Below are 72089 nucleotides of genomic sequence, written 5' to 3'. Positions count from 1 at the left end.
CCTGGCCCGAGATGTAGTTCTTTATGTCCGTATACCATGGTTTACCATCGGGACATCTTGCAGCTATCTCTATAGCATCAACATATGCAGGAGCCCATTGCTCTTGAACCGTGATGGGCCTCATTTTCATATTGTGAGGTATGTCAATCATAGAAGCTAACGTCGCTAAGGCATCGGCGAATCTATTCTTCAACCTTGGCAAATAACTGAAAGTGATGTGCTGGAATTGCTTAGCGAGAATATCCAAGTATTCATGATATGGCAGCAACTTTTCTTCTTTGGTTCTCCATTCTCCTTGGGTTTGGCAAATGATTAACATTGAATCTCCATATACGTCAAGATTCTCTATGCCTAAGGCCAATGCTGCCTCAAGCCCAACAATGCATGCTTCATACTCTGCCATATTGTTGGTGCAATTGAATTGTAACTTAACTGCAAGGGGAACATGCTCATTTCGGGGTGACACAAGCAATGCCCCTACTCCTTGCCCTGTTTGGTTTGCTGCTCCATCAAAATAGAGGGTCCAACCAGTTTCTGGATATTCATCTTCTACCATCATGATCTCTTCATCTGGGAACATCGTCTTGAAAGGCTGATTTTCTTCTCGGGGTGCTTCTGCCAATTGTTCAGCAATGACTCGGCCCTTTACTGATTTTTGGGTTACATGGGTGATGTCAAACTCAGACAACAACAATAACCATCTGGCAGTCCTGCCTGTCAAGGCTGGTTTTTCAAAGAGATATTTCAGAGGATCCATCCTTGACAGGAGCAAGACCTTATGTGATAAAATGTAATGCCTGAGTCGCTGAGTAGCCCAAACCAAGGCTAAGCAGGTTTTTTCTAGGACAGTATACTTCTGTTCATACTCCAACATCTTCTTGCTAAGATAATACACAGCCTTTTCATGCTTGGTTTCTGGATCTTGCTGCGCTAACATACAACCCATTGTGGTTTCTGTTACTGACAAATAAAGCAGCAATGGATGTCCCGGTATCACTGGTGCTACTATCGGTGGTTCAGACAAACTTTGCTTTATCTTTTCAAAGGCCTGCTGACATTCCTCTGTCCATTCTTTGGAAGAGTTCTTCTTTAAGAGCTTAAAGATAGGTTCACAAGTTGATGTCAGATGAGCGATGAATCGCCTTAGGAACTGTATCCTTCCTAGGAATCCCCGAATTTCCTTCTCGGTTCTAGGCGGCGGCATCTCCTGGATAGCCTTAATCTTCTGAGGATCTACCTCTATACCCCTTTGACTCACCATGAATCCTAACAACTTACCAGAGGTAACCCCGAATACACACTTGCTAGGATTCAGGCGAAGCTGGTATTTGAGTATTCTTTCAAAGAACTTCTTGAGGTTCGGGATGTGATCCCTCCTTTCCCTAGCTTTTACAATCATATCATCGACATAAACTTCGACTTCTCTATGTATCATGTCATGGAGTAAGGCTGTAGCTGCTCTTTGATACGTCGCACCAGCATTCTTAAGACCAAATGGCATTACCCGATAGCAATATGTCCCCCATTGTGTAATGAACGAGGTCTTAGCCATGTCCTCGGGTGCCATCTTAATTTGATTGTAGCCCGAGAAACCATCCATGAAAGATAGTAATTCATGCCCGGCCGTATTGTCCACCAAGATATCGATATGTGGTAGAGGGAAATCATCTTTTGGACTTGCCTTGTTCAAATCCCTAAAATCTACACACATTCTCACCTTTCCATCTTTCTTTGGTACAGGTACTATATTTGCGAGCCATTCTGGATATTCCACCACTTGCAGAAATCCAGCATTCAACTGCTTAGTAACCTCTTCTTCTACTTTCAGGACCCACTCAGGCTTCATTCTCCTTAGCTTCTGCTTTTTAGGTTTAATCCCAGGCAACAAAGGTAGCTTGTGTTGAACAATGTCTTCGCTCAACCCGGGCATATCTTTGTAGGACCAGGCAAAAACTTCTTTATATTCCTTAAGTAGGTTTATTAATTCATCGCGCTCTTCAGATGATAGAGTATTTCCAATTCGTATTTCCTGTATTAAATCTTCTGTTCCGATGTTTATAATTTCGATTTCATCTTTAAGAGGCTGGGCTCGGCGCTCCTCCTCTTGTTTGAGCATATGCTGTAATTCAAAGGGAGTTTCGTCGATCCCCTCTTCCTCGTCTGAGGAGGGAGTGTTATCATTATTATTAAAGTCAGAAGCAAACACAGAGACATACTGAGAATCAGATTTCATTGAATTGAAAGAAGTTACATCATTATCATTGGACTCATCCTGAACAGGCTCAGGATTCACATAGTAAATAAACTCAGAAAATGACTCGCCTGGACTAGGCACTGACACCGATTCACTCGACTTGACTAGACTTGACTTAGCAATATAATAAGGTGGAAAAACATCAGAACTCCAGTTTGAAAGATTTTCTGTTGCAGGTGCAATCTGACTCTGAGGTTCAGTAAAGGTATCATTACTCTGAATAACTGCCACCAGCACATCTTCACAGTCAGTCTCTTCTTGCTTTTTAGAATGATCTAAAACGGGCAACTCCTGACAAACAACATCAGGCACATCTTCTTCGAACAAAGACCCCAACATATCTGGCTCAAGGCAGACTATCCAATCCTCAACAGTTTTTTCAACACAATATACCGGCGGTTCTGTTTCTGGGAGAGCAAGGCCACTGAATATTTCAAAACCTGGTATCATGATCCCTGTTACTGAGTCATACCATGGTTCAGAAAACCCATAGTATGGAGAAGTCTCACCTTCTTTGATAAAGTGACCATTCATTGATAAGGAATATGGAGTCATCGGGAGTATCCTTCCAGTGCGGCGGATTTCTTCCTTCAATTTCAACAATTCTTTCATGGATTCCTCCTCCTCCTCAGTAGGTATATACCCAAGACCGAAAGCTCCAGAGTTTGCTTTGATTGGGCGCCAGTGAGACGCTTTGCTTGGATCACGGCCTAAATTCATACCCGGAAAGTAGTTCATTTTTCTCATCATCTTGGCAACCACAGGACTGATGGCAAAAGGCAAATACAACTCCTCCCGAGAGGCATCTTCATAGGAAATAGCAGTAACATCGAATGCGAAACCATTCAAGTTGTAATCATCTGCTTTTGTAACTGGAAGAATCCGAGTTTCTCCTGTTATCTGCCCTATTTCTGGCTCTTCGTCGCCTCTGACAGTGATCAATTTTCCTTCTTTAATGAACTTCAGTTTTTGATGAAGGGTTGAGGCAACAACACCTTCCTTATGCAACCAGGGTCGTCCCAGAAGTATATTGAACGAGGCCTTGATATCAATAACTTGAAATTCCACCTCAAATTCTTGACCGCCTATAACGATCCTGGTGGTAAGGACTCCGACCACATTTCTGCGGGTATTGTCATATGCGAGGATACCAAGGGTTGATTCGGCAAAATCAGTGGGACCGAAACCCAAGGTAATGGCAGTTCTTAATGGACATACATTCAACGCGGATCCATTATCTACCAGCACAGACGGTACTTTCTTGCCTTCGCAAACAACAGTGACATGAAGAGCTCTAGCATGATTCCGACCTTGAGGAGGCAGCTCCTGGTCTGAGAAACTAATGGCCCTGGTGGCGTGTGTCAGAGCGACAACTTCAGCTAGTTGCTCTGGAGATATTTCTGAGGACACCTGTGTGGTATTCAGTTCTTTCAACACAGCCTCTCTGTGTTTCTTCGATGCTATCAACAACCCCCAAACAGATATGACAGCCTGAGTTTTCTTCAACTGCTGAACAACTTCATCATCTGGGTCCTTCACGTATTGCGGCTCCTCTCCTCGAGCCAATGCCCCTGGATTTTCGACTCTTAATTCAGCAGGTTTGAAAATTCTTCCACCTCTTGTCACATGTCTGACTTCATCCAATTCTGGCTCACCATAGGTGATAATTTGAGGGACTTGTGGCTCATAGGTGATTACCAAGGGAGGTACAGACTCCCTCAGGTATGATTCATCACAGAAGATGATTTCGGGTTCAGAAATGGGTTCTAAAGCACATATGAGGGTGAGAGGGTCAAACTCAGGATCTCCTATGGTTATGGCATTAACGGCAGCGGGAGGATTAGCATGACCAGGTAGCGGGTTTTGGGTAACATTGGGTCTTGGTTGGAATGCAATGACTTTCTCATCAATAAGTTTCTGGATTCTGAATTTCAAGGCGATGCAATTGTCTGTAAGATGACCAGGACCCCTGTGATACTCACAGTGTAGGTCGGCTCGCCAATTGGCAGGTAAAGGATTGGGGGGAGGCCGGGTGGCAGGTAGGGTTATGCGACCTGAAGCCAGACACTGCTTAAGCACCTCCGAAGATGGAATGGGAAGAGGAGTAAATTCTACCCGGGCTTGTTGCCGAGGTGCGGTCGCAGGTTGAGCATAGTCCATTACTAGAGGTTCCTGGGATTTAGAGGATTGAGCATTGGAATGGGAGATACTACTGACTTGGGCTGGTGGGGATTTTTTGAAATCTCTAGGATTTGGGTTGCTACGGTTGAATACACCTTGAGCCATAGCCTCCTCTATCTGGGTGCCAGCCACAATGAAGTGTTTGAAGTCTGGATAGTATTGCAATGACATGTGATACTGGAGCTGGGGGGAAATATTTTTCATGATTATCTGGACTTGCTCCTCCTCAGACGGGCGCTCCATCATCTGAGCTGCTATTCTCCTCCATCTTTTCACAAAAATCAGAAAGGATTCTCTCGAGTCTTGTTTTGTTCTCTCTAAATCCTTTCTGGTGATTTCTGTCCCATCATCATATTTGAACTGCCTGATGAATTGCTCGCCGATATCCTTCCATGTCCTGTAACGAGTCTTGTCCAAGACCATGAACCATCTCCTAGCAACCTTGGTTAGGGAAACTGGGAACAATTGAGCCATTTGCTCAGGAGATAAGCCTTGAGGCTGACACATGATGGTGAACATTTGTAAATGTGTGATTGGACAACCCACACCATCATATTTGTCGAAATCGGGCATTTGAAAATTAGCAGGAAGGCGGATTTCGGGAAATAGAGTAAGATCACTGGGATTGAAACTACCCTGGTCTTGAAACTGAATGTCTTGAACTTTTCTGGTAAGAGTCTCTAATTTCTCCATAACAGACTTATCAACCATGGACTGAGAAGGTCTACTGCGATTCTCGCTATACTGCTCTTTTTCCAAATCTTCTTCGGTTTTATCATGGATATTGATGAACACTGGCTGGACAGGTGCTGCTGAAGTAGCTGCTTGGTGCACAGGCCCTTTATCCTTGGACAACGATTGTCCGAACTTCTCAGAAAGTTGAGCCTTGATAACTTGGTTCTCTTCCTTGAGTTCTTGAAGCTGCCGGAGAATCAAGGTAAGAGTATCGGTGATAGCAGCGAGTGGAGGACTGTCCTGGTTTTCTGCCATTGGTGAGGATGAGGACGGGAAAGAATGAGATGCTGGGGTTCTCAGAGAAGGTGGCGGGGATACAGATTTCCTCTGTAATCGAGAAGAGACCCGAACCCAAGGAGTATTAGGGTTAGCTATGGTGTCTACGGCCCTGTAATATTTGAAAGACATATTTAAAATCAGAAAGAAGTAGACACTGATGTATGCATAGACGAAGATACTGAAAGAAAAAGGTGAACTTTTATTGATAGATCATTAAAGCTTGAGTACATGGTTCGATCTTTCAAAGATAGACTGATAAGAGAAAACATGACATTAAGCACTCTTTCTAGACTTCTTCTTTGGACGACTATCTTCCTCAACTGACTCCTTGAAAGATTTGATGACTCGAACATCCCAAGCAGATGAAACGGCTTTGACAATCTTGGGCTTGAGATCCTCAGGCGGATAGAAATGACGAAGGGGAGGCACAATGGATTGCTCCCTTCCATACTGACGCTGAATCCTGGCAGGAATATAAAAGGAAGTCTTTTTGAGGCCAAGAAGGCGAACGTAGTTAGCTTCTCCAGTATTGAAGACAGCTTCTTGGATTCCAGGGATTTGCCAATAAATCTGATCTTCATGGCGAGAACTCAACCACTCAGCCCAATCGCCTTTATGATTGAAAGAAACATCATGACGCCATTCACTGAAGGTGTATAACGTATGATCAAAATGCACAGGAGCTGCAATTTTTAGCTTGTGGCATAACCACACGTGAAGTAATGCAGGACATCCTGAGAAGGACCCAACAAAAGATCGAACATAAGAGCCTGGACCTGAGCTGGCACGAAGACGAGCCATCTCATCCAATCCATTGAAGGTTTCTGCAAGCATAGTAGGAATTGGATTGGCGCCACGATCCATCTGATCAACGAGGTCCAAGAGAACAGCTGACGCACAGCGAGAAGGCTGGACAGTGAGGAACCTAGCAAAGGAGCAGAATCTCAGAGCGCGACCTCGGGCTTTTTGAATATCAACAGCACCAATATGCCCAACAGGAGGGTAAATGTCAATCAGTTGTTGCATGGACACTTCCTGGTCTTTGATGAAAGAGTTCATGGATTCATCTGGATTATTCATCAAGCGAAGGAACAAAGGACGATAATCCGACACGTAAGATGGCTTCACCAGAGGGCCATCTACAGGATATTCCAATAAGGCACACCATTCTTCAAAGGTGGGACACATTTCTTGGTTGCCAAAACGGAAGACATGATGATCGGGATCCCAACACTCTGATGCAGCATAGAGTAATCCCCAATCGAGCTTGATGGTGGCCACGTAACCGAAGAGATTTTTCTCTTGCTCACTTATGGCATAGATATGGGATTCTCTTAATGTACCACGGATCCAATCAAGAATTGTACGAGTAGACATGGTGTCTGTAAGCCAGGAGAAAGGATACAGGGATAATCAGGATTACATGAACATGAGATTAGGATGAGTTCCTACCAATATAAAGGAAGTATGGATACTCGATCGAATCAGATAATATAAGATTAAAAATCGTACGATCGAGATGAGATGAGATAGCATAAGATTGCTTTCAACGGATGGATCATGAATGACTAATCCTATGAGATCTTTGGAAATGAATGGGATTTAAATCCTAACCCCAAAGGGAAAGTTTTTTAATCTTTGCACATTTTATCAGTGTTACCTGAAGGCATCAACCCTAATCCTAATCTAGCGGAGTGGAGAGAGGATCTCGACTCATGACTTTGTTTGTGTACCTAGGACCGATCGTAGCCATTAGAAGATGGTCTACGGCCTAATCTAGACACAAATAGGTAGGATATCCTAAACTAGGCTCACACACGTGATGCACATGTGTTCGTATACTACATGCATGTGTGGGTTAATCTAGGGGTAAGGCCAAGAGTTCCCTTAGCGCGAATCCCTGTTCGATATACTGTACCAGTGTCCGGCGTATCAGTACGTGAACAAGAGATCCGTTTACGTACCATAAAGGTACTAGGCTAAGGGTGGAATGCTTCTCTAGCACAGAGGCACCAGGTGATGAAATCCCAGTCAACCATGCTAGATAACACTCCGGGTTCCTAAAATAGGACGTGTGTGCATGTGAGATGCAGGGGTTTAGATGAAAGTGATGTAAGTGTGTGCAATAAGTTCGCGCAATCTATGATGCCTTCAGGTTTTGTTAGATTAAGTTTGAGTATATGTGATGAGAAAATAAAGCATACAAACTAATCTAACAAGCATAAAAGAGATAGAGTTTTCATGAGCCAGTTAAAATAGATTCAAATGAGTTATCCTTTGGAATTGTAATGAAGTTAGGTGGTCCCCAGCAGAGTCGCCAGACTGTGGGACACGATCCCGCGAGAGGGGCGTGGGGCGCGATCTGCCGCGCGCTCTCCTTTGGTCTCTCGTTCCCACGCGATTGGCGTGTGCATTTTAATATTGATTTGAATTCGTCTTTCCTGTGGACTTGGGATCACTAAGGCAATCCGAATTCCACACGAAAGAGACTGACAGAGTCGCCACCTAGATGTGGGATCTAGGACCCATAATTAACCAGAAATCTAGACTTGCTACCTGGTTACGAGAATGGAAGGTATGGGGAGTTATCCACCACATGCACCATTCTTGTCCGATAATCGGTCTTCGATTCCAAAAGCTAACTCTTTTAAATTTATTTTAAATGGCTCATTCAACTCTATGTTAATGTGCGAACTAAGTGACATGCATCCTAGAATCTAATTTCAATGTGAATCCTAGATGTGTATCTTGATTTATTAATTTGTTTGGATTCATTCTAAGTGAAAGTTCTCCTAGAATTCTAATTTCATGGAAAACCCTAACTGATTTGATTAAGTATTTACAAGAAAATTAATATACAAAACACCACAATTTGTTGTGGTGCCGACTCGCGGGTGGTATGCCGTCAGACATCCAAGCTGCCTACGTACCCAAGCCTCACTGGGATCAGAGTCGACGTAGTTCGGTGCACCTAAGCTAAGCTACTTATGCCTAACTCAACTAGGACACCGACTTAAACGGATTTGACTGTTTCAACAGTTTTAAAAGTAGTTATTTAATTCAAGTTGAGGATTTTATTATCTTAGGATTTCATCTAAGATGCTGTATGATTCTTATCTAAATGCAAGTTGTTCCTTAGACTAATGCAGGTTTGCCTACATCCTAGTTTACTAGGCTTGTCTTAAGGAAAGATTGGGTGACTAGTGTAACTAGACCTATGGTACGGTTGCTATTCATAGCAAGCGTCCGTGATGAGGCTGGACTCCTAACTCTAGGACTCCCTAAAACCTAGGACACGGCACGACACCAGTGTTCCTAAATTGGGCTCTAATGGTTCTTAGATTGGAAACCATAATCCAATGGTTCCGAAAGACACAAGATAAATCGATTTAAGTTCTCGAGGTTAATGAGTTTCAGATTTCGAAGATTTTCAGTTTCTAGACATTTAAGGATTACCAATGGTTCTAGGGTTCACCAATTTCGGCCTTGAATGGCATCCAAAGGAGGGAATCGTGCGCTCTTTCCTTGTGCAATTTAATACTTAGGTTATAGCATCTTATTGCCTGGCAGAATCTCAGGATTTCCGTGGACAATAACCTCGGAGCCAACAACATGCTAAAACTTAAATATTCAAATTGTCAAAGATCAAGTTGCAATTGGGATACGATTATGGATGCACTGGCCATTTTTCCAGGAAAATCTAAAGATCCTAAAATTTCTATTTTAATGGATTAAGGAGTGAACATGTGACAGAATTTTAAAGTTCTTTAGGAATTTTTATATGATTTTCAATTAATTTCGAATTTTCCATGGATTTTATCAATTTTAAGCATATGAGCGGTTTTACAAGTGAAATTGTTGCAAATAAATTCGAAATGATTTGAAATTTCTACAGCAGCAAGATGAAAATGTATGTAGCTTACAGGATGAGTTTTGCATATTTTTACATTAAATTCACATTTAATCTTGATTAATCCATTAAATGTCCAGATTGCACAATTAACACATAAACTAGTAGAAATACAACTCTAAATTCTATGAAATTTCTACAGAAATACTATATGAATCAAAATAGCATGCAGTGAGATTTTCATGAATTTTAGAAATTATTTACTACCAATTTCGGATTTTACAATTTCCAGACCAGATTATAAATTAACACTACATCCCATATTAAAACAGATCCAAATAACACGAAAATTTTACAGTAACAAGTAATATGGAAGATAAGACTACTGTAAAAATTTTATGAATTTTAATGATGATCGGATGTTAGTAAAAAGTCTCCTAAAATCTGATAAGTTTCAAAGAAAATATTAAATAATATACCAAATAAACTCCAAAAATCTTTATAAATTCATGGTAAAATGAATCAGTAACATATTATTTTCCCACGAAATTCCATTAATTTTAGAATCTGTTTGGTATATAATTTAATTTTTCTTCGTCAAAAGATGTTTTTTGAAGAGTTTTCCATTTTTAAAACACAATTTGCGGAAAAAATCAGAAAAATTCGGAAAAATACAGAAATATTTTGAGAACAATGCACCTACCTGTGGTGAAGATCTCCGCCCAATCCAAAAAAATATAAAAAATCCTGCCGCCGCCGATCCGCTCCGCCGTCTTTCGCTTTCTCTGGAGTGTTTAGAGGGAGTGATTGAGGGAGTGAAGAGATAATGGAAGAAGAATATTAGGGAGAGGGATGGAAGAATATATTGAGGAAAGGGATTGGAGGGAGTGATTAGAAGAGATAATGGAAGAGAAAGAGATAATGGAAGATAAATTTCTCTTTTTTCTTTTATGGATGGGAAGGAAGATATATATAGGGAGAGAAAGAGAGAGAGAGAGATATGTTGGTGGAGAGCTCATCATGTTGTCCCTCTTAGTGGAGAATCCATCATTATTGTTCTTAGTGGAGGGCCCATCATGTTTCTTAGTGGAGAATCCATCATTATTGTTCTTAGTGGAGGGCCCATCATGTTTCTTAGTGGAGAATCCATCATTATTGTTCTTAGTGGAGGGCCCATCATGTTTCTTAGTGGAGAATCCATCATTATTGTTCTTAGTGGAGGGCCCATCATGTTGTCTTAGTGGAGAGCTACCATCATTGCTCTTCATAAGAGGCCTCACAAGAGGCCCCATTGAGGCCCCACAACGCGGGCCCCACAACGCGGGCCCCACAACGTGGGCCCCACACTGTGGGCCCCCGGTTGATTCAATTTTAAACAAATGTTCAATGCGGGCCCACCAAACGGGTACAAATTCTCCCTTGCTCGGATTCTCACGAATAACCCTTCTCCGCACTTTAGCGGAAAAAATCAGAACAATGCAGAAATGACCAGAAAGATTTGAGAAAGCGTAAGGGACGAACACCGGAATAGAAAACATTGAAAAATTGATAGCGAAACCCTAATTTCTTTTTTAATCAAAGCAGAGCAAAATGGGGTGTCTACACTAAGGCACATATGAGGGTGAGAGGGTCAAACTCAGAATCTCCTATGGTTATGGCATTAACGGCAGCAGGAGGGTTAGCATGACCAGGTAGCGGATTTTGGGTAACATTAGGTCTTGGTTGGAATGCAATGACTTTCTCATCAATGAGTTTCTGGATTCTAAATTTCAAAGCAATGCAGTTGTCAGTAAGATGACCAGGGCCCCTGTGATACTCACAGTGCAGGTCAGCTCGCCAATTTGCAGGTAAAGGATTGGGGGGAGGCCGAATGGTAGGTAGGGTTATGCGACCTGAAGCAAGACACTGCTTAAGCACCTCTGAAGATGGAATGGGAAGAGGGGTAAATTCTACCCGGATTTGTTGCCGAGGTGCGGTCGCGGGTTGAGCATAGTCCATCACTAAAGGTTCTTGGGATTTAGAGGGCTGAGCATTGGAATGAGAGATACTACTGACTTGGGCTGGCGGGGATTTTTTGAAATCTCTTGGGTTTGGGTTGCTACGGTTGAATACACCTTGAGCCATAGCCTCCTCTATCTGGGTGCCTGCCACAATGAAGTGCTTGAAGTCTGGATAATATTGCAATGACAAGTGATACTGGAGTTGGAGGGAAATATTTTTCATGATTATTTGAACCTGCTCTTCCTCAGACGGGCGCTCCATCATCTGAGCTGCTAGTCTCCTCCATCTTTTCACAAAAATCAGAAAGGATTCCCTCGAGTCTTGCTTGGTTCTCTCTAAATCCTTTCTAGTGATTTATGTCCCATCATCATATTTGAATTGCCTGATGAATTGCTCACCGATATCCTTCCATGTCCTATAACAAGTCTTGTCTAGGACCATGAACCATCTCCTAGCAACCTTGGTTAGGGAAACTGGGAACAATTGAGCCATTTGCTCAGGAGATAAGCCTTGAAGCTGACAAATGATAGTGAACATTTGCAGATGTGTGATTGGACAACCCACACCATCATATTTGTCAAAATCTGGCATTTGAAAATTAGCAGGAAGGCGGATTTCGGGAAACAGTGTAAGGTCACTTGGATTGAAACCACCCTGGTCTTGAAACTGGATGTCTTGTACCTTCCTGGTAAGAATTTCTAATTTCTCCATTACAGTTTTATCAACCATGGACTGAGAAGGCCTACTGCTCTTTTTCCAAATCTTCTTCAGTTTTGTCAGGGATAGGGATGAACATTGGCTGGGCAGGTGCGGCTGAAGTAGTTGTATGGTGCATGGGCCCTTTATCTTTGGACAACGACGGTCCCAACTTTTCAGAAAGCTGAGCTTTGATAACTCGGTTCTCTTCTTTGAGTTCTTGAAGCTGCTGGAGAATTAAGGTAAGAGTATCGGTAATAGCAGCGGGTGGAAGGCCATCTTGGTTGTCTGCCATTGGTGAGGATGAGAAAGAAGGAGATGCTGGGGTTTTCAGAGAGGGTGGTGGAGAGACAGAATTCCTCTCCAATCGTGAAGAGATCCGAACCCAAGGAGTAGTGGGGTTAGCTATGGTGTTTACTGGCCTGAAATATTTGAAAGACATATTTTAAAATCAGAAAGAAGTAGACGATGATGCACGCATAGACCAAGATAATGAGAGAGAAAGATGAACTTTATTGATCAATCATTAAAGCTTGAGTACATGGTTCATTCTTTCAAAGATAAACAGATAAGATTAAACATGGAACTAAGCATTCTTTTTAGACTTCTTCTTCGGACGACAATCTTCCTCAGCTGACTCTTTTAAAGGCTTGATAATTCTGATATCCCAAGCAGATGAAACGGCTTTGACAATCTTAGGCTTGAGATCCTCAGGCAGATAAAAATGACGAAGGGAAGGCACAATGGATTGCTCTCTTCCATACTGACACTGAATCCTGGCAGGAACATAGAAGGAAGTCTTTTTTAGGCCAAGAAGGCGAACGTAGTTAGCTTCTCCGGTGTGGAAGACAGCTTCTTGGATTCCAGGAATTTGCCAATAAATCTGATCTTGCTGGCGAGAATTTAACCATTCAACCCAATCGCTTTTGTGATCAAAGGAAACATCATGACGCCATTCACTGAAGGTGTATAACGTATGATCGAAATGCACAGGAGCTGCGATTTTTAGCTTGTGGAATAACCACACCTGAAGTAAAGCAGGACATCCTGAAAAGGACCCAACGAAAGAGCGAACATAAGAGCCTGGACCTGAGCTGGCACGAAGACGAGCCATATCATCCAAACCATTGAAGGTTTCTGCAAGTATAGTAGGAACTGGATTGGCACCATGATCCATTTGATCAACGAGGTCCAAAAGAACAGCTGACGCAATGCGAGAAGGCTGGACAGTGAAGAACCTAGCAAATGAGCAGAATCTCAAAGCACGACATCGTGCTTTTTGAATATCAACAGCACCAATGTGTCCAACAGGAGGGTAAATGTCAATCAGTTGTTGCATGGACACTTCTTGGCCTTTCATGAAAGAATTCATGGATTCATCTGGATTATTCATCAAGCGAAGGAACAAAGGACGATAATCTGGTACACAGGATGGCTTCACCAGAGGGCCATCCACAGGATATTCCAATAAGGTACACCATTCTTCAAAGGTGGGACACATTTCTTGGTTGCCAAAACGGAAGACATGATGATTGGGGTCCCAACACTCTGATGCGGCATAGAGTAATCCTCAATCGAGCTTAATGGTTGCCACGTAGCCAAAGAGATTTTTCTCTTGCTCACTTATGGCATAGATGTGAGATTCTTTTAATGTACCACGGATCCAATCAAGAATTGTACGAGTAGACATGGTGCCTGTAAGCCAAGAAAAAGGATACGAGGATGATCAAGATTACATGAACACGAGATTGGGACAAGTTCCTGCCAGTGTAGAGAAAATATGAATACATGATCGAATCACATGATAGAAGAATGAAAGGCATACGATCAAAAGATTAGATGAGATAGCATAGGATTGCTTTCAACGGATAGATCATGAATGACTAATCCTTATGAGATCTTTGGAAATGATGGGATTTATATCCTAACCCCAAAGGGAAAGTTTTTAATCTTCGCATATTTTAACAGTGTTACCTGAAGGCATCATACCCTAATCCTAATCTAGCGGAGTGGAGAGAGGACCTCAACTCATGACTTTATTTGTGTACCCAAGGACCAATCGTAGCCATTGGAGGATGGACTACAGCCTATTCTAGACACAAATGGCTAGGATATCCTAATCTAGGCTCACACACGTGATGCACATGTGCTCGTATACTACATGCATGTGTGGGTTAGTCTAAGGGTAAGGCCAAGAGTTTCCTTAGCGCGAATCCATGTTCGATATACTGTACCAGTGTTCGGCGTATCAGTACATGAACAAGAGATCCGTTTACGCACCATAAGGTGCTAGGCTAAGGGTGGAATGCTTCTCTAGCACAGAGGCACCAGGTGATGAAATCCTAGTCAACCATGCTAGATAACACTCCGGGTTCCTAAAATAGGACGTGTGTGCATGTGAGATGCAAGGGTTTAGATGCAAGTGATGTAAGTGTGCAATAAGTTCGCGCAATCTATGATGCCTTCAGGTTTTGTTAGATTAAGTTTGAGTAAAATGTGATGAGAAAATAAAACAAGACAAACTAATCTAACAAGTATAGAGTTTTTATGAGCCAGTTAAATTAAATTCAAATGAATTATCTTTTGAAATTTTAATGAAGTTAGGTGGTCCCCAGCAGAGTCGCCAAACTGTGGGACCCGATCCCGCGAGAGGGGTGGGGCGCGTGCCGCCACGCTCTCTCTTGGTCTCTCGTGCCCACGCGATTGGCGTGTGCATTTTTTTATTGATTTTAATTCATCTTTTATGTGAACTTGGGATCACTAAGGCAATCCGAATTCCACACAAAAGAGACTGACAGAGTCGCCACCTAGATGTGGGATCTAGGACCCATAATTAACCAGAAATCTAGACTCGCTACCTGGTTACAAGAATGGAAGGTATGGGGAGTTATCCACCACATGCACCATTCCTGCTCGATAATCGGTCTTCAATTCCAAAAGTTAACTCTTTTAAATTTATTTTAAATGGCTCATTCAACTCTTTGTTAGTGTGCGAACTATGTGACATGCATCCTATGATCTAATTTCAGTGTGAATCCTAAATGTGTATCTTGATTTCTTAATTTGTCTGGATTCAATCTAGGTGAAAGTTCTCCTAAAATTCTAATTTCATGGAAAATCCTAAGTGATTTAATTAAGAATTTACAAGAAAATTAATATACAAAACCTCACAATTTGTTGTGGAGCCGACTCGCGGTTGGTATGCCATCAAGCATCCAAGCTGCCTATGTACCCAAGCCTCACTGGGATCAGAGTCGACGTAGTTCGGTGCACCTAAGCTAAGTTACTTATGCCTAACTCAACTAAGACACCGATCTAGACTGGATTGACTGTTTCAATAGTTTTAAGAGAAGTTATTTAATTCAAGTTGAAGATTTTATTATCCTAGGATTTCATCTAAGATGCTATATGATCCTATCTAAGTGCAAGTTGTCCCTTAGACTAATGCAGGTTAACCTACATTCTAGGTAACTAGGCTTGTCCTAAGGAAAGATTAGGTGACTAGTGTAACTAGACCTATGGCACAGTTGCTATTCATAGCAAATATCCGTGATGAGGCTGGACTGCTAACTCTAGGACTCCCTAAAACCTAAGACTCCCTAAAACCTAGGACACGACCTGACGCAAGTGTTCCTAAATTGGGCTCTAATGGTTCTTATGACGGAAATCATAATCCAATGGTCCCGAAAGACACGAGATGAATCGATTTAAGTTCTTGAAGTTAGTGAATTTCAGATTTCAAGGATTTTCGGTTTTTGAACATTTTAGGAATACCAAAGGTTCTACGGTTCACGAATTTCGGCCTAGAATGGCATCAACGGAAGGGAATCGTGCGCTCTTTCCTTGCGCAATAATACTTAGGTTATAGCACCTTATTGCCTGGCATATCTCAGGATTTGCGTGGACAGTAACCTCGAAGCCAATAACATGCTATAGCTTAAATATTCAAATTGTCAAAGAATGATTGCAATTGGGATACGATTATGGATGCACTGGCCATTTTACCAGGGAAATCTAAAGATCCTAAGATTTCTGTTTCAATGGATTAAGGAGTGAACATGTGACAAAAATTCAAGGTTCTATAGAAACTTTATGATGATTTTTAATTAATTTCAATTTTTCAATGGATTTTATCAATTTTCAAACCATATGAGTGATTTTACAAGTGAAATTATTGCCAACAAATTCGAAATGAATTGAAATTTCTACAGCAACAAGATGTGATGGAATGTAGCTTACTGGAAGAATTTTGCAGATTTTTACATTAAGCTCCTATTTAATTTTGATTTAACAATAATGAGACCAGATTGCAAAAATAACACAGAAACTACTACAAATAGAAATCTAAATTCATTAAAAAATTTGCATAAATAAGATATAAGTAAACATAGCATGCTGTGATATTTTCATGAATTCTAAAGACTATTTACTACCAATTTCGGATTTTTTAATTTTATGACCAGATTATGAATTTACACTACACCCCTAAGGAACCAAGATCCAAATCAATTGAAAATTTTACAACAGCAAGAAATATAAAATATAAGACTACTGTAAAAATTTTGAGAATTTTAATTGTGATCTGATGTCAGTAAACATTCTCACAAAATCTGATAATTTTCAAAGAAACCATTAACTAATATACCAAAAAAAATCCAAAAATCTTTAAACATTCATGGTAGAATGTATCAATAGCATATTATTTTTCCTCGAAATTTCATTAATTTTGGAATCCATTTAGTATATATTTTATTTTTCTTCGTGAAAGAGATATTTTTGAAGAGTTTTCTATTTTTAAAACACGATTTTCGAGAAAATTACGACTCCGGAAAATATCCTTTAATCTTGTTCTGATGTGATGAACACAAGAAAATTTTAAAATTCCAAAAAATAGGTCATCTTGAGATAGCTATTTTTTCGAATTTTGTAATTACTCAGCCATTATTTTAAATAAAATTCTATTCTTCACTCAAATTTTTGAAATCTTTTGATTCAATTTTCGATCCGATCCGATGATTATTTTAGTCTATTTAAATAGATCAGTGTATTAAATTTCGAGACGAATCGGAATTGAAACACTCATATAGATCATGGTTTTTAGCACACACATATAATATTGAATTAAATTCAATTAAATGCTAAAAATCATGCAAAAATATATAAAAAATACCAAATAATCCTGGAAAAATCTGAGAATAGTGCACCTACCTTTGATCGAGATCCTCGCCGAATCCAAAAGCCGAAAAATCCGAAAAATCTCGCCGACGTGCGATCCGCTCCGCTTTCTTTCTTTCTTTTTATTCACCACTGTGGGGAGGGAGAGAGAGAGATAGAGAGTGAGAGAGAGTGTTGGGAGAGGAGAGTGAAACACAGAGGTTGCGAGACGAGAGACAGAGAGGTTGAGAGGCAGAGAGAGAGTGAGATAACCGAGAGATGTAGAGAGAGTGAGATAGAGAGGTTCAGCGAGACAGATAAAGAGAAAAGGAGGGTGAGTAAGATAGAGAGGGAATTGAGAGATGGAGAATGAGAGAGAGTGTTGGGAGAGGAGAGTGAAACACAGAGGTTGCAAGACGAGAGACAGAGAGGTTGAGACGCAGAGAGAGAGAGTGAGATAACTGAGAGATGTAGAGAGAGTGAGATAGAGAGGTTGAGCGAGACAGATAAAGAGAAAAAGAGGGTGAGTAAGATAGAGAGGGAATTGAGAGATGGAGAATGAGAGAGAGTGTGTAGATAGAGAGGGAGTTGAGAGATGGAGAGTGAGAGGGAGTGTGTAAGATAGAGAGGGAGAGATTGAGATTGAGAAATACGGCACTCTACTTTCTCTTTTCTTTTTTTTTCGTTTTTGTAATAAAAACGATACTCTGTTTTTTTTCTTTTTTGAAGTAGAGCTCGGGTTTGGTTGTTTAGAGAGATGGGAAGGGAAAGGTAGAGATGGCTGTTGAGATGGAGAGAGATGGAGAGAGAGGGAGTGATGGCTGCTCAGAGAGTGAAGATTCAGAGGGGCTGTTGAGAGCAGAGGATGTAAGGAGATTGAGAGATGAGAGGGATCAGAGAGAGCCGAGAGAGAGCCGTTCCTCTTCTTTTTTCTTTCAACGTGACTTCCTTCCTTTTTTTTTCTTTCAATCCGAGCGAGAAAGTTATATTCTCTCCTCTAATGGCAATTGCCGACATTAGCATCTATAGATACCCCTTTCTTTTTCAAACAACATCCTCCTTTTCCTTCTTATACTACCTTCCAAATTTCCTTGAGAATAAAATCAGCGAGTTGCTTATACGGTGACTCCTCTCGTTGGCAATTACCATTTCAAAATTGCACATCACTATGTACCAAATTTGCACTTACGAATAATGTATCCCACCTCATTATAGCAACTCCTCTTTGAGGCACAAAACATTCCCAAGCATTGGACAACAGATCTAAATATAGGGATATTCATACATCCACCATAATGAGAAACTCTCTTTGATACTAACAATGAAGAAGAGTTGCTAAAATAGTTTGAACGGTCCAAATTCTAGAATACCGATTTGAGTTGATTCTGAATGGGTCATAACATAAGTTGGTTGTACCCCAAAATCACCTCCTTGGGATGATCTAAGCTGTCCATTTAAATGGGCCACGGTGCGAATTTAGCCTCGCCCCCCTAATCATCTCCCTAGAACAATTCACACCGTTCAATTTGTGGGCCTCAATTTGTAAATCAGACATGGCCCCCTAAATCTCCTCCATTGGGTGATCTAAACCGTCCATTTGGATGGGCCACAATGTGAATATGTTACCCCATCTTTAAATCACTCCCATATGATGATCTGAACCGTTCATTTGATGGGCGACAATTGATGATCTTGACTGTTCAAATAGTGGGATGCGATGAATTGATTGACCGCACCTTAACCTCTTCTATAAGATGATCCTAGCTATTCAATTGATGGGCCGCAATGAGAATGGGTCGCCAAAATCATTTCCATTGAGTGATCCGAACCACTCAAATAACAGGCCTCAATATACATTCGTTGCGCTCCTTGAATCATTTTCAAGAGTCATCTGAATAACTCAACTTGATAACCGCCACAAAAATGGGTTGTTAAAATGACTTCTCTGAGATCTTGACTATTCCCTTGATGGGCATCTTTATGCACTGGATCGAAGTAGGTTCAAAACCCATTTTTCAATAAAACAATGTGCGGGCCCTCCTTGTTGATCCAAATTTAAACCAATGCTCAATACGGGCCCACCAAACAGGTCCAAGTTCTCTCTTGCTCAGATTCTTCTGAAAAACCCTTCTCCACACTTGGCGAAAAGAAAAATGCAAAACATTGCGGACATGATCGGGAAGATTGAGAAAACATAAGAAGCGGACACAGGAATGGGAAATACTGAAAAGACCAACAGCGAAACGCTAACTTCTTTGTTGATTAAGGCGGAGCAAAATGGGGGTGTCTACAGGCGCAAAGGTAAAAATGTCACTCCAAACCTTCAGAATTTCGGCGGAACGCCGACTTCTGGTTCGAGCTACCTAGTGTTTCTCTACTTTCTGTCTTTTAAAAAAAGCTGATAAAGTAGGGTTTTTCTGAATTTCTGCAGGGGTTTGGATGTGCCGAAAGGAGGGAGGGGTGGAAATACCACAAAAAAGGGGGGTGTACAAACCAAAAGTGGGGGGAGAGAGAAGGTGTAAAAAATGTTTAGCCCCACTCCCTATAAATAGGGGGGGGGGTAAAAATATCTGATTTCGACCCAAATTCGCCCTGGGCGAATTCCAATTTCGCCCAGGGCAAAAATTGGTGACATCATGATGTCATCCCTGGTTAGCACGATGTTTCGTCTTTTTTGCCGCCGGTTCTCGAAAAATGTGATTTTTCATATTTTATCATTTTCGTTTCAGATGTTCGTATCTTTTCCGATTGAACTCCGATTCGCACGCAGTCGGATCCGTTGGATTCCTTATTCCAGGAGCTTTCCAATGAATCTAACATCGTGTGCTTTTGGGAAACAAAGTGTCATTTGGGTGCAAACAGAAGTTTCTGACCCAAAGTTGACTTACTGATTGGAATGCCGTGTGCAAACAGGCTTACCATTTTATGCTGTAAAAGGCGGGTGCTGTGTCAAAACAGGCTTTCCAGTTGTTAAAATGGCTTTTGGAAATCACTTTCTTCCGAAAATGCCCTAAAGAGAGATTGAGAGAAAAACAATTGGTGCTCTGGGACTCGTCATAAGGTTCTTCCTCGTGATACCTATTAGTAGTACTGCCTTGACAAAATTGGGTGTCTACACTTACCCGCTCAGAGCATTCAAAACCATCCCCTTATTTCACCGCTAGCCATTCTTGGTGAGTGAACTGTCATTCAAAATGACAAACCAATTCAGCAAGTTTTAGTTCAATTGTCCGGGCTATTACCAGATGGCACTTCTTGGGAAACATTATCCGAGTTACAGAGAGAATACCCCAATTTCAACCTTGAGGACAAGGTTAATTTTCATGGGGTGGGCAATGATACAATTTCAGATCAACAGGGAACGATGGATCAAGGGCTAAGACAAGAAGTGGAAGATTTGAATACAAATGAAGAAGCAAACAAGGAACGAAGAGTGAAGCGTAAACCCAGATGGATGGATGATTACATCAGCACTTAGACTAATAATCTTATATTAATTAGTGATGTTTGTTAGTTTAGTTTCTTAAATTCCGGCAATGCTTTTGTAACAGAAAAAGGGAATATTATGCAAGGTAAGATCTATCAGTGTAACAAATTGATAGTGACCGTTCGTTATATAGAAATGCTCTATCACAGAAAAGGGAAGAAAAATACAATTCCTTTTCCCGCCTCTTCTCTTCTTCTTCTTCTTTCATCTCCTTCTCTGTTCTCCAAATTATCTTTGCTCTGTAAAAGTTCTCAGATCTGACTGCGGAAGCTTAACAACCAAATTGTTCGCTAATCTTCTTACATGATGGAAAGAGATGGCAGATCTCTTCACTCTATCCCTGATCTCAGGAAACATTGTTCAAACCGTCAAGGATTGGGGAGAGATCCTTTCAACCATTTTATCACATTGAATGCATCCCGTTCCACTATAACTGGAAAGAGCCAATCGCCTCTTTTCAAGCCCCTTAAGTGAGAGTACCATTTCAAAACCAGTTCGATCGACCAAAAATTGTTATAAATGCTCCATACAGTTGCATGTCTAGGATGCTTGTAAGGTGATTATCAGTATTAAGTCAACTATGTGGAGACAAATTTCCTAGCTCCATTTATAACTTTTGATCTAAACCAACAATTTTAAGAGAAATTAAAACATGTTTGAATTTCAACTATTGATTGCTTGTATGACGACAAGCAAAGATATTTTTGTCCAACTGAAAAGATTTGGTCCCACATTGTTCACATAGCATATGTTCTTTAATCTTTATCCTATACAAAGAAGACAATTCCCAGGTGCAAGGAACACCAATAAGCTCTAGTTGAGAAGGACTAAGACTTTGATATTTTTAAAGACTGTGACTACTAAATATTAAACTTTTGACAGGCGATCAAACTTCTTCAAATAGATAAAATCTAATACATGCAACCTCAGACTCTCCATTAGATGTATGAATCTAAAGCTGTATTGATTTGTAACATGCTTTGATCGGGAGATTTTCTCAATCCATTTTCTCGGGACAGACCGACTTTGGTAGCCATTATGTTCTTAAATTAGTTTGTTAGAATTATAGGCTAACTTCTTATAGCCTATATATCAATTGCAAAATTCAATCATTCAAAAATAATAAAAAATTAATCAACACCATTTTTTTTATGAAAAGAAAAAACACATTTTATTGGTGTGCCGTCTAATACTCCGTTTAAAACTTTTACAGTGAAGAAACTCTTTTTTTTTGGGAAAACATTTTTAAACACGTTTAAAACTCATTTTGTATGTATTAAATGCATTTATTGGCCAACTTTCCAACTACGTCCCCCTATACTTTATGAATGATAAAATTTTAAGGGAATTGATTTCAACACAAACATGTTTGATACAAGACGCTCATGCTTCTTGTCTTTTATATTTAAAGAGCTGTAAAAGGGTTTTTCTGGTCCCCAAAAAGCACTTACCGGCAATTAAATGCTAAAAGAAAAGATACATGAGCATCTTGTATCAAAACATAGTTGTGCTGAAATCATTTCCCAATTTTAAATGCATTTTTTGTGTTTCTATTTTTTTACTACGTTTTTTGAACCGATACCGTATTAAACTCGAATTTTTGCAATCCCGTTTTTTGGACTAATCATGTGTTTCTAACTATGTTTAAAAGCATTATATATTGAGGGGAAGAATGCTTAGAAGCCCATCTCCACTCGTCTCTTTTCCTTTAGGACACACACACACAATATATATATATATATATATATATATATATATATATATATATATATATAGAGAGAGAGAGAGAGAGAGAGAGAGAGAGAGAGGACCATATTGCAGGACCATATTGCACTATATTACAGTGCAATTTATCAGCTCCCTTGCTAAAATTCTATTGCACTATATTACAGTGAAACACCAAGTTATCCGTAGATTTGGACACTACAATTGATGCTGGTTCTAATCATGGTTTCAAATTTCTGTTTAGGAATGCATTTCAGTTCTCACTGAAACTGAAATTCCAGTAATTTCGGCTGAAATTTGGAAAATATTATATACTAAAAAAATCAAGATTTTTGGTTGATTTTCCTGAAATTTCGGACAAAATCGTATAACATTTCGGGTATACCTGATTTCGGTTTCGGGTTGACCGGTCGAAATTTAAAACCAGGGTCCCAATAATATGTGCCAATATGTAAAAGAGAACTATTACACAATAAGCAAAAAGTTACTTTTACAATCAATGGTACATAGTGCCAATAATGCAACCCTCGCAGAGACCCACACACACGCTCTTGGTCCGATCTAGAACGAACATTCCATGTGCAAGATAAGGCACTACACAAATTAATGGTTTGGGTTTTTTTTTTTTTTGCCGAACCCTACACGAGGCTTGATCGATCCAAGGGCTAGGATTATCTTCTGAAAGGCATTTGGCCTGTCTAGGGTTACCGCAAACAACATCCATAAGGTTGGAACCCTAATCCATCAAGACTCATATAGGATTTCTCCAAGAAAAGCTACACTTGGTTAGGCCCATGTGTGACTCAAAATATTGAGCATCAGCAGTGATCCTGTCTAGCCAACAATTCTTTCTTTCTTTAAAAAGTTGTGTACATAAGAAGGATGAGAAGTTGTCTTACCAGCTATGCTACGAAGTGCATCGCACAAAATTCAGTCTTACACTTTTTTCTTAAGAGTTGGGATTATTCTCACTAAAAACATATTTTTAAATTTCAGCCCTTAAAAAAAGTGAGATTTATTTCTGGAGGATGCACTTAGGCCCCGTTTGGATTGCATGAATTTTCTTAAAGAAGTTTAGAAAGGAAAAATATTTCTAAAATTTCTTACTTTTTTTTTGTTAAAAAAATAAATATTACTTGAACCATCCCTCTTCAATAAAAGGGATCTTCAATTTGTGATGATATCCCTATGTGTAAAAATAAAATAAAAAATAAAAAATAAAAAAATAAAATAAAATAAAATCTCAGAGATGTTTTTCTTGCAATTTAAACAGGGAAGGGTCGGAGGGTTAGGATCAACCTATGGAAATGATTTTTGGGGCACAACCTATTTAGGTTGTGGCCCATCTAATGGATGGTTTGGATCATCTTAAGTGCGGGCCATACTGTACTCTTAATAAAGTGAGGAGTGCCATCATCAAAATTCGGTAGTGCTGATAACATTTCCCTATTACTAATGCAAACGTGATAGGAATATTTGATTTTGTCTCTTCTGTTGTATAAGTATGTTTTGTTTCGCGTGGTGGGCACACGACTTTCCTATTTGTGTTTTCCAGCAAGCATAAGAAGAGTGATGCCTTGCGTTTTCCAGCTAGCGGAAAGAAGGTGGGCAAGATTTCGTTTGTCGACAACTTTTGAGATTGTGGCTAGCCGACAACTCCTACTAGTGCTTGGGTCAAGATTCATTTTTCATTGTGGTGATATGTCACATCATTCTTGTCAAATTATTGCTATAAAACAAGCTCGTATTTTATCTTCGTTACCCTTTCTTAATAATGAATTTTTTTTTGAAAGAACCAAGTCGACCCCTGGAACTACTAGTCCTAAAACAATAAATAAATAGGCTTACTCCTTAATTGAATCAAAACTCTAATTGGAATTCAAACTCAGATTGGTTTTGTTCGGAAAAGCCGAGAGATTTGATTGTTGCGTCGTAAGAAAAATAAAAAAAGAATGAATGGAGAAGAAAAAATGTAGCTGGTAGGAGTTGCATTCCCTCCCATCGGACAAAGAAAAGAAACCACTCTTGAAAATTCAGCCGGGCCAGCAGCTGCGAAAGAATTGCTTATACCTAATAACGGGTTTCAACTGCTTGACCTTAACTCGGTCAAGCAAGCCAGCTGACAAAGGAAGTCCCTCCCCTTGTAAATGGATTCTCACTCTAAAACTATTTTGATCATCGTACTATGATCATAAATATAATAGATCTAATCATTTAAATGGGTCTAACCACATGCAAATAAATTACAATACAAAAGGGATTAAGAACTTATCGATCGGCCATAGTGGTGATTGAGCCAGATCTTCTATTGCCTCTCTGATCTACCTGATCTATGGTGGGTAAAATCTCCTTTGATCATGTTAAAAGTCACAAGAGACCAACTCCTTATTTTTAGAAAATACCTCCTACAGTTCCACCTATAATAGAACATTATTTGGCTTAATATGTTTAACCAACTACACTGTCTAGAGTTAGCTGATGTAGTTGAATTGGGAACACAAAACATCCATGTCTCAATACAGATGAGATGCACTGATTAACCTTATACCCTCTACTGATCACTTTGGTAAATGGTTACCTCGAATCATTTCACTCTTAATCTTATTTTTCAATCTAGACTGTCGATCTTAGGGTTAGAAAGGGTCATATAAACCCCGGGCAAAATCGTTATGCGCAGTGAATCAAATCGCATAGTATAATAATTATTTTTCAATTTCGCCCTTAGCCCAGGATTTTCTAGGAACTAGATTATTTTTTTGTGATAAAATAAACAGATAAAAATCATATCTTTGTAGAAATTACCGTGAAGAAAATCGTCTGCTTGATTTACTCCCCGAATCGTTACGAACAAACTCTTCTTCGTGAACGCCGCAAGTTGATCCGATGGGATCCTTTGATCTTTATACAAAGGGATAGAACAATTCTTGTTCTATTTAGGGATCTGATATAAATCAGATCTAATGGATGAGATTATCTCAATCCAATAGGGAGCTTTAATGGTGTTGAATTAGAAGTAATTGAGAGCGAGAGATATGGAGAAACGTTTTCACTTTTTGGGAGGTTTTCCAAAAGCAATTCTACTCTAAAGACAAACGTCTACCCTTTTTTATATATTTAGAGTTTGTATTTGTTTTGCCTTTTTGAAATCCTAAAAGATCTCAAATAAGTTTTATCCAAAGTTGTGTGCAACTTCCACCTTTTAAAAAACGAAGTCCAACCATTATTGGACGTTTTTGCATGCCCAAGTTGGGCGTGTGATTTGTTTAAACACAAATTTGTTTGCATATAAAACTCCATAAAAATCTCCTAAAAGATCTCCTATAAGATCTTCTCTCTTTGTCTCCAAGGAAAGAAGTTTCCTTATGCAACTAGTATTCCTTTTAATTTTATCGTAAATAATAAGATATTTTAATAATTGCAACTAGAATTGCTTTTGGGAGGTTTTCCAAAAGCAATTCTACTCTAAAGACAAACGTCTACCCTTTTTTATATATTTAGAGTTTGTATTTGTTTTGCCTTTCTGAAATTCTAAAAGATCTAAAATAATTTTTATCCAAAGTTGTGTGCAACTTTTCCAACTTTCAAAAAACAAAGTCCAACCATTATTGGACATTTTTGCATACCCAAGTTGGGCGTGTGATTTGTTTAAACATAAATTTGTTTGCATATAAAACTCCATAAAAATCTCCTAGAAGATCTGCTATAAGATCTTCTCTCTTTATCTCCAAGGACAGAAGTTTCCTTATGCAACTAGTATTCCTTTTAATTTTATCTTAAATAATATGATATTTTAATAATCATATATTTCCTATCTAACCCTTAATATTTGGTAGAAATTCCATTTTTAGGGCACGTTTACTAATAATCTCTCAATTGCCCGTAATATGAAATTTTTGTGCAATAGGGTTAAATTCAAATATTTATTTAATTCTTCCAATTAAATAAATGATTCTCATCCACTGATAATAAAGCTCCTCTAGAAATTATATAATACCCTTAATATCCTTTTGGTTAACACTTAACCAATTTGGTATTCACAATCTATCACATAGTGTACGTACACAATGATATCCGTTCCCTTTGCATCAAATGCAACGAAACAAGTTCGTTTGTGCAATCAAATAAATGCAGGACCATATCTAATAGATTCAATTGGTCATTCGACTTGTGAGTGGAATCGTTGAAGGGATTCAACAGTCGATCTTGCAGAACCCAATAAAGGTCCCACTGTGATCTTTTTCCGTAGTTCTAAAACCACAATCGCATTGAGTCAGTGGCCTCCATCGAGACGTAACCCTGAAGATGACCATCAAATCATCTTACCACTAATTACATCCAATATGTGCAAGTCCTTTCTCCGTTCTCCATTTACTGAGTTGAGTCCTACGAGGGGTGGGACATACACTACTCCCTGGGCCCACTCTGGGTATACCTTTCAGTCAAGCAGCTTAGGCCCGCAAATGCATTTGCTAAATCATTCAAAATATTTTCGTAAAAACATTTGATAAAACATTTATCAAATCCACCTGACCAGGTATTTTATAGGCCTACTGCTTTGACCAAAACTGTAGATCATGTATATGAGGCGGGGAATTCCTTGTCGGGTATCACTATTAGTCTCATAGGTTTGTCAACGATCCTAGTACCACCATTAATTGATTCTTAAGAGAACCACAATAAGATGGACCATGATAATGAGACGGGCCCACAGACCAATAAGATTCCTCAGGTCAAAGGACATGTAAAGGGTCCTGTCTGGTGGAATAGCCTTACTATCTTCTGTCCATAGGCTATTCCAACGAGATCCAGTTCAGAGTGCGATCACAATCGTCGCTCCCACTATTCTTGCTTAGGGTCCACTACCCAAGTGACTGAGATAAGTCACCCACAACATGTGCATGTCGGCAAGACTGGTGCTGGTTGTGTACAGGAGGAGATGTCCAATCTCCACCCCAACCAGGAACTTTTAAGGTCTGTAAAGAACTGGAATTCCATCTCCCTGCTCCCTAGGATCTTTGAATCCTTGAGCATGGTATTCCTACTTTGCTCCCCAAGGACTAATATGTGTAAAACAAGCACATCTCATATATTAACAAAACAGCACCCAAAGTTGGCATGAAATAATTCTTTATTAATGAAAAATGCAAGATACAAAGGAATTTAAAGTAATCTCTCACTGACTTTAGATCCAGTCGTGCATATATCTAAGACTCATTCCCTCAACATGCTTGTCAAACACTTTTTGACTAAGGGACTTAGTGAAAGGGTCTGCAACGTTATCCATTGAAGCCACCTTTACTATGGTAACATCTCCTCTGTCTATGATCTCCCGTATCACATGATACTTCCGAAGGACGTGCTTAGACTTCTGATGAGATCTTGGTTCCTTTGCTTGAGCAATAGCCCCGCTATTATCACAATACAGCGTAATTGGTGTCTCAACAGAGGGAACGACGCCAAGGTCATCCAAAAACTTTCGTAACCATATTGCCTCCTTCGCCGCTTCACCGGCAGCGATATATTCTACTTCAGTGGTAGAATTTGTTGTGGTGTCTTGTTTACAACTCCTCCAAGATATCGCTCCACTAGCGAAAGTAAAAACAAAGCCTGAAGAAGACTTTATGTCATCAATGTCAAATTGAAAGTTCGCATCGGTAAAGCCAGAAACAACTAACTCGTCTGCCCCATAAACCAATCAATAATGTTTGGTTCTTCTAAGGTATTTAAAAATGTGTTTAACAGCCGTCCAATGCTCAGGACCTGGGTTTGACTGATATTTGCTAACCACACTTACGGAATGATAGATATCTGGCCTTGTACATAACATGGCATACATAAGACTTCCCACAGCCGAAGTGTAGGGAACTTTATGCATAATCTGCCTCTCCTCAGATGTCATTGAAGACATCTTCTTAGATAGCCTGATTCCATGCATGAAAGAGATTAATCCCTTCTTGGAATCTGCCATATTAAACATTGCCAATATCTTGTCTACGTAAGCCTCCTGTGATAGCCCAAGCTTCCTACTTTTTGGGTCCCTAAACAATTTAAGTCCTAATATATAAGGAGCTTCACCCAGATCTTTCATTGCAAATGTACTAGAAAGCCGTAACTATGTGTTAGATAACATTCCTACATCATTCCCAATGAGTGGAATGTCATCCACGTATAGAAGTAAAAAGGTTACGGCACTCTCATTGACCTTCTTGTATACACAAGCCTCATCAATATTTTGAGAGAAACCAAACTCTTTGACTGCTTGATCAAAACGACGATTCCAACTGTGAAATGCTTGCTTTAGTCCATAAATGGATCTCTGCAACTTGCACACTTTTTGATTATCTTCTCTAGTAGCCTCAAAACCCTCTGGCTGAACCATATAAATATCTTCTTGAACGTTTCCATTCAAGAAGGCGGTTTTGACGTCCATCTGTAAAATCTCATAATCTTAATGTGCAGCGATAACTAACAAAATCCTAATGGACTTCAACATAGCTGCAGGCGAGAATGTTTCCTCATAATCGATTCTAGCCTTTTGAGTATAACCCTTTTGCCACAAGCCGTGTCTTGTAGGTCTCCACCTTTTCATCAGGGCCCTTTTTCCTCTTGAAGATCCATTTGTGTCCAATGGGCTTAATACCCTCTTGTGGATTGACTAGAGTCCAGACCTTGATAGAATACATAGAGTCCATTTCAGATTTCTTAGCATCTAACCATTTGGTCACATCGATGTCTAACATCGCCTCTCTATAGTTAAGGGGATCCGTTTCTTCTATGTTTGGATTAATTTCCTCACCCAGATAGAGATATCTACGGGGTCTTCTGATCTCCCTAACACTATGTCGAAGTGACGGAGTAGGCTCATTAGATTCTTACTCAGTTTCTTCATATATCTCTATTGGATCATTAGACTGCTCTTCCAAGGCAATCCTCTCCATCTCACCTGCATCTTGGATGAACTCTTCTTCCAAGAATGTGGAATTTAGCTTACAACACAAATTTGTTCGCCAGGGTTATATAATCAATAACCCTTTGTTTTCTTAGGATATCCAATAAAGAGACACCTTTCGGTTCGAGTCTCTAACTTGTCAGCACTTATCTTTTTAACATGGGCAGGACAAACCCATATCCTCATGTGATTCAATGATGGTTTTCCACCCGTCCATAACTCATATGGATTCATTGGTACTGACTTAGTTGGGACTCGATTAAGGATATAGAGCGCTGTTTCTAAGGCATAATATCAAAGTAACAGTGGTGCCTTGGCAAAACTTATCATGGATTGAACCATGTCTAACAAAGTTTGATTCCTTCTTTCTGACACACCGTTCAACTCGGGTGTGGCAGGTGGAGTCAATTGAGACGTTATTCCATGTTCTTTTAAATAGTCCTCAAACTCATCCGAGAGATACTCTCCTCCCCTATCAGAGCAAAGAGTCTTGATTTTCTTATTTAACTGGTTTTCTACTTCATTCTTGAACTCCTTGAACTTTTTAAGGGTCTCAGACTTACGTCGCATTAGGTACAGATATCCGTACCTTGAATGGTCATCCGTGAAAGTCACAAAGTAGACAAACCCTCCTCTCGCAGGATGAGAAAGAGGTCCACAAACATCTGTATGTATCAACTTCAACACACTTTCACTTCTTCCACTCTTGCCTTTAAAATGAATTTTGATCATTTTACCATGTAGACACGATTCACAAGTTGGAAAAGGTTCCACTTGAATAGTATCCAATGGACCATCTCTCACTAACCTTGTGATTTGCTCTGTGCCAATATGACCTAATCGAAGATGCCAAAGTTGAGTTGGAATTACCGTGTCTCTTGCTCTTTTGAGGTTCGGAACATCAACGCTTGGAATACTCTCAATGTTACTTATATTCTCTTTGCCGTTAATCAGATACAAACCATCTATTAATGCACCTTCCACAATAATATAATTTTCCCTTTTAATAAAAACTAAACTTTTATTAAAATCTACTAAATATCCATCTGAAATAAGTTTAGAGACAAAAATCAAATTCCTTCTTATAAAAGGCACATAAAGACAATCTCTTAATAATAAGTATCCCCTAGAAAATGCCAAATAGTAATCACCCACAGCCTGAACTGCAACAATTGCATCAGTTCCAACATGTAGGTTAAGTTCGCCATCAGTCAGCCTTCAACTTATCCTTTACCCCTGCAAAACATTACAGATGTGTGAGGTCGCACCAATATCTACACACTAGGAAAATGCAGGACCAATCATATTAGTTTTAACAACAAAAACTTGCGACATACATTGAGAAGGCTTATCCCCCTGCTTGCTAGCTAAGTAGCTCCTGGAGTTCCGCTTCCAATGTCCAGGCTTGCCACAATGGAAGCATGTGTCGTTGCTTTTAGTTGACTTTTTCTTAAAAGTTTTCTTATTCTTAACCACTGGAGCCCTTGGAGGCTTGGCCTTTTCCCCATCTTTTTCCCTTACCTTTTGATTTGGAGACTGAAGGTACATTATCCTCAGCTAAGAAGACACTCTTCTTATTTAACTTCTGCAGATCTTCAGTTGACTGGAGTTGGTTTAATAGCTCAGTCAACGTCATTGTTAACTTGTTCATATGATAGGTCATCACAAACTCGTTGAGTTACCCTGGTAGGGAAGCAAGAACAATGTCTATCTGCGTTTCTGCATCCATGATGGCCCCCAAGATGTCGAGTTCATTAAGAAAACCCATCATCTTTAACATATAGTCCCTGACCGGGGTTCCCTCTACCATCTTAGTGGATACAAGGCTCTTTATCGCAATCAGTCTAGCTGTGCAATTCTACTCTCCAAATAATTCTTTTAGATTAAGCATTATTTCTGTAGCTGTAGCCATTCCAACATGTTGTTGTTGCAGCACATTGGACATGGAGGCAAGGATATAACACTTAGCCATTTCATTATCATCAGTCCATTTCTGCCTCCTGTCCCTTTAGCCTGTGGGGGCATCAATAGTAGGCTCTTCAAGTTCAGTAGTGGTAAGAACCCAGGACACTTTCGCAGCTGTTAAAACTAACATCAAATTCCTTTCCTAGTCAATGTAATTAGGGCCGGTTAAGTTATTATCTTCTAGCATTCTAGCCAGTGGGTTGAAGGAAGCCATTAATCTACATTCAGTGAAGCAAGACTACTAAATTTAAGTCCATTAATTTCATGACATATTTCCATCGGATCTGGGTTTTCGATCTACGATGGTACCACCCATTGTACGTCTCATTCACGAGCCCCTCAACCTTGTGAATCAAGAGAAATTTGTAATTTCTCCAATGGGTATCAGAAACCTATTCATAACTTTGAATAAGCGGATTCTTCTAATCCATTATGTCTCACATAATATCCAATTTTTCTTTTGGCCTCCAAGCATCGCTGTATGTTTATCCTTTGGGCTTCAATGCCCTTTGCTTGGTTAAGTTAGACTCATTACCTCGGAAAACAATATAAATTTACAAAAGCTTCTGCTTTGGCATGTGACCTTTGTATTTTTTTTCATGTTTCCCTTATCTCCATGGGAATCTAGCGGTTACTCTAGCCAAGGGAATGGAATCGGCTTCTGCTTTGGCATGTGACCGTTCTATTCTCTTGACTAGCCAACCACTAGATGGCTATGGAAGGCCATGGAGTTTAATTCTCTCAATTTGGACTCCATTTATCAACTTAATATCATAATGAGGGTATTTTTATAGTGGGAGTGTGAATATAACATTATTTGCATGTTTTAAGCAAACAACCATCCAATGGAATAAAACATGGATGAAATAAGCAAAAAACAATCATAAGACATCCATCCAAACCATACGCTAAATTTGGTATTTGGGTTGTAGGAAACTCCCACTAACCTTATCATAATAAGGGTATCCCCATGACTCCACATTACCAAACTGAGGGTGAATTTTGAGCAACTAAGTGCTTTCGCACTAGGGAAATTCGCCGACCTCAAGGCGAATCATCCAAAGGGGTAAATTTCAGATATATGCCTCATCAAAAATTGCTAAATAAATTAGCAACATCATTATATATGTCCGTCCTCGGTCGAATAAAAAACCTTCATCATCCACCAAACATTCTGAAGCATCTCCGTGCCACGGTTGATTCGATCCGTCCGTTGACCTCTAAGTCAATGATCTGATCATCAATTGAGCTTATTTGAACATGAAATAAACTATGCTAGTGTCCTATACTAGCATAGGTAATCTATACATCATGATCAAATCTCCATGGGAAACCAGTTATCCGCGCAACTACCTAGAGGGAGTGTAACAATTAAATAAAATTAAAATTAATACATTGCGGACAATATGTGAGACAAACCACGAATGAGAAGACAAATAACTTTCACATCAGCACATAAAACCATAAATTAACTTATGCTTGTAGCTAGGGTTGAGCATTCGATTATAACCGAACTGCTTTTTGGTTTTTTAACCGAACCAAATTATTTCAATTATTCAAAATTCATAACCGAAACTGAGACCGAATTTCTGGGTAACTGAAACTAACCGAAACCGAAAAATTATTTCAGTAGTTCGGTTAGAATCGAATTGTATGTTAGCATCATAAACCACCTAAATTTTGAATTGGAACGAAACTTCTAGGTAACCGAAACTAACTGAAACCGAAACAAAGAGGGCCTTTGGAGTTTGACAATTGATTTGAGTCCAAGATTGATTATTTCTAGTAATCAGTTTTGTGCTGAAAATCCAAAACAAACAAACCATCAATAGATAATAGTGTAATGAAAAGAGGTGTATTGCACAATCAGTTTTGTGTTGAAATTCCAACACTAGTTTGAGGTGTATTGCAAACAAAAACCAAAAAAACCCTGAATCGATAGAGAATATAGAGGACACAAAATCCCATCTAGGGGTGAGCATCCAAAACAATTAGTTTTGTGCTGAAAATCCTACACTAGTTTGTAGGCCCTACTCATTACTCATAGTCTCATACCAATTACATAAAAGCATGCACTAGTTCCCAAGTTAAGCAATCCCAAACAAACAGAGCATCAATATTGTGAGAAATTATATGGTGTAAGGCCTTACAACAATACGGTAGGGGTACCGCCCTTGATATTTGATCCAACAGCAGCTCACTTTTTGAGGAGCTGCTGTTGGATCAAATGTCAAGGGTGGTACTTCCACCGTACAAAGGCCTTATTGTTGTAAGGCCTTACACCATATAAAATCTCCAATAATGTAATGCACCAGTTATCATCAATTCATATTCCAATTTTAAGTAGACTGGAGTCACTGGATTACTGGAATACTGGATCACACTATAGTTATAGTCTATAACTCATATGGAAATACAAAAGTATGTGGAAATACAGAGTTACCTAACTTACCTCAGTTCAGGTTATGGCAAATTGGCAATGAGTCAATGACATTAAAATTGAATCATTAATAATTTCATGTCTCCCCAAAAACCAACCTGTAAGTGAGAACTTCTATTATTACTATATATAGGGAATTAATAGATCCAAATATGAAATATCCAAAGTAATTTAGTACTATATGTATATGGAAATGGGATTACCTTCAGGTTCCTCAACTGCAGGTTTTGACATATGCCACCAATCCAAGGCAAATGATAGAAGTAGAGAACGATTGTGTCATTTCACATCACCATTCAAATTCCATAACAAAGTTAATCCATAGAATGATACAAATAAAATCAAACAAAAATGTTAAGTGTTCATATCATACGAATCATACCAATCCATCAAGTGGGCAACAAACTGAAAATAGTCATCATCAAAACAAAGTACCTACCAATCACCATCAACAACAAAGAAGTGCAACAGCCAACATGGATAAGTATTGCCTCAATCATAAGTCATAACTCATAGCTCATAACTCATAAGTGGGCCAAAATGAAACACGTTAGACATAAGTCGAAAACGTTACTTGCATAGTTCCATACCAATACACACAAGAATAATAACGCCAGCCACAAGAAGACATGTGAAATTAGATTTTGAGGGTTGCTAATCCTCATGAGCTCTCCTCTTTGCTATCTTCTTTGAGATCCTCACGGTCACGTGTAACTCGAGTTGCTTGGTGCTCTTCTTCAATACGTTTTAAGAATGCATTGAATGCCTCTTCTTCCTCCCCCTACTGTTATAGGACTTATGGCATGCTCCACTGTACCCGTCAACTTGCACATGGCATTCTGGTCAAGTGTAAAAAATGCATACCTGCCTTCCCTTATAAACGGCATAAAACTTCTTCTTAGCCATTAACCTGATGAAAATATTGAAAAGTCCAAAAATGGCTATAAGCCTGTAACTTGATTAGGTCCTAAAGATAAAAGACCATAAAAGAGAATTAGTCAATTACATGCCACATTTGCATAAATGATACAAAGGTACATACCATAGTCCATACAATGACATAAACACAAAACCCATGACAACATAAACGAAAGAGCATCTGGTAAAGTCCATACAAATCCATGACAACATATAATCCATTCCATCTCCATACCAACATAAAACCTAAACCAAGTAAAATAACAACCCCAGAAGGCCCACCAGGACTAGGCTACCAGGCCTAGTCCACCACCATAACCGAAGGTCCGAAACCACCTCCAAAGTCCATACAAATCCACCTCCAATCACAACTGACAAGTGAAGTGACAAACCAAGTTGATACAAGTGAATAACATCTGGTAAAAAAATAAAAAGAAAGAGCAATAAATTACAAAGCCAATCTTGAAATGAAGTAAACAAACCTCAATCTTTCACTAAAATGAAGTAAACAAACCTCAATCGTTCACTCTTCAAAGATCAATATTGGAAGAAACATCCCCATTAATGGAAAATTCTGAAAAAGAATAGAAAAAGAGGTACAATCAAGTTTCAAGTAAAAAAAAGATAGAAGTAGAATACTAGAACATAATTACATAAATTTAAAAGAGTACAAATATTACCATTTTCAACCACTTCAGGCTCTTCTAATGCTTCTTCGATGTTAACCGGCATTGATGATGAATGAAGCCAATCTTGAGCACATATAAGAGCTTGTACGATCTTAGGAGTCAATGAACTCCTAAATGCATCAAGAACATGCCCCCATGCTAAATGCAGACTCTGAAGCAACCGTGGAGATGGGAACCGCTAGCACACTCCTAGCCATTTGAGACAAGATAGGAAAACTAGGACTATGAAGTTTCCACCAACCTAATATATCAAAGTCCTCATGAGTTTCCTCTTCGTTACCTTCACTTAAATATTTGTCTAACTCCGTTTTAATTTCGCCACCACCAGATTCAATTTTTGTGTTTCTGATACTTTTCCTCCATCATCTTCCTCACATGTTGTTTTGGTTCTTGCATTTGTGAGGTTTGAGCATTGTCACTTGAAATTGATTTCCCCAAGTTACCTTGAATGTCATGAGCTGTGTTGATCGTGTTCCTATTGTTTAACTCATTAAACATTTCAAGCGTGGCTTCATACACTTTCCCCCCCAACTCCTTCCCTCTTTCATCTCCATACAAATCAATACGAGCAAACTTGACAAAATCTAATTTATCTCTAGGGTCAAGAACAATCGCTATATAAATTAACTTATTCATCTTTGCAGTGTCCCCCAATATTTGTCAAACTTCTCTTTCATTCTCCTGCCCATCATTACCAAATTAAATTCTTTACTCTCACACCATTGTTTCAATAGACATTTCACCTCACCAATTTAATGGAATAGGGTGTTGGATGTAACATACAATGATCCAGACACCCATATGGTGAGGTCATAGAAGTTTTCAAGCAACGCCGCCATACTCCTAACTTTTTCCCAATCATCACGATCCGGCTTCCTAACCCCATTCACATCCCCCAAATCAAGTTCACTACTAAAAAAGGGATTTTGATCATCAAACCTATCAAATGCCTTTTCAAAATTTTCAGCGGCATTTAACATCAAATAGGTCGAGTTCCTTCTAGTAGAAACATCCAAACACAATGAACTTTTGGTTGGAATCCTTTCAGTCTCAACACACTCTTTAAACAGTGTAAGCCCAAGGGTTCCCATGGGTTAATCATTCACCTTACCTTCTTGTTTTGATGCTAGCAAACTAAATTGATTAGATTTTATGGACTAATGTGTTACCTTGAGGTGTTGTGTCATATACAAAAATTTCATGTCATAATCGTCAGTACACAACTCAACTCAACACATAGCTTGTGGATCAAGAAAACAAGGAGCAAAGAGCTTGCACCTACATTGGAGTCATCACTATTTGGAGATGATCAAGTCAATGAGCTCAACATGAAGATCCCACAAGTTCCCCAACAAGTGTCAAGAAGGAGCTTGGAGTTGAACATGCCATGGTGACACCTCATGTACCTCAACATGCATTGAAGATTAGAGGACAAGTCACAAGAGCCAAGACAAAGTTTAAGTTGTTCACTCAAGTATAAGAAGTCCAAGAAGACTCAAGGTTCTTATTTTTAGAATGTATTTGGAGTCCTCTTGATTTTATGTTTAAATGCACTTCCAATAGGTTTTCAAATGGTTTTTATACTGAACTTTTTATATCTTTGAAAATCATTTCACACACCCAAATGTATTTGAAAACCTAGAACTTAAGCCCAAAGACCAAAGCCCAAAGCCCAAAGCCCCTTGAATTTAAAGTTAAAAATATAATTTTACTCAGGGCCGGTCGACCGGGATATGCCAGGCGACCGCGGGATGCTACTTGGAAGTCCAGGACATCAAGAAATTTATGGGAACGGTCGACCAGGGTAAGCCGGGCGACCGCGGATATGTTTTCTGAAAATTCAGAAAACATTCAGGTTGGGCTTGGAGGTCGACCGTCATAGGTCCGGTTGACCGCGATAGTGTTTTTGAGCCGAATTTTAATTCAAACAGATTACCCTCACCGGGCGACCGCCATATGGCCGGTCGACCGCGCTGGTATAAAATTTGAAATTCAAATTGAGAGCCCGATAAAGGCGGGCGACCGCCTTGCCTTGGTCGACCGCAGTGACATAGAAATAGAGCCGTTGGGGCTTGCGCAGGTTGACTTTTTCAACCCTGTATTTTACAGTTTTACCCCCAAACGGTCATATTTTCTTGTGGGCTATATATACACTATCTAAACCTTTCTAAATAACTTTTTGGCAAGATTAAATCCTATCTTCTTGAACTTTAACTTTTACATGAAAGGTTAAACCTCTTTGAACTTATATTTTACATTCTTTCAAGAGGAACTCCATAGGCTTTACATTTTATATTCCTTGGAGTGTTTGTGAGCTATCAAATTTGTAATCCGCCTAATCTAGAGGCATTGAGAGTTCTTTCATTTTATTTCTTCATTTGTATTTGAGGATCTCTGATTCGGCCAACTAAAAAAGGTGAATCATTATAAGAGGGAGTGTGCCCTCACAAGGCTTCGTGCAGAAAGGGTGTGATCCCTTTGAAGGAGAAGTTGGTGTACGGCTTGGAGATTCGCCCGTTGAAGAATCTCATATTTAGTGGAGCGCCCAAGGAGATAAACTTGGAAGAGTGGAGTAGGTCAAGTTGTGACCGAACCACTATAAATTTCGTGCCTTGTGGATGCTTTCTCTTCTCCCTCTCTTTGCACTTGGTGATTCGTAATCTCTACCCTTTAATTGCATATATGGTTTATTGAATAAGGGTTAGAGTATATAAGCTTAAAGTAACATCTAAACCCTATATTTCACTATATTGATTATTTGAACAAGGGTTAGATCAACTAGTACTTTATTAGTAAATTAATTTTAATAATCCTCATAATTATGCCCCAAAATTTTAATTAGCCAATGCACCCCCCTCTTGGGTTGTCACATCTGTATTTCATTTGGTATCAGAGCATAGGCTCTTAAAGAGATTTTTTTAATTCAAAATCTTCTAGAGATGAAGATCCGTGACAATCCAAATGAATTTTGAGTTAGGACAATCCGCTATAATTCCTCTATTCTTTGATGGAACAAATTATAGGGCTTGGAAATAAAAATGTTTTCCTATCTCAAATCCATAGATTTTGACATCTTAGATGTCATTGAAAGGGGATTTTCTATTCCAAGGAAATGCACAAAAAATGATGCAAAATTACTTTTATTAAATTCAAAAGCTATGATTATAATATGTTGTGGACTATGTCCTAATGCTTTTGAAAAAATTTCATCATGTACAAATGCAAAATATATTTGGACTAAACTTGAAAATTCTTATGAGAAAAGTAATAGTCGCTCTTCAAATGATAAAAATATTATTTTTGAACAAAAAGAGACTTTACAAAAATCTTTTGCAAAGAAAAATTCGTTCAAACATTCAATTTTCGATTTGAAAAAGCAAATTGAAAAGTGATAACTGAGAACACCCAAACGGCCAAACCTTCTATGTAAAAAAAGAAACCCTAGTCTTGAAAATTTTAAAAACCCTCACCAAATGGTCCAAATCCCTAATCTCAGAACAACCAAACCCAAATCCTCTCTATGTAAAAAATGAAAACCTCGTAAACGAATGAGAACCTCGTTAACGAAAACCCTCTCTTGAAAACTAAAATGAGTACATCAAATCTCTAAAATGATTACATCAAAACCCTCTCTTGAAAACTCTGAGCAGACCCAAACCCTCTTCATAAGAAACTAAAACAATGATAAACAAAAATGAAAACCAAAGTAAAAAAGATAAGGTGAGGACGAGAGAGTTGGGTGGGGTTTCACAAAGAATAGGAAGAGAGAGAGAGAGAGAGAGAGAGATCACATACACAAATGGGGCTTTTTCTCTGTGTGTGTTTGGGGGGGCACGACAATTTCTCTGTGTGTGTTGGGGGGGGGGCACATCAAGAGAACAGATGGATATAGGCATTGAAGAGCTAGTAACCTGTTGATGGAGAGACCGGAGAGTCGGAGACGGACAGAGGGCTGACGGCTAGGAGTCCTTGGACCGCTTGGCTTGAAAACCTTGAATGCTTCAGACGAATCAGACCAGTAACTTGCAAGTTGCAAGGAAGAAGAAATGAGAAATCGTGGAAGTGGAAAAACCCTAGTTTAGACGTTTACTCGTTTAGCTTAGAAACTCAATCACTTTAAGACTTTAAGTCATTAACTCTTTGATATATTTTTTACTCGGGACAGCCCTTTGATATATTTTTTTAAATAGCCAATGCAAAAGGGGGCTGTCCCTAGTAAAACAAATGTTTATAAACTTAAAACCGAAACCGATAACCAAAAAGTAGTAAATCTATAAAACTTCAGTTATTTGGTTCAGATCTTCTTCATTTGATTCATGCCACAATCCATGCAATGTCTTTGACTTTTGTGTTTGATTACTTGAATCTCCAACACATGCACTTTAACATTAAACACATTAGAAATACAATACAAATCAACTTGTGTTTGGAATCATCAAAACATAGGAGATTGCCAAGGTTGGAACCATTGGGCTTACAGGAGCTCTAACATGTTGGTCATAAAAAGGTAGGCAAGATAGGTTTGTCTCCAAAAGTGAAGACAACATGACCTGGATATGACTCCCAAATTATGAACAAGACACTGGTCGAAAAAGGGAGTTTATTTTTCTGAAGGAAAATAGAGATAATTTGGGCAGAGCTCTGCCGCTTTTGACCATGACAGAGGTCAGGGAAGGTCTAACCTTTCGAAAAGAATTACATGAAATTGAGCGGAGCTTGGGTACTGTGACCATAACGATGGTCATGACAGGGGTATCTTCATACCAGAAGATAGGTAGATTCGGGCAGAGCTTTGCCGCCACAGACCATAAGAGATGGTTTTGAAGTGAGACTAACCTTTCGGGAAGACGAATTGGAATTGAGCGAAACTCGGGCACTGTGACCATAACAATGGTCACGACATGGTTATCTTCGTACCGGAAGATGGGTTCATTTTAGCAGAGCTCCGCCGCCGCTAACCATAACAAAGGTATGGAATGAGTCTATCTTTTCAGAACGGATTGACTTAGATTGAGCAGAGCTCGGGTACTATGACCATAACAACGGTCATGACAGAGATTTCTTCGTATCAGAAGATGGGTTGATTTAGGCAAAGCTTCGCCGCTATTGACCATACAGAGGTCATGGAAGGTCTATTTTTGCGTGGAGAGATAAACTCAAATAGGGATTCAACGGGGATAATTGGGACAGAGCTTCGCCGTCTTGACCATGACGATGGTCAGGACATAGCTAGGCTCAAAGAAGCAGTAGAGCCTGATGAGGCTGAGACAAGGACGGTCTGAACATTTATTTGAGCAGAGCTTCGCCTCTTTGACCATAACGATGGTCAGGACGGGTCTGAACTTTATAAAAAGTAGAGCATGAATGAGGCTGAGATCAAGACGGTCTGGATAACGAGGTGATTTGAGGGATTGCAATAATTTTTGAAAGATGGGACCAGAATGAGGGTCTTTTGGTTAAGCGTATTAACCGTAGGACGAACATCCCTCCAGGGTACAATAGTTGCTTATCCAAAGAATTTGACAGTATGGGTTTGCAAACATGACTCTGGACAAGACTAGTAAAGGTTAAAAGTAACCTCTAATCTTGGGTAAAAGTAAGATGCGACCGTTTGCGCATCGGGCTAGGGTAATGACACCCCTAGCAAGAATTGAGGCAACCCGGGGACACCTTTTTAGACTCGCTCAACATGCCCGAGGTGGGCCAAAGGTTTAGTGTATCCCTATTTTGGATGACGCTCACATCTCTCGAGAGTAACTGGTCGGCTTGCCTAACTCTAAGATCAACATGCCCTTAAGCAGGGCATGGTAACATCTATGTGAGTAGTATGCAGGGCTATGCAGGGGATGAAGGCTTGAACGTTCCTCTTGCCAATGTGCATAAGCAATTACTTGTTCAGTGTGCTCGAATGCAACGGAAAGTTAGTACAATATTGTTTTAACGTCACCACAACGGTAACGTGCAAAGAGGTGGTGCTTTCACCGCAAATGGAGGCCAGACCAGCTGCACCTCGGGTGATGAAATCCCAAGTGGTACCGAATCCGTTCCAAGGGCTACTCACTGCCAGGTATATAGGTATGCAAGCGGGTGGTGAAATCCCATATGGTGTGTGCGTGAAAATTTTTAAAAAAAAAGGATAAGCCTAGGTGCCTCCCGGGGCATTTTCGCACAATTGGCGGCAATTTTGAGCATTGGCTCTTAGCAATTCCTGCGGAAGAAAATGTGACAAGTGTATATGTACTAGAAAGTAAATCTAACACTTGTTTTATTTCGCTCGTCAGGAGTGTTCGCAACTTGCTAATACCCCTAAAAGCTACATCGGGTTAAGGATAACCCTAAGAAAGGAGAAAAATCGAATTAGCTGATTTTAAATTCTTGAAAAATGCCAATTTATTTATGTAGAGCTACAATCTTTTCATTTTGATAACAGGCTCTGCTTGAGACGGATTATCATGTTTTAACTTCTCCCCAGCAAAGTCGCCAGTCAGTGGGAGCCGGTTTTTTCCCTCGTTGCAGAGGACGTCAGGGGATCGCCACAATCGGGTTTTAAAGGGGGTTAGGGTGTTATTTGATCTGTGCTACTTGCAGATTCGGGATCATGGTCCTAACTTTTCAAGTAAGAAAAACTCAGAGTCGCCACCTAGGTGAGGGCCCAGGACCCGTGTCTATTCTTCCAAGGAAATGAGAAACGACTCGAATTTCGTTGGAAGAATAGTAATCAGGGATTCCTTTGCTCTGGGCCTAGAACCTTATATTTTACTATGTTCGCTTAAGGCATGGTCCTTACAGATATCTGGGTAACGGTTGTGGTTACAATTGGGGAAGGTGTTAAGCACCCCTCTTGCCCGGGTTAATCCGGTCTTTTAACTTGAATTGGCATTTTTGGAAGGATTTAAAATGAAATAATTTGATTTTACTTCCCTTGTTGGATTATGCTTAATTCTGTATGTAAATGGAGTAGATTTACAAAAGAAATAAAAAATAAGCCAAAATTAATCTGATGGGTATTGTAAGTTGCTTACGGAAGATCCAGATTTCGCAACTTACTCATGATGCAGATTAATTTTAAATCTAAAAAGTAAAAAAGAAAGGCAGAGGGATTTATATCATAATCTCAGGGGGCAATTTGAGCACCCGCGGTCCTATGATGTCACCACCTCGTACCTTACCTTGTAATGTAAAGTACAGAAAGCTGTAAAGTACTGGAATTATTAAAAGGCATGTAGAGGGGCTTAACACAAAAAACCTGAGGGCTAGATGAGCCGGAGGTCTTATGATGAAACCCACCCTACAAGTTTTGTAAATACACAACAGAAAGTAAAGCGGTAAAAGCACAAGCAAAGATGAAAAGAGGCGATTGTTCCCCTGATCCTGATCGTATGCTATCATCGAGATATCACAGATACCCCTAAGCTGACCACAATCAGAGGACACCGCTTCATATCTTTAAAACTTGCCGAAAAAAAGATGGAAACAAACAGAAAGTGACTGTACAGAAAGTAAAAAAAGAAAGGCAGTGAGGTTTGTGTCATAAGAGCTCGGCCGAACGGAACGAGATTATGACGTCACCACCTCTTTCCTTACTTTGTAAAGGAAAGTACAGAAAGTTATAAAGTGCTGGAATTAGTAAAAGGCAGGTAGAGGAGCTTGACATCTGGATGATGAAACCCACCCTAACAGTTTCGTAAATACACAACAGAAAGTAAATGGCATGAAGTAGTAAAGGGGCAGGTAGAGGGGCTTGACATCACGAATGATGAAACCCACCCTACCCGTTTTGTAAACACACAACTGGAAAGTAAATGAATTACATCTTACAAGTGGGGAATTGGGCAGCATAACCGCACTCGTTTGAGAGGAGCCTTCGAGGCTGCAAAGAAATCGGTGGCGTAACGGCGCTGTGTTGCCGAATCACCTCCGAGTTTGTCGAGATTTCGGCAGAACAACGACGCTACTATTGAAAAGTAGCTCGTGGTTCTACGAAATTCAGTAGAATAACGGCATAAAAAAGGATGTCGCTCCGAACCTTCGGAATTTCGGCAGAGTGCCGACGCCCAGTGCGAGCTACCTAGTGTTTCTCTACTTTCTCTCTTCTAAAAAAAGCAAGCTAACTAGGGTTTTTCTAAATTTTAGCAGGGGTTTGGGGCTTCAGTAGTACACCCAAGCAGGGTTGTATGCCTCACCTTGAAAATACACCCAAGTAGGGTTGTATATCCAATCACACAGAGGGGAGAGAAAATCTAAAGAGAGGAGAGAGGAATGAAAATCCCTTACCCCCCGTCCCCTATTTATAGGGGTAAATAGGGGAGGGGGTTTAAAATATCTGGGTCGAACCTAAATTCGTCTCGTCTCAGATGAATTTGGGAGTGACATCACTCCCATAAAGTGGAGTGATGTCACACTCGGCCTTTGCGCTACTTCTTCTCTTCTCTGTTTTGTCCTGTAGTATTTTCGTCTCTTAGCGGTTACTTCGATAATCTATATTTCTTCTGATTGGACTCTGATTCTCACGCGGTCAAATCCGTTGGATTCCTTGTTTCCAGGGCTTTCCAATGGACCATATATATGGTGCTTTCGGGAGACAGGGTATCCTTTGGATGCTACAAGAGAGTTTCTGACCCAAAGTTAACCTACCAATTGGAAATGCCGCGTGCAAACGGGTTTAGCGGGTTATGCCGTAAAAGGCGAGTGCTATATAAAAAACATTCTTTCTAGTTGTTTCTATAGGATAACAAGGTTTTTTGGAAACCATTTGCTTTTATAAATACCCTAAAGAGATATTGAGAGAAACACAACTGATGCTCTGGGACTCGTCTTAAAGTTCTTTCTCTCGACGCCTATCACTAATACTGCCTAAACAAAATTGGGTGTCTACAGCACCTCACGGAATAAGGCACCAAAATTGAGTAGAGAAGCTATTTCAGGCATGCACCTCAAACGAAGTAGCTCAACTTAAATAGGACAAGAAAAAGGAAATAATAGAAATATAATGAGTATAAGAAGATGTGGCAACTAACTGCTAGGATATGGCGATGATATATAGGCGGAAAAGGTACAAATTTATGAATTTTGAGAGTGCAAGATTTTTTTAAGGGAGGTGTGCATATAGAAAATGATGGGGTACCATTTTACTACAGTTAGAAGAGCATATGCATTTCACATGAGACAAAGTGGGTGCATTGAGTAAATTGAGGAGATTCTAAATGAGGTGAGAAGAGGTAAGAATAAATGCACTGCATTATTGGAGTGCATTTATTGACTTTAGGATGATTATTTTGTAAAAATTGGGTGTCCTGATGAAAACAGGATCATGTGAAAGATCCATGTGGAGAGTGGACGAGAATACATGTGAAGAGAATGGAGAAGGGAGATGGGAGAGATTCTGATGAAGGTTAAAAATTTGCAGTGGTGGTAGGGATTGAAGGCAGCAGTGGTGGTAGGGATTGAAGGTGGCCCGGCAGATGGCTAGATTGGCTGTCCACCGAAGAACGGCATTACACGAGTTGTGAGCAGCCCTATGTCGATCAAATCGACCACTCTGATAGCATGTGAAACAACCAATTACCCCAATATCTTAAGCCTTGGAGATGGCATTGTTTAATCTTTTAAACTTTAACACTCCCTCTCATGCGTGACCCATCTTTTTAGGGTTGGCCTACACATGGCACATGTGGCCCCTTTTTGGGTTGGCCATTACATGTGAATTTTTAATATCAATGAGTTTTGAACTCATGTCCTTTGCTCTGATACTATGATAAATACTGGAAATTAGGGATTTCAATAAACTTGAATGAATTACAAAGAGCCTAATGAGTGTTTATATAGAACACTCAAAAGATAAACATAGAAAGATAAGGTGTAATTGTGGAGAGAGATAAAGATAGAATCTTCCTAATCTAATCCAATTTCTAATCAAATCTAGTTGCCTAATATATTTAAGTTACCTCATTTAATCAACTTGCCTATCTACTACCAAGATGATCCAACGGTGAATCTCAACCTAATTCGACAATGAGATCTCACATGTCCTAACAAAACCGTCTCACGACTTAGGCATTAAACAAAGTAAAATGTTGGTCTTCTCCTCTTCATCATTTAACATCTGCCGCCGTCAACTTGTTAATAGTGTCTTGAGCTAGGTTAGATATCCATGCAACGTTGTCCTTCGAACTATGATCCTTAATATTTTTCTACTTCTTAGGGGCTGTTTTGACCTATAGTATGGAATTTCTTGGAAACATTTCATAGCTAAATGAATTTCTAGACTTTAGCTAACTCATTTTCATGGAAATTTTCCTTCTAGAACAGAAAATCTTGCCCATTTTCTTAGAAAATTCTAATCCTGTGTGGAATTCCTCCGACTTCGTCTACACCCAGGTAAGGTTTCATTGTAACTAATGCCTTTGGAATCTTTAGAAAGGGGAATTATTTTTGTTTTTTTGTTTTTGTTTTGTAGCATGCGACATTCTATTGGCATGGCCAAACAACTAAGCTTTTTCAATATATGGCCAGCATTGGTTTGCTCTAATTAAAAAGTGAAAGCAGCTCTCATGACCATTTGGGATCACACAACCAAATAACAAATAAATGATCACAAAACCATTGTATGTGAACATAGGGTTGATTAATCTGAGTGGATGGTGGGGATTATCATGAATGGTCTAGAATAACTAGCCCTGTCTATACTCAAACAGGGACCTGATTATGGGTGGTTAATGCATTTCACCACCTGAATGATGGTCCATCATGGGTGTTGACGAACTCCACATGCGTAGTGGGCCGCTCAAGGGTGGTTAATGGATTCCATGTGAGGGTGGTACAATCATGATTGGTCTAGATCAAGTGAGCATGCATTCCATAAGGCCATATTTGGATTGTAAGAATTTTCTAGAAGGAAAAATCATCAATTGGTGACACAAAAATGCCAAAATAGTGGATGTGTGACACCCTTTTGAAAGCTTGTGAACGGAGGTCGAAACACCTTTTTCTGACATGGCCTTTTACCCAAATACCCCTCATGGCAAAATGAACACGTTAGAGTAGATTTTTCTCACTCTTACTTTTTCACCTACCAAAATTTACCGCCAACCTCTTGCAGATTTCTCCATTAACGCCTGAAATCCACGAAGTGTGAGTGAAGGTTAGTAGCTTATCTACTCTCTTAGGATTTGTGCTTCCATTAATGCGTTTGAACCCCTGTCTTTAGTGTGTGGTAATAACCCTATCTGTATTGTGTGTGATAACCCTGTCTTTATTGTGATTGATAACCCTATCTTATAACCCTTTTAAAATGGCGACTTAGGGCTTGTGCTTCTATTATCTCTGAAACCATTCTTATAGAGTTGCTACAAGTGAGTTGAATCACTTCTAGAGTTGGTACCCTATTAATAAAGTTGGCACTAGTGTCCGAATATAGATGGTTTATGTAAACCCTTTTGTACATGAATCACAATTTTTTGCACATGATAATCCCTTATTTGTTGTTGGTAAGTCCCATATATTTACCTGATAAACCTGTTCTAACACTTGACACACCTCGGAGAGGCTTGGTAATCCCATTGGAGGGGGTTGAAAAGCCCTTGTACATTCTTTGTAATTCTCCTTCTACTTACTTGGTAATCCCTTTAGGTACTTAAATCCCCTTGCGTAGAGAGTTGAAAACTCCTAATTGACTACTTGAAATCCCCCTTAGGGACCTGATAATCCCCTCAGAACACCTTATGTATTGACTTGCAAACCCCCATTGAGGTAGTGAAACCCCCCTTTAGAGTCCATAACCCCATTTATGAACTTGGTAACCCATTGTGTAAACTTGAATAGCCCTCAAGGAGAGATGAGAAGGCCCTTTAGCAACAACTTGATAACCCCTTTCAGAGGCTTGATAAACTCTGTTTAGAACCCCTGTTTACAATTTTAGAAAAATGTCTGAAACAATGGTTTCTCTTCTTTTACACTTTGATGGGAACTTGAAAGATGATGTTTCTTGGGAATATGTCGGGGGGAAGAAGATATTGTTATCGGTCAGCAGTGGAATCAATTTCGACGAATTTGAAGCTGCAATCCAAAGAAGAATTGATGTTACAGAAAGGCAGGTTTCACTATCGATAAAATGTCGATATCTTGTCGATCCATATATGTCACTTTAATTGACGTCGATGACGATGATGTCCTTCAAACAATGTTGAGGATGTTTGACAGATACATGTTCAATTCTATTATGATTTACATAACGAAGAGCATAATTGACAATGGAATTAATTCTTTGAATTCGTCAATGCTTCCCCCAAACAATATTTGTACTAGTAGACCCTCTCCTAATCATAGCATTCCTTCTACTTCGATTCCGTCCAAAAAACGTCCGCATTTTGAAGTGGACTTGCAAAAAGACTACGAAAGTGTATTTGATGGGAGATATGTAAGTGAAGAGATGGGAGGTGCTCCAGCAGTGCTAGGCGTAAGGTATTGTAGTTATTTGGTAATCTTTCAAGACTTCCATATTTCAATTTATGAATTAATCATATGGATTGAAACTGATTATATATTTCTGAACTATGCAGGTCTCAAATTGACTTAAATGAAACATTAGCAAGTGGTTTGCATGCCAACCATGTTACTGGAGGTATCGATGACTTCCAAAATGTGGAAGATGTTGAAGTTGACTTCAGTAATATTTTTGAAGATGGTTTCTGTGTGAGGGGTTTAGATTTAGAAGAAGAAAGAAATGATGATGATAATGACGATGGTAGTGATGATGATTACGGTGATCATGATGAGGGAGGAGGATGATGACGATCATGGAAAGATTGGTGTTAGTACGTATTGGTAGTGGAGATGAACGTATTCACCATATGCTCCGATTGACAGAAGGGGTTGTTGCATGCAGTGCCTAATATATATTTCAATTCTCATCATAATTATTGCATGCGTCACCTCGCCGCCAATTTGCGATCGAGTTCAAAGATGTTCTACTCAAGAGATTGTTTTGGAAAGCCGCACGAACTTTGAGAGAGAGTGTGTTCATAGAAACAATGGAGAAGATTAAGGTGAGGAATGAACGTGCACACAAGTGGATAAGTGACATTGCAAAGGAACACTGGGCTAGGATGCGAGAAGATTGCTGATTGCATCATTGGTAGAGTACACTAGATATCAGACTACTGACTTCATTCAAAAGTGTCAGAAATTGGGTTGTAGTTAGCAAACTAAGTTGACTCATTACGCCGAAGAACGTATGACATTAGCAAGGGAAGAGAGCCGCCAGTATACAGCTTATCGGGTTGGGGTTCATGAATATGAAGTACGGTCCCTTGAACATACAGATGTCGTAAACTTGTAACTTCACACGTGCAGTTATCGTGCATTCCAAACATTTGGACTCCTGTGCGGACATGCCATGGCAGCCATTGGCATAACAAAATTCGATGTGTACGATTACTGCGAGAAATGGTTTCATGTAGAGAGATATCGGGATACGTACGCTGAGGTTTTGCACCCGACACTAAACAGGACCCAATGGGAATTAAATCCAGAATCCTTGATGATAATATTTCCTCCGATTGCAAAGTGACCACCAGGAAGGCCGCGTACGAGAAGAACGGATCGCGAATTGAAAGGTGGATTACATTACAAATGCACTCGATGTGACAACTTGGCCACAATAGAAGAATTTGCAAAGAACCACCCGTGGTAAGACAACAAGTTGACCAAACTGCTATTGGGCCTTCTACACCCATACTCAGTAGGTCAGGCGTACCTTGCCAAGCTCCCTTCTTCGTGTAAGGGTGTAATTGAATTTTTTGAATGTACTCAGATATTGTGATGACTTCTTTTTATTATTTTGTAAAGAATGGTTGTCATTGGAACATAAAAACTCAGTAGGTCGGGCGTACCTTGCCAAGCTCTATTTAGTTGTTGCTCTCCTGCATGTACACCCTGAAAAGGGACTTCTCAACAGTAGGAATTGGGTTAGTAGCACACACAATTGGATTATCAACCCATTCTGTAGGTTGATAAAGCTACTAGATGTTGGAATTCAGGTTATCAACTCCTTCAAAATAGTTCATCAACCAATCAGAAGTGAGGTTACCAACACACAGAATGGGATCATCAACCCATTCCCTTGATTGACAAACCTACTGGATGTTGGAATTTAGGTTATCAACTCCCTCAAAATAGGTTATCAACCATTCGGAAATGGGGTTACCAGTATACAAAATGGGATCATCAACCCATTCACAAGGTTGATAAAGCTAGTGGAATTCAAAATCCAGGTTATCTACTCCTTGAAAACGGGGTTACCAATATTCGAAAATGGGTTACCAACGCACAAGTTGGATTACCAACTCATACCTGGGTTGATAAAGCCACTAGAATTCACAATTCGGATTATCGACGCCCTCAAAATTGGGTTACCAACATTCGGTAGTGGGTTACCGACACACAAATTGGGTCATCAACCCAATCCCTGTGTTGATAAAAGTATTGGAATTTACAAACCGGGTTATCGACTCCTAATTTTTTGGGTTATCAACCCATTTAGTGGGTATTAAAGCTACTGGAATGAGTGTTTTAGGTTATCGACCACCTCAAAATGAGGTTACCAACATTCGGAAGTGGGTCACCGACCAATAAAATGGGTTATCAACCAATTTCCAGTGTTGATAAAGCTACTTGAATTTGGCAACCGTCTTAGAAACCTCCCACCTTATGGGGTGACTGACAATGCAAAGTGGGTTATCAACCTAAAAATTGGGTTACCAACAAATTACTTGCGTAGATAAAGTTACTAGAATTGGAAATTAGGCTTACCAACCTTCCAATTTTTGGGGTGATTGACATTGTAAAGTGGGTTATCAAACTAATAAATGGGTCACCAACCATTTTATTAGGTAGATAAAGTGGGTTATCAACCCAAATAAATGGGCCACCAACCATATAAATTTACAAGTTCCTGAGCCATTCACAAACAAGTTTCCCTGTTCAGCTTCAAACACAAACACAAACACAAACACACATCATAACCTATTTTAATTTACAAGTTCCCTAGCCATTAAGAAACAAGTTCCCCTATTCAACTTGAAACACAAACACAAACACACTTGTCTAAAACCTGTTTAAATTTACAAGTTCTCCACCCATTCAGGAACAAGTTCCCCTGTTCTAATTGAAACACAAACACAAACAGACACCATAAAACCTGTTTAAATTTATAAGTTTTCCAACATTCACAAACAAGTTTCCCTGTTCAAATTGAAACACAAACAGACACCATAAAACCTGTTTAAATTTACAAGTTTTCCAACATTCACAAACAAGTTCCCCTGATCAAATCAAAACATAAACACAAACACACTTTCATAAAACCTGTTTAAATTTACAAGTTCCCCTGTTCAAATTGAAACACAAACACAAACATACACCATAAAATCAGTTTAAATTTTACAAGTTCCCCAGCCATTCACAAACAAGTTCCCCTGCCATTCACAAACAAGTTCCCTCATTCACAAATAAGTTCTCCTACTATTTAAAAAAATGCATACAAGTTCCCCTCCCATAGTTTCTACCAATCTCCATGAAAAAACATAGTTTTTACCATGATCATCAAAACCTGTAACTTAAAATGAACATTAAAAGGTTTCCCTATCACACTCTTAATAACACTGAATGAGGGGGTTCAAACAAAACACTCTACATGGGGGTTATCATAACTACCTAGAGGGGCTTCTCAAGACTGCAAATATGTGGTTTATCAACTACCTAGATGGGGTTTTCAACACTAAAAATGGAGGATTATCAACCTCAACAGGGGGTTCTCAACACTGAAAATGGGGGGGATTATGAACTGCATAGAGGGGGTTCTCAACACTGGAAAAGGGAGATTATCAATTTTAAAGGGGTTGTCAACAGTGAAAAAGGGGGTTATCAACAATGGAAGTGGGGGGTTATCAATCTCAAAAGGGGGTTCTCAACACTGAAAATGGGAGATTATCAAAAGGGGGTTCTCCACAGTGAAAATGAAACAGTAGATGTCAACGGTCTCTCATCAAAGCCAACTTACTAGGGAACAAATAAAAAATGAAACCCTATATGTGTAAAGGCTTCCCAATAATAAAACCCTAAACCACAAAGGAAACTTAATAGAAGGAAAATAAAAGTAAAAAAAAATGAAACATGATACCCTACCATACCTAAGACGATGGGGAAGAAGTCGGAAAAATGACGCCCTCGCCGGAATACGGTCCACTACGAAGAAGAGAGGATCGGATTAGCGTAAGAAATCACCCCACGCTGGAGAAGATGGGTTGCAGGTGGTTAAAAATGAAAAAGGAGAGAGAAAAAGTGAAAAAAGCTTCGAAACAGTTAAAAATGAAGAGAAGTTAAAACGATGGGTTTTTTTCTTCCTGAGGGGTATTTAGGTAAAAGGCCATGTACGTAAAAGGTGTTTTAACCTCCGTTCACAAGCTTTCAAAAAGGTGTCACCCATCCACTATTTTGTCATTTTTGTGTCACCAATTGACAATTTTCCCTTTCTAGAAAAAGTTTGGAAAAGTTTTTTTTCCGCAAAATTTCTTATTTTTCAATTGTTTGATTATAAATGAAAAAGGCAACTTGAACCACAACAGTTAAACTTTTATTTATAGGGACCTTTAATTTATAATGATATCCCACTAAGGCATAACTATATCAATTTACGATTCCTTTCTCTATAGACGTGTAGGCTAGTGATATCCACAGGCCAATGTTTTGATAACGGGGCCGACACCATGTTTTATATTTTCTGATTGGCTGCTGATAGCTATTTGGGGAACTAGTAAAGGGCACGTGCGTTGCACGTGTGCGCGACTCTGATAGTTTACAACATAAAACTGCAAAAAAACATATTTACTTTACAACACAAAACTCCATGAGACATTTTCATAGTGTCATGGGCCGGGCCAGCCAGCAGCCATGTAAACATTTAACAAATATGGGGTGGTCAATAGCCTTGTGAAAATTCAGGAGTTAGATACATTCATAAGGTGTTGTTGCAACTACCCCAATAACACCACATTGAGCTAGAAAAAAGTTAGCAAAGTGGAATGCAAATTCTTCTTTCCATCAAGGAAGCATTGGCTCTCCAAAGAGACTCCCAATGCTGTGAATTCTACTCCATTGTGGCATCCAACAATCTGTCATCTCGAAAGGACATAATCCATATTAGAGAACACTTACAAACAACGCATACAAAACATGACTGACACCATAAGCTCATTAATTAACTAAATAGCGATTAATTCATATATGTGATTCCAAGAGAAACATACAAGCCTCAATAGTTTTTGTCTTGAATCATATGGTGGTTATGGTCTTGGGACAATAGAACTAATCACAAACATTATCACTACAACAGAAGACTGGCGTGCAATGGCAGCAGTTTACATGAATCCCAATAATTTATATGAATATTGTCCAATATCTTTTAAAGAAAAAAGCTAATTTTTTTAAATATTACAAGCCCACTCAAAGACCTCATTTTCCAGCAAAACAACTGAAATAGAGATTTTCCTCTTCTAAGTCTAAAATAAATTTCAACACTAAAGAGTAGCAAAATAACTCATATGTAAAGCTCTTGGTAATCCAAAAGCACATGAAAACAATCAAATAACTGGAATAGGCAATATAAGGCAGTTATTCGTCAAATATCTCCTAATTTTGTAGAACTTACATACACATTCACGTAATTGACATCCACTTTGTTTACACCTGCTTCTTGCAAATCTTCCTCTATACAAAGAAGGACTGTGTCACCTAGAAGATCATGATCATCGGCAGGTCAAAAGCATAATAAGATAGAGTGATAAAAAAATTCCATTAAAAGGCATAGAATATGTGAAATGTAGATTTTACCATGTTCCGTTCTTTTCTCTAAATTTCCTTCAACGATATGCAAACAGACATTTAGGCTATGTGCCTACTACTATTTTTAGTATTGATGCTAATACTAAAATTAGATGAGGATAAGAGGTAACATGAATGCTCTTAACTATTGGCTTATTGAGAAGCTTCAGCTTCCTCGATCTCCACGTCCAAATCCTTTTCCGTCATGGATTCTGCATTCCCTCTCTCATTTACACCATTGCCCAAAAACCAGGAGAAGCATATGTGGGTCTTCTGTATCAGGAGAAGCATATGTGGGTCTTCTCTTTCTGCATCAGTCATATGGTTGGGGAACTGTTGGAGAGACTGGTTTAGGCATATGTTTCTGCCTCTTTGGCAAATCAAGCTCTAGCACACCACTTAATGCCTTTGATGCTGCTTCTTGAAGCTCCTCCAAACTAGAAAAAAACACACATACACAAAAGCCAAATCAAATGTTGCTAACATTATAAAACTAAGAATTACTCCGTAAAACAACATAAATTATCATCTAAATCAATCCATTTGCTTGTAACAAAGGCATTGATCACAACACTAACAAACCGAAAGAAATACATATATTGCTATAATTGTATTTCTTAGATTGACTTTTGTCCTATCAGTGAATAGCCTTGCATTATTGTGCCAGTAAAATGAAACTGAGAATAAAACCAGAAAAGGAAAACATCACAAATGCAGGAAAAGAACAAAAGAAAAGGAAGAAAGTCTAGTTTCATGGTCACTATCAAGAAGTATGTTTTGGTGGACATCAAGAAGCTAATAAGCAGCATGTCACCAACATATATGCAGAAATCCAAACTTGGAAATTTAGAGATTTGAAGCTGCTGAAATTCTAAATTATAAAAAACAGATCTGGAAAATACATGAAAAAATGTGTACTCAAAAGTTTAGAACCAGAATCAAGGACGATGGGAAAAATCTGAAATTGGTAGAGGCCTCTCTCTAGAAACTACTTACCATTAAGAACAGAAAGGTGGAAGGAGGGTTTTGGTCCGGGAGAGGATACAAAAACAGTGGGTTTCGACTGAAAGAGAAGTAGTATAAAAGAGGAAGATTTCGGCTGAAAACTACACATGTGAGGGACATGTGGTGGGGGAGAAGATAATCAAGCAAAGTAAAATAAAAAGAAAACGGACGGAATTAACAAGAAAAACAAATCTTGGCACGTCGCTTATCTGAGAGACAGGTGGTGGGGAAAAGTAAATCCAATGAAATGACTAACATACCCTATAACAATAGGAGATAGAGGGAACTTCTTATGAAACAAAGTCGTAGGATACATGCGGCATTACATGGCACAAACCACCTGACAATGTACTTGATATCCCCAGGGGCAAAGTACAAACGAAAATGATGAAAAAGCCTTTCGAATAGAGGATATAGAAGGAAGTTTAGCAAATATAAAGTGGGACATACACGTCATTTGAGGGAAAGTCGGTTGACGAAATTTCAAGGTCTAGGCTTTTAGAATAGTAAGGATTGCAATAGCCTTTGACTATTTGCCAAACAAAATAGTAAACAAGGTGAGTTCGCCAATTAACTCTTGCAAAGGGGCGCTATAATCCTTTTTTTAAGGGGAGCGCTATCATCCTGTGCCATCTTAAATGGAATTTGACCAATGGGGGCGCCCTTTGCACCTTTTTTTGGAAGGGCGTAATTGAGTCTAGCATTCTTCATATATCTATTGAAAAATACAGAAGATAAAAGAGGGACAAGAGTTTTACGTGGTTCGGCAATTGCCTACTCCACGGCAAGAAAGATCTTTAGTCTTTCATTCATAAAGGAGATACATACATCCATCAACATATATAGAGAATGAATACAATATCTTGCCAATATTCTTTCCCAATCTAATCCCACAGAATCAGTCAACTATCCACAAATACCAACTAGGTTGTAATTGCAATATTGCAAGAATGGTAACCAGCTCCAATGGTAACATCCTTGCATGTATCTAACACTCCCCCTCAAGCGGGTGCGAAAATGTCAATGAAGCCCAACTTGGATAGAATCTGCTGAAGTCTTGACTTTGAAACTGCTTTTGTGAATATGTCTGCAAGCTGATCTTCACTTCGAGTATAAGGAGTGCAAATAGTTTTATCTTGAACCTTCTCGGGTACAAAATGGCAATCGATCTCTATGTGTTTGGTTCGTTCATGAAAAACGAGATTAGCAGAAATATGGATAGCAGCACGATTATCACAAAACATTTTAACTAGTTCTTTAGGATGAAAACCCATGTCTTGGAGAAGAAACTTTATGCAGACAATTTGACTTGTTCCGGCCGCCATAGCTCTATTTTTCAGCTTCAGCGCTGGATCTGGCAACCACCGACTGTTTCTTACTTTTCCAAGTGACAAGGTTACCACCTACCATCATACAATAGCCGGTTGTAGATCTTCTATATGGACTTCCAGTCCAATCTGCATCTGTATATCCAATAATATCAATATGTGAATTATTTTTCATCCAAATTCCTCTACTGGGAGAACAATTTACGTAGCTCAGAATTCTTTCAATAGCTTCAAAGTGATTTGTTCCAGGAGCATGCATGTGTTGACTAACAACACCAACAACGTGACTAATATCAAGACGAGTAATAGTAAGATAAATTAATCTCCCTACCAGTCTCTGATATCTCCCAACATCTTCAAACAGTTTTCCATTAGAGGGATTCATCTTTTTGTTTATTTCAAGTGGAGTCTCACATGGCTTTGCACCTAATTCTCCAGTTTCCTTTAGCAAGTCCAAAGCGTACTTTCGTTGGGACAAGAAAATCCCCCTTTTTGAATATGCAACTTCGATCCCTAGAAAATATTTTAATTTTCCTAAATCCTTAATATCAAATCTTTTGTGAAAATGAACTTTTAAGTTTGAAATTCTGTCTTCGTCATTTCCTGTAATAACTATGTCATCGACATAGATTAACACAATAATTATTCCTTTCAAACTTCTTTTTGTAAACATGGAAGAATCAGCAGTACCTCTTTTAAATCCTACCTTAAATAGGGCATCACTCAACTTAGCATACCAAGCCCTCCGAGATTGTTTTAACCCATATAGCGCCTTTTTTAATTTGCACAATTCCAGGCTTTCCTTCCATGGGATGTCCTCAAGGAAGATTCATATAGACATCTTCCTCTAGATCCCCATGCAAGAATGCATTCTTAACATCCATTTGATAAAGATTCCAACAGAAGGATTCTAACAGATCCCATTTTAGCAACTGGAGCAAAAGTCTCCTTATAATAAATCCCATAGGTTTGGTGAACCCTTTTGCCACTAGCCTCACTTTATATCACTCAACTGAGCCATCACTATTATACTTGATCTTATAGACACCCTACATGTCTTTTTCCAATTGGCATTTGGACTATATCCCCAGTATGATTTTTATCCATTGCAAAAAGTTCTTCTTTCATTGCTCTCTTCCACACAGTTTGGGAATTAGCATCGTAAAAGGAGGTAGGTTTCAACTTTTTAGAAATATTTGAAAGGAAAGTAGAGTGTGAAGCATACACGTTGCAATAAGACAAATGATTTTGGATGGGATAAGAACTCACATGATAAGTAAAAAAGTCTTTGAAGTGGGGAGGAGAATGAGAGACACAATCAGACCTGTGTAAGCATGGAGAATTAGGAGAATGAGCATCTTCAGGGGATCGGGCCACAGGTGCTTCTTGTCTTGGATTGCCTTCTCCTCCATTATCTTCACTTTCTTCATCATTATTTTCAGGGATTGCTTGATCATCTTGAATTTGATCAATAATTTTTGTATTTTCACCATTTGTTGCAGGAAAAATCTCAGAATACTCCCCCTGAGCCCTTTTTCCAGGATTATTTAAATAGTAATCTTGGAAGGATTCATTTTCATTAGATTTTACATCTCTAGAGACGTAGAATTTTTCATTTTTAGGATCATAACACTTGTATCCATTTTTTGTGGAGGAATACCCCAAGAAGACACATTTAATAGCACGAGGATCTAATTTTATCTCAATTTTTAGAATTATTGTAAACAAAGCAAATTGATCAAAAAACACGTAAACGAGATAAATCTATTTTCCTACCTTACAAAATTTCAAGTGGGGATTTATTTTCAAGAATCTTACTTGGGAGTCTATTAATCAAATAACAAACAGTTAGAATAGCTTCAGACCAAAAAAATTTGGGGACTCTCTTCTCGAACATAATAGATCGAGCAACTTCTAATAGGTGTCTGTTTTTTCTTTCAGACACACCATTCTATTGAGGTGTGGATATGAATGAGGTTTGATGTAAAATGCATTGATCTTTGAGATATTCTGAAAAAACTTTATTTGTATATTCGGTTCCATTATCTGAACGTAAAATCTTGATCTTAGCATTATATTGAGTTTTAACTTGGTTTGAAAATTCCATAAATTTTTCAAAAACATCACTTTTAAATTTAAGTAGAAATATCCATGTCATCGTGGAGAAATCATCAATGAAAAGCACAAAATAATGTAGCCCATTATAGGACTCAACGGGGGCTAGTCTCCACACATCAGAATGAATTAAGTCAAAAAGTTTTTCCGCCTTATTTTCAGAGGACTGAAAATGAAGTCTTGGTTGTTTAGAGAAATGACACACATCACAATCATAAAAAAGTGAAGGTAATTCAGGTTTCAAACAATGTAATACTTTATTAGCAGGATGACCAAGTCGAGAATGCCAAGTCTTGCTTAGGTCACCATTATCAGCAATCAAGGCTTCATTCTTCTGATCCAAATAGTAAACTTCTCGAGACATTCTTCCTTCACCAATCGTCTTCCCCGTGACCCGGTCCTGAAAAAAGACAATGGATGGAGAAAAACTGCATTACAATTCAGGTTACGAGTAAGTTTAGTAACAGATAGAAGATTTGACGGGAACGAGGGCATAAAAAGGACATCGGAATTTGCATTTTCTAAAAAGAAATTTGTTCTTCCTATCCCTTTGACTAGAACAAGAGAACCATTTGCAATGGAAACAGGGGTTTTATTATACACATCTTGATAATAAGTTAGGGAATCTTTGTTACCGGTCATATGGTCTGTAGCTCCTGAATCTATAATCCAACCACCATTATCAGGATAGATAGTTGATTGGAGAGCATAGGGATTACCTGTTTCATGAGCTACGACCTGTGTAGAAGAATAACCATTTTTTCCATACTGTTGAAGAAGTTGAGCCAATTGTCCAATAGCGATTTGAGTATCGGCAATCTAAGCAAATGAAGATTCACCTATTTTATTTTGATTAGGTCTTAAATGAGGATATTTTGTCCAACATCTATCAATAGTGTGCTTAGTTTTTCCACAATGAGTGCAATGAAGACGAGGCATGTTGCCTTGACCTCTTCCATGGGTGCTAGTTCCATTACATTCTCCCTTTTCAGCCACATTATTTCTAGTCCTTTTGGTATGCTCGGAGTTTGTTTTAATCGAAATAAAGGCAGATTTTTCACTTGTTTCAGATTCCGACTTTGTGCCAACACTCATAACCTTTTTCCGAGTTTCTTCTCTTATTGAAGAGAGAATAAGTTGACTCCGAACCGGCTCATATTCAGGTTTTAACGCACGCAAGAGTTGGAAAATTTTCTCTTGTTCATTCCTCCTTTTTAACTCAACAATATCAGTAGTAAGAGGACAATAAACAGCTAATTAATCCCACATGAGTTTTAATGTGGCAAGGAGTTCAGTTACATTCTTATTTTCCTGATTGACTTCAAAGATTTCTTATTTTAGCTAAAATATTCTAGCAAAGTTATCTTGGTGCCCATAAATCTCTCTAATAGAGTCCCAAAGTTCTTTAGCATTCACAGCTTGTGTGAATATTTTAGCTATAGCTGGCTCCATCGAATTTAAAATCCAAGACATAACCAATTGATCATTAGTTTGCCATTCCTCAAAATTTGAATCAGTGATTTTAGGGATTTTCTTGTTTTTATTTAAGTAATCTGCCTTTGATCTCCCTCCAAGGGCTAAAGATGCGGTTCGAGACCATGAGACATACTTTCGCCCATTAAGAGGAACAAAGGTAAGTCTTATCCCAGTATTATGTTCAAAATCATGAATAATGGTTTTACCCTTTGATTTATCACTAGCATCCATGATTTATAAATTAAAAGGATTAAGGAGCGAAGGTACCAATATTGACGATCAACTTCCTCACGGTGGGTGCCAACGAGCTATGCCCTCGATCAAGAAGAGAAGTCAGTAGTAACACAAACTTGGCTAGTATTTTGCTAAGGACACAAGAAGGGTGATTTGAGGTAAGATGGGTGGCTGGAAATTGCTAAGTCTTAAATGGTAGTGTTAAAGCCTCTGTTGGCAGTGTTAAAGTCTCTGTCGTGGAAGGATAAAGTAAATTAAAGGTGGATGGTAACAAAGGAATAAATTAATAAATGTGGTGAGTGGAGTGATACCAAGGGAAATACAATACTTTGGGAAAAGACAATAGTGGAAAGAAGAGAAAGGCACAGTTCCCACAACACTTTTTCAGAGAAGATGTAATTTAGATATATTGAGAAGTGAGGCTTTTTCTTCTTGAGGTGGGTTAGATGTAAAGGGTTTTCAGAGATATTGAAGAGGGTTTTCAGAGAGAGTAAAGCAAGGTATATTGAAGAGGGTTTTCAAACAATAGAGATGTAAAGGCAAGGTATATTGAAGAGGGTTTTCACAGGAAAGCAAGGTATATTGAAGAGGGTTTCACAGAGAGGATAAGCAAGAGGGATTGATGGAGGCAACAATGGAAGGTGGGGTTAGATGCCGGTTTCTTTTGCAACCAAGACACGATGCCGAGTTTCTCCGTTAAGATTGGTCGATCTGAGGTGGAAAAACAAGCAGCAGGCACAAGATTTGTGTGCTTTGATACCATGAAAAATACAGAAGATACAAGAGGGACAAGAGTTTTACGTGGTTCGGCAATTGCCTACTCCACGGCAAGAGAAATCTTTAGTCTTTCATTCATAAACGAGATACATACATCCATCAACATAAATAGAGAATGAATACAATATCTTGCCAATATTCTTTCCCAATCTAATCCCACAGAATCAGTCAACTATCCACCAATAGCAACTAGGTTGTAATTGCAATATTGCAAGAATAGTAAGCAGCTCCAACGGTAACATCCTTGCATGTATCCAACATCTATACATATAAATCAAAGAGGAAGGAGAGTTTCACTGTGCTTGCTGACATGGCACATCTCTCCTTCCCTGAAATTTACGTGGCATCTAAATTCCATCGTGGAAATTCTAAAGCTGCGACGTTTTCCCAAAGTCTACGTAAAGTCCATTCCTACTCCATAAAATTTAGGATTTCCAACGTGTAAATTTCGAAACGGTAAAATCCAAAACTTAATTTCACAAAATGATATTTTTGCTGAACATTTCGTCGTGTGATTTTCTCTCCAGCCGTTCTTACCACGATTTCTGCTACTTCGGCCGTTTGTAAATCAAAAGCACCACATTTCTACTGCTTCGAACATCTGCAAATCCAAAGTACCGCATCTCTCTCTCTCTCTCTCTCTCTCTCTCTCTCTCTCTCTCTCTCTCTCTCTCTCTCAGCCCTCTTCTTCTTCCTTGGGAAATCAGAAATTCCTTTGATATTTCAAGATTTTAGCCTATTCTTTTAAACTTGTACCAGCTTTCCTGGATTTCCGCAAATCTTCTAAACATGTACCACTTCCTAGATTTTTGCCTATTAAACATGTACTACCCTTTTTTGTTTTCTTGCTGAGGAGACATACAATGACCATGCTGTGTGTGTCAGGCATAGCAAGAAATTGACTTGTTGTTTATGGGTGTCGTGTGTGAGTTCTCCAAAGGCATGCTCTAGTTTCTTTGGTCGAAGACGAAGGGCCAAAGAAAGTGCATGATGGGTTGGGTTCCCACATTTATTCTTGGTACAGATCAGTGCTGAGGTTGAACTATAATGATGCCTCAACACCGTGATACATCTTATGGTTAGGCCAATCTCTAGACTTTTCATGAGCTCTTACCAAGGTGGCATCGAACACCCTCGCGAGGCATAAGTCTTGCTCATTAGTCCATGGGGCAAGCTTGCTCCTTGGATGACCAAGTCTTCATGTTTACCAGACCGGGACGTGGCGCACTTAATGCCTCATTCCTCGGTGGGATTCAGTTATTTGATTAGGATAGTGGACTTATGCCACAAGCTTACAAATAGTCCCTCAATGCGGTGGTGTGAGCGCCTAAGTCTTTGGGCTTGGCGAAGAAGAGTATGGCTGGAGCTGGCTTCACCTTCAGAAGGTTGTAGCTGACGTACAGGACTTTGGTCCTGCGGATTGATTCATAGAATAGGTATGTGCCTTGAATTGTGGGGTCGTGGGACTTGACAGATTGGTGCATGGCATCATCATGCCTCGCACTGAATGGATTTGCACTTAGCTTCAAAGCCTTGTGTTTGATAAACTCGTGTTGCAAGCTGATCAAGAGAGTTATTTTAAGGTTGAGCATGGCAAGAGTAGGTTTAGTAGCTTGATGAAAGGCTTGGAGATCGTGAGAATTTACAAAGCATCAAGAGATGTTGGACGTGTAGAGCCTTCAGGGCCTTGCACCGGTAAAGGTTGGCCTTAGCATATTTGAATGATGGCGTGCCACACGGTTTTGTCTATGCTAAAAAGAAAAGGCCAGTGACTTACGTCATGTTCAAGATCGTTGGTATGCTATCCTCCTTTCTCATTCTAGATCATTTGAAATCAAGAAACAAAATTGTATTTCGAGGATATAATTAGAACTATTTAGACACAAAAGTAAACAAAATTGTGTCACATCCGAATAACCCAATTAAATATTCTTCATTGTCTTCCCATCGTTAGATTACCTCTCAATATTACAGTTGGAATCAAATTTCAATAAAACCCATAGAGGAAAACCACACAATCCACTCTCTGTTGGATCCATGATACTCCTTCTGATTTGGTGGATAAGATATTATACGATAAATATCTTCATATGTATACATGTATAAGTAATGTAAATAACTAAAGGCTATTGATATTGGCACTACTGTGTTTTGATAATTGCATTAACTCATCCTGCCTTTTTCTAATTGGACTCTGAGAGCCTTTTGGTAACTATAATAACCTAGAACAACTGTTTTAATAGTAAAAGACAAGATGAGTTTGTGCAATTATCAAAACTTGGTGGACAACAAAAGAATGAGATGAAGACACAATTAACCTTGTAGGGAGAAAAACGCAGCACTTGATCTTTGCGTATAAACCGCAATCGATTTCGATACAGAGCTTTCTTTGATACCATAAAGCTAATAAGAGAGAAATAGAAGGCTCAACCACAAATTAAGCTGGAATTTATGTGGTTTGGCAATGGTGCCTACGCCCAAGAAGGTTTTTTTTTTTTTTTTTTTTTTTTTTTTTTAACTATTCCTTACATGGTTTGTACGATGGGCTATATAGATAGCTGAGATAAAGTACGAAAAGATGAGAAATTATATGATGCCCGACCGTCAAACAACAAGAGCGGAGAGAGAGAAAACTCGCCGCCTTTGATTTCCTATCAGGCAAAGAGTAAAAAAAGGTGCCTTTTTCTGGATCGGAAATCAAGAGTGGAGGGGTTCTCTCTCCGCCCTTGTTGTTTGACGGTCGGGCACCATATAAATTCTCCGAAAAGATAAAGTAAAGAACTTCACCAAAAGTTAATTTTGGTTTATCATTTGGTGACGGAGCATACATCTCTTTAAGAGACGTGCTACACTTGCAACGAATGGAAAGAGAAAAACCAAATTTGATCTAGATACCCAATCAAGCTTTATACCTAATATAATAATCAATTCATCAACACTCTGATTTTATTCTCTGACAATGTTTATGTCTTAAGTAATCCCCAAACCAAAGAGAATCACATTCTCCCAAAGCGACTCTGCCAAGCTTTGAAATATAGGCAAAATTCTGATTCTCCTGTGCTATTTTGACGGGATTTGTAGAAACAGGCTTTGTGGGTCATATTTGCGGAGCACAAGTTTTCCATTTTCTATTCTAATTCTCGTCTTAGAAAAACCAAAGAATTACTCCCGAGAATGGCTGTGGAAGGAACCTGAGCTGTTGATTTTGGACCTCTTTATCCAATGGCGAGCCACCCCATTCTAGCGTAAAAAAGAGTAGTCATAAATTGAGAATTCATAAAGACACTAAATGGGGTGGCCTGCGGAAGAAAACGTCGCTATTATATATCATGTCTCATTTGAAGTAAATGAAAAAAAACGCAGAGCAGTACTACTGTAAATACTAGGAAGATGATTTTTTCACCCCTATATAGGATTATGCACCCCCTTGGTAACATGATTGTGAGCAACCTTCACGCTTTTTGACGTCAAACTAAGTTAAAATTAGAGCCCATCATTCCTGCGGAGGGTGAAAATGTCATGGCCCAAATACAAAAGGGGCAGTGATAAATCGACTCCCAAATATGATAAATCGACTCCCATGTGTCTATCTCTCTCCATCGACTCTCAAATATGATAAATCGACTCCCCATGTGTCTATCCCTCTCTATTTATCACTCCCCAAAAGACAAGTACGAAAAGGAAAATGATATCAGCACTTTAAACTTTTGATATCCACACATGCTTGTTTTTTTAGTATTCAATGGCCTAGTGCGAGCTTTTTGGGAACTGTAATAACCTATTCACTGTTTGACAGCTTTGTAAATACTAAAAGACAAGCTAGTAAAGCATGATATAAAAACATTGGAGTGTTATATCATTTCCCGTACCAAAAATAGACCATACTTTCTTGTGCCAAACTTTCAAGGTACCTAACATGCGACAAAAACTACCCAAATGACCCAAAAAAGGAAAAATATATTAAATAAATTTTACGTACCCCAAAACGAAGCTTCGTGGAAGGTCACCATGCAACTCTCCATTTAACAACCTCCTCCCTCCTCTCCTCCACAATCTTTTTCTTCCTCATTTTTCATAGAGAGTCATGAAATTCAGTCTCAGACCCCTTTTCGGGTCGAAGAAAACCCGGTCCATGTCCAGATCCGACCCATCTTTCAGCTCTGGCTCTTCTTCTCATTCTTCCTCCTCCATCAATCTCAAAGAAACCTTAGAAACACCCAAAAGCATTCTCCCCCCGAAACGCAATATATCGGACACTTGTTCCGATATCTCGTCCGATACTCACTTTGACGTTATCGAGGTCTTCAAACTGTTCGATAAAGATGGTGATGGTCGAATCTCTCGTCACGAGCTCGAGCACGTGATCCGGCTCATCGGCTTTACGCCGACCGAGGAGGAGCTCGGTTTGATGTTAACTGAAGCCGATCAGGATGGAGATGGGTCAATCAGCTTGGAGGATTTCGGCGCGCTCAGCTCGACTCTTGGCTCGGCTTGTGGCTCTGAGCTTCGTGATGCTTTTGATTATTTTGACACCGATCGTGATGGGAAGATCTCGGCTGAGGAGCTTTTTGACGTTTTTTTGACGCTCGGTGAGGAGGGGTGCACGTTAGAGGATTGCCGGCGGATAATCGCCGGTGTTGATACCGACGGTGATGGATTTGTTTGTTTTGAGGATTTCGCACGTATGATGGGTAGCCAGAGTTAAGAGATTTTTTCTTTTATATGGTGTAAGGCCTTATAGTCTCTTAAGTACAATATGGCCTGCACCATAGGATGATCCAGACCGTCCATTTGATGGGCCATAACATAAATATGCTGTGCCCAAAACATCCTTTAGGCGTGATGATTTCAACCCTCGAATCTATAATGATTAAATGGACGGTTTGGATCATCCTCTGGTGGGTGCAGGCAATACAGTAGTTTTAGAAAAATATAGGAAGATAAGGGCTTACACTATATAAAATCTCGAGAATTTTCTTTCTTGTTAGAAAGAAAAAAAGGAAAAAGATTTGTATAATAAGTTTGGGTAGGTATTGTATGATGGACATTTAAAATCTCAAGATCAAGATTGATGGTTTGATCGGTCGGCTGGGATTGATCTGGTATCTCTAATGGATATTTTATTTTAATGCATTTCTCTGTTATTTTTGGCAAATGGGTATATTCCTTTGTATATTGGCACTACTGACTTTTGCTTTTTCGGATGTTGATGGCATCTTGACTATATATTATTATGTTTCATTTATTTATTTAGGTCTTTGATCTAGTCTTTACATTATGATATTTTGAGTAAGGGAAGTAAGACCACATGTTGTAACAAATGACCACCAAACATTGGTTAGTAGAGGGTAGGGGTCTTTTTCTTGAGAAAAGAACGAAAATACCCTCCATGCAAGTGTGTAAAACACCAAAATATCGCAGAATTAAGCCAATAAAAATTCATTATTTTTAAGTAAAATCAGGTGTAATCTTGTGTTTCATTTGTTTATCTCTTCTTTGTTTCGTTTCACCTACCAAAACAATGTAGACATGAATAATTTTATGTCTTAATTTTTAAGTTTGTTGGAGTTGAACTTTGATATTTTTCTCATTATTTCTTTGTTGATTGACCTCTTCATATTTGTGATAAGCCTCAAGTTTTGGGCAAAGAATTTGAGGGGAAAAATTAGTGTAATATTATTCCTATTTTAGTTGATCTCTCGGATTTGTCCCATGGTTTTTCCCTTCACAATGAAGAGTTTTCAAGGTAAATATGCTGTCGTGGTTTGGCTTGTAGCTACTCTTATTATTGTCCATACTTCTGATTTTGCATTCTTCATCTATGGTGTGGTTTTATTCTTCCCGACACATGCACAGACATATTTGTGGGTTGTTTTAAAACTTGATTCACACACAGATGGGAAGGCCTTGTTTCCTAACATCTCTGCTAATCTCCCCTTTAAGATTGAGATTATCTGATAAGAGGACTTTTCAGGATCAGGGTTTTTTTTTTTTCAAGTTTTTTCGTGAAAAAAAATTATCCTTTTTCACTATGATAATTATAATCTTTCCTGGTAGAGGGGATTTCTCTCTTTAGTCATTTTCCTTTGATTTTTTACTAAAGTGGATTTCTTCCTTTATTCAATATGTTTCAATTTTTTTTAAAAGAGCTACTACCAAATGTCTTGTAGATTTTGGCTTCTACAAAAATGACCAAAACATCTTTATTTTAGGGATAAATTTTCGGAATAAAACCTAGCAACCTCTGGTAGCAACATGTGACAAATACTTATCAGCTGGGTCCCTTCGCCTAGTCATTTGGCATTGGAGGAAAGTTGGGACAGTGAAAATTGGTTTGTTAGCCACAAAAAAAAAGATCTAAAATCAAAATGTAGATATTAGAAAAGTTTTTCGACATCCATGGAGTACCTTTTGACAATCGACACCATATTGACTGGGTGGAAAGACTACAGTAGGTGAGATTCAGTGCCATGTTAGTTGAAGTAGCTGTTATTTGAAATTTAACCCCTAAGGGTTTTTTTGGTCGTTTAAATTGTGGGCCCATACCTGAATCCAAACACTACCAAAAACACAGTGGGCCCATATTGTTTGTATGATCCAAAGCGTTCATTTGATGGGCCCTGACATAGATAGGGTGTGCCCAGAAAATCAGCTCCATCGGATCATCCTAACCCTTCAATTTATGGATGAACCGTCAACTGAGGAGGCCTCCCTTATACAAATTGAAAATACAGGGGGTGTAGTTGTCACGTTTTAAACTATAGGGGTAGAAGTGGATGTGTCAGAAACTAGAGGGGGTGTAAATGTAATTTTCCCTTGTTTCTATTTTTAGAGAAATTATGTGGTGTAAGGCCTTACAACAATAAGGCCTTTGTACGGTGGAAGTTCCACCCTTGACATTTGATCCAACAGCAGCTCCTCAAAAAGATCAAAAAGTGAGCTACTGTTAGATCAAATATCAAGGGCGGTACCCCTACCGTATTGTTGTAAGGCCTTACATCATATAAAATCTCCTATTTTTTAACTATTCTACTAGAAACGCTTCTTTTCTTCTTCATGTTATAGTGTGTGTTGCTCAGTGAAAAAGCAATAAATCAACTTTGAGCAGTCTTTTTTGAAACTTAAAAGAATTCGTTGAATGTGATGTTGGACTTTGCTTCTGATGGGTTGTGTTTCATGTTATTTTTTATATGTCTACTGATCATAATTATCTCTGTTAATGCCTCCTAACCTCGCCATAATTTATTGGCATTCATTACTTTCTCCTTTGCTTTCATCTGTTTGGTTTATTTTCTTTAAACAGAAACTCATTGTGATAAGCTATACTAATTTAAGTGAATATAAGATATGTGTTATCTCTTAAGAGTTCTATGGAAAAGAATTAGTCCCATGCCTCAATTCAGTTGTGTTTCAAGCTATGGTTTCAGGGCTGAGACACTACAATTTCATTGGAGAGATACAGTCTCATTTCATGCTCGCGAAACATGCTAAAAACTACCAGTATTGAATTAAGGGAAAACTCCCAATGGGGACATCAAAATACGAGAACATGCTAAAAACTAGCAGTGTTTTTTTTTTAACCCATCAAAAAAAAAAAAATACGAGAATTGCCAACGGGGGACACACTTATGAAAAATTGTTAGAGAGGGTTGATAACCCCCTTTTGAGAGTTTAATAACCCCATTTAGTGGGTTGATAACCCCCTTTTAGAGACTTGATAACCCCCATTTCGTCCCTCTCTAACAATTTTTCGAAAGTGTGTCCCCCGTTGGCAATTCTCGTATTTTGATGTCCCCCTAGGTACCTAACAAATATGCCAAAAGCCCAGGATTGATGGAACGCATTAGGCTAGGCCTTTTAACATATCTCATAATAGGCCCAATCTCACCTAGTCTCATACCTAGGCAGGACCCCACTTAAGACCGTAACATTCCACCATGCTTCTGCATCCGCCATCCTCGGCGTCCCACTCTGTGGCGGCTTTCATTCTGGCCCCTTCTTCTAGATAGCCTAGTCTACAGTTCCCGCCTCCCCGTTCCATGGCCTCCCACTCTGTGGTAACTTTTACTTTGACAGCTTTTACTCTGGCTTTTTTTTTATTAGGTAGCTCTTTCCAGGATAGCCCGGTCTACGGTTCTCCATAGATCACCGTTTTTATGATTGAGACACGTGATGCTTGTGGTTGCTCTAATATCAAATGTTCAGTGCCTAACCAATACATGAAAAGCCCCGGGGCTGATGGAACGCGTTAGACTAGGCCCTTCAAACTCTTCATGTTCCGAGCTGAGTCCCACCCAGTCCCATACCTAGGTTGGCTCCCACTTAAGACCATAACAGTGAGGGCTCGTTGAGAGAGAGAGAGAGAGAGAGAGAGATGGTCATTGTTTTGTAAGTTTAGATGAAGAGAAATAGGGGAAGGAAGAGAGACAAAATGAAGAAGATGTGTGGTTTATAAGGATTGTAAGACTAATTAAACATGGTTGGGATGAGTGGTCATATGCTATACCTCAAAGGAGAGGTGGATTTTAAGAATAACCCACATGATGGGTGGTCTTTTGTAAAAATCCCATTGGTATTTGGGACAACCTTTAATAATTAGACTAATGCCGCTTCCCTATGTCGCAGGCCACATTTGTAAAAGCTGCTCCCACTATGTAAATGCAATGTAGGGGTGTAAACGAGCCGAGCCAGAGCCGAGCTTGGCCAGGCTCGGCTCGGCTCGTTAAGCTCACAAGTGAGGCTCGGCTCGGGCTCGGGCTCGGCTCGGGCTCGGCTCGGTCAGGCTCGCGAGCCTTACCGAGCTCAGGTTATATTATGTTCACACCCCTCATCTTCCCTGGACAGCCCTACTAGTGTAATTTGACTACTCTTTTTACACTATGGGGGGTGGTCCTAGTAACAAATGGGGTTCCAAAAATGAAGTGACATATTTTGCCCACCCTTTTCACTCCATGGACAACCCTTTTAATATATATATTAATATATAATATATATATTTAAATATATTAAATTCTTAACGAGCCTTAACGAACCGAGCCGAGCCGAGAGCCTGGCCTAACTCGGGCTCGGCTCGTTAAGGATTCGAGCCGAGCTCGAGCGAGCTTCCGAGCCCGAGCCAAAATTGACACCCTTAACTTTTGACAGGGTGATCAAAATGACGTATTTCCAGGATTACTTTAGGCCGTTGATTCTGTTGAAGAGATTTCTATGTGACTTTTAGGCTCCGTTTCTTTCGACGTAAAGTTTGTTTTATGTTCATTTTTACGTCGAAGGAAAGAAACGGGAGTAAAATTTGTCTTATGGTTATTTTACGTCGAAAGAGAGTGAGCTTTAATGACTCATGTTGATGCATCATCAAATAATCAATGACTCATTATTTTTTCAAACGTGAAAAATTAGGACGAACTAAAGTGATCTCATTTTTATTGTTCCGCCTCTCTGTTTAATAAGAAACAAGAGGCACACTTTTATAATGAGATGGTATCCTGTTTTTCTTTGGCATGCTTGCCAATACTATAAGTTAAACGCCAAAACATTCCAACTGAAGAATTGATAATGTTCATGGAATAGTTCTTTCGTGTCCTTTTTTATATGTTAGCTATTGACTCAGAGTCATAACATATTATAAACTAGTGCATGTAGACAGTTCCTAATATTAGGAGCGGATCCAGGAATAGAACTATGAACCAAGACATAAATAAATATAAAGAAGAGTCGCCATCCAGGAAGTAGACCTGGAACCCATAAAGTGCTATGTGTAACAGATAACCAGATAAGAAAAGGTCTGTATCTGATTACAAGTGGGGAAGGTGTTAGGCACCCTACTCGCCCGAGCGAATTCGGTCTCTTATGCCATTTTTATTATTTTTGAAGAATTTTAGATGAAAATCATGTGATGAGAACAAACATCTCCGAGATAACGTTCTACCTAAAGCATGCATGACCCAGGAATGAGCAATAACATACAAAAAAAAAAAAAAAAAACATTCATGCCTAAGGAGGATTGATATCAGTATCACCTGATAATGGAATGAACACTAGAGTCTGCGGTCTCTCCTTCTCAAAACATTCTCACATCACTCATGGGGAGGCGGGGAAGACTAGAGCTAATCCAATATCAAATGACCCTGATACCTATCTCCACTAATCATAACTTATCACATCTAAGGAAGCATTAAACAATCACATGCATACTACAGCTAAGCAGATAAATAAGTATAAGCAGATATATGATGAGATAAGATAAGCAGTAAAGAGCTACAGTTAAGCAGGTAATCAAGATAATATGAATAAGTAAGTGCTACAGCTAAGCATCTGAGTAAGCAGTAAAGAACTATAGCAAAGTAAATAAATAAGAGACAATAAGTAGGTAAGCAATAAAGAGCTACAACTAAGCTCTAAAATATGAGCCACGGGTGATCTGGACCTGGATGGTCGTCCAAACTGCCTACTATGGAGCCCCGCACGGAGATCCCGGCATGCACCCACGGGTGTGTTTGCTTTGTTTATTTGTAGGCATTGCAACTTGTTTGTTGGCGTTTGCTCGATCCAGGTGTCTTATATTCAATTTTTCTCGCTTTTCTGTAAATTAGGGATAAAGGGATCCGAATTTCACGCATAAGGCATTGACTAGAGTCGCCACCTAGGATAAGGTTAGGACCCATGAATGACTCTGCGAACTAAGTCCGCGTTTCAATGAGATTGGGTTAGTTGCCTGGTTACAAGAACGGAAGGTATTAGGCACCGTTCTCGTCCGGTTTTTAATCGGTATTTATATTTGTAAACTTATTCATTTAAATGCTAACTAAAGGGGGTAAAGTGTTTATTAAAGTGATTTATTCAAAAGAACCTAATGTTTTATTTTTGCCGTTCACAGTTCATACTCATGCGGGCCAGGAGTTTCAGTCCTAAATGCCTAGCTAAGATGCCTAATGCCTAGCATTGGTCCTATGTAACTAAACGTAGTTGACTGAGTCTGATAATCGGATGTTCTGGATACTGGAAGCTAGTGAAAACTAATCTCTACATGCCTAGAATGCAGGTTCTATATGATCCTATAACTAATGCAAGGAAACCTAATAAGCCTAAGCTAATGCTAAGGTTTTAGGTCAGGGATTGGATGTCCTAGATTTCAGGGTTCTAGGTGAGGGTTGCTAGGATAAGGTTTCTTAAGTTTGGTTTCTAGGATTGAGTGTCGTAGGTTTGGGGTTAGAAATCGGGATATGGTATCCTAGGTTCCGATTAAGGAATAGGGGCTCGAGATTCGTAGGATTTGACCATGTTGGGGGTTAAGACCTATGGGGTGCAACTAACAAGCTAAGGGGTGCGGTCTGTAGTCAGGTTTCGGGTTCAGGTTGGACCGAGTTGCTTCGGGTTGCACCGGTTTAGATCCGAGTTGGACCGGGTTGAACTAGGTTGACTTGGGTGGTGTGGGGTCCAACTCGGGTTGAGTTGGTCGACTTGGATTGGGTCAGGGTTCAACTCGGGTTGAGTTGGATCGGGTTGAATTGGGTTGGGCTTGGGTTGACTCGGGCTGACTTAGGTTGGACCCGGTTGGCTTTTGGGTTCGAGTGAACCCGAGTTGGAATCGATTCTGGTTTGGGATTTGGATGAGCCCGAGTTGGACTCGGTTTCTTGGGTTCGATTTTGGGTTGAGCCTAGGTAGTGTGGCCGAGTGTAGGGAAAGGGCTTCATCTATATTATCTATTAATATAATCATGAAGGGAAAACGATATCGACACCATTATATTCCAATATTTGCTCTAACTTATCTTATCTACTTGCATTCAAAGAGCCTTCAAAAAGATGGTTACAGTTCTCAAGAAGAAAAGCTCACATAAGCCATTTAAAGAAATGAATAGACAATATGAGTTTGTGTAACTATTATACACGATAATTCTAATATGAAAACTGTTGAATGACATCCATACTATAATAATGGCACTGCTATCTTG

At 39.2% G+C, this 72089-nt stretch overlaps 2 long non-coding RNA genes and 1 pseudogene across 3 annotated transcripts; 1 reads left to right on the top strand and 2 right to left on the bottom strand.

The window, feature by feature from the left end:
* Window positions 1–50586: 50586 nt before the first annotated feature.
* LOC143853446 (uncharacterized) lies at window positions 50587–51565 on the bottom strand. The gene is made up of 2 exons (XR_013237122.1): window positions 51511–51565; window positions 50587–50796 (listed from the first exon to the last, which is right to left on the bottom strand). It is a non-coding gene; the product is annotated as an uncharacterized LOC143853446 (long non-coding RNA).
* A 692-nt stretch (window positions 51566–52257) lies between these two features.
* LOC143853444 (uncharacterized) lies at window positions 52258–54325 on the bottom strand. Of its 2 annotated transcripts, none has more exons than XR_013237120.1 (4): window positions 54197–54325; window positions 53210–53637; window positions 53028–53110; window positions 52258–52491 (listed from the first exon to the last, which is right to left on the bottom strand). It is a non-coding gene; the product is annotated as an uncharacterized LOC143853444 (long non-coding RNA). The 2 variants fall into 2 exon arrangements; XR_013237121.1 differs by having other exon boundaries at window positions 53032–53110.
* Window positions 54326–64161: 9836 nt separating this feature from the next.
* LOC143853299 (putative calcium-binding protein CML36 pseudogene) lies at window positions 64162–65268 on the top strand (annotated as a pseudogene).
* The last annotated feature ends 6821 nt before the right edge of the window (window positions 65269–72089 follow it).

The sequence above is a fragment of the Tasmannia lanceolata genome, unplaced genomic scaffold (genome assembly GCF_043159265.1).
Source record: "Tasmannia lanceolata isolate RefF3 unplaced genomic scaffold, GAP_Taslan_0.1 ptg000019l, whole genome shotgun sequence".
Classification (NCBI taxonomy): domain Eukaryota; kingdom Viridiplantae; phylum Streptophyta; class Magnoliopsida; order Canellales; family Winteraceae; genus Tasmannia; species Tasmannia lanceolata.
This window is presented reverse-complemented; position numbering and strand designations above follow the sequence as displayed.